Source organism: Hydra viridissima, unplaced genomic scaffold (genome assembly GCF_058129835.1).
Source record: "Hydra viridissima isolate aposymbiotic clone 2 unplaced genomic scaffold, HvirCarnegie_v1 scaffold_1, whole genome shotgun sequence".
NCBI classification, from domain to species: domain Eukaryota; kingdom Metazoa; phylum Cnidaria; class Hydrozoa; order Anthoathecata; family Hydridae; genus Hydra; species Hydra viridissima.
The window spans coordinates 21,124,245-21,196,333 of record NW_028324300.1 but is presented as its reverse complement, the minus strand read 5'-3'; the positions used below and the strand labels follow the sequence as shown (position 1 = coordinate 21,196,333).

Sequence of the window (72,089 nt, the reverse complement as noted above, 5' to 3'; positions counted from 1 at the left end):
AACAAACTTTTTAATTTGCCTGCCTCCAGTCTCATCCTTGAACATGCCAATGACCTTTTTATTTGCTCCCACTTTGAACTTAACTCCTTGAACAGCAGGATGTTCATATTTACATGGGAAGGTAGCAGGTCTAATCTTTTCCAATCCAGTAGCAATTTTGGTTTGGATTATGTCGCAGGTTAAAGAAATGTTGGTTTTTGTGTTTTTCTCAATAATTTTAATCGCTGCTTCTTTAAATAAGTTTAAAAAGGCAGCAGGGTCTTGATATAAGACGGAAGATTTATATGTAAATTGCTTGGTGATGTATTTAAGAGCTGAATTAGTTAACACAAACTTGATTCTCGGAGCAGGCACCGGTCTTGGAGCAGGCACCGGCTTGGCAGGACGAGGGAGCAGGCACCGGTCTTTGAATTACATTTTTCACAGCTTCTGTCATTCTTGAAACTAACCCAGGTGGAGCTGACAAGATGGAGTCTCTCAAGTCAATGACTGTCTTTTTCACCGATTCTGGAACATATGAACCAATCGATGCAATAAGGTTGTTAAAGCTCTCAGCAACCACATTTTTAGCAGCTATCGTCATTCTTGATACTATACCAGTAGGTCCAACAGAAATCCTCACTTTTGCAGGTTTTACAGAAACTTTAACAGGAGGTCTAACAAACCTAACCACAGTAGGACGTTGGCTTACGCTGACGTCATTAATAGGAGCATTACGAGACTCTATAGCCTCAATAAGTTCGGCTTTTCTCATTTTTGAGTAGCCTTTAACACCGCATTCTTTAGCGGATTGACGCAACCCTTTCACGGTCATTTTATTCATCTTTTTATTTACTAAAGAAAAAAAATTTCCTTAAGTCAATTTTTTAACTCTAAGAATTAAAAAATCGTAGTCTCATTATTTAATTTTACTCATTTTTAAATTTGCTTTCGTAATTTTAACAATGTCTTCATTATAAGTACGATAAATTTCGTTTACTGAACGAGGATGTATTATTCCACTATTAAAAGATCTTTGAATTTCAATAGAATGATGTGAATTAATAACAGATTTTAATTTTTTTAAAACTTCTTCGAATGGCAACATTTTAATCATTTCAATGAAGGAAATTTTGACAGACTTTGGTAGTTTTCTTAAGTTTTTTAGAAATTTGAGCGAACTTTTCGATTTCTCTCCATTATAAGTTAACTCTATGCTATCGCTAAGAGCTTCCAAAAGATCAAATTCATCTATATAATTCATTTTAATAAAGGAAAAGATTTATTTATCTCAAATTCAATTTTTCAATTCTTCGATAAGAATTAAAAAAATTAAGCAGCAGGAGCGCAAAATCTTCCCATCCAATGTCTTGAAATGAATTTTTGAAGTTCTTCCCACTCTTCTGCAATGATATCGTTTTCAGACTTTTTTTCTTCTAGTAAATCATCTTCAGAATCTGACGAATTGATTTCCAACTGTCTCCTTTCTTCTTCCAACAGTCTCATTTCTTCCATCTCTCTTACCAACCGTCTTCTTTCTTCTTCCAACTGTCTCATTTCTTCTTCCAACCGTCTTTCTTCCAACCGTCTTTCTTCCAACCGTCTCATTCTATTTTGCATATTACCCATCTTTTTTATTTATGCCAAGAAATTTCTCAACCCGAATTCAATTTTTTAGGTCGTCCTACCGGTCTTTCTTCCATCACGTCTTTCATCCAGCTCTTGTCAATCAGATGGTTTTCCACCGCCAGCATCAACAAAGCCATTTTGCTTTTTGAAGTTTGAGTAATGCCGTTCTCTCTCAGCAACTTTTTCAACTCTTTTTTCGTGTACCTCATTTTTTTAAAGTGTCTGAAAAAAGTAAATTTTTCACGGTCGATTTCAACCTTTCAGCCTGCTTGCTCACATCAAAGACGAAAAGAGTGCAAATGTATCTGTAATTTAATCCGGTAATGTTAGGCTGAGCCACAATGTCGTCAATGCCATAAAGCCTGTTGTCAAACTTGCACGCGTCTCTGTAAACCCTTGAAAATCGGTTGTTTTTAAAGTCCAAGTAGTAGTCCACAGCAGGATACCTTTCGCTGTTTAAGGTCACATACATGTTTTTAATGTCGCAATGATCAAAAACGGATGGATTTCGGTCCTGATGATTTGGAATCCAATCACAACATACCTTGGTCTTTCGCTAGCAGATCTCGCGCTCAATCTCCAACTGAACGTGTTTGCCACGGGAACGGAGATGGTGTCACACTGTCGAGACTTGAACGCTAATGGAACGTCCACTTTAAACTCGATGATTTTATACAAATTGTTGCTCTCCAAAAGAGAGGGGGTGACATGAGGCATGAACAAAGACAATTTGGTCAAATCGACTTTTCCTGCACCTGTAGCAGCGGCTTTAAAAATCGCATCCGTGTCGCTCTTTCTCACAAGAGTCACGGTGTGTTTAAACCCATAAAGAACTTTGTCATAATCGTCGCAAAAACCAAAAATGTGCTTCAACGGAATGCAAAACGAAAAGGTTCCTTTATCAACGGGCTGCTTGATAACATAATTGTGTCTGTTGATAAATCCAGTGTTGTTCGCAAGATCAGCATCCGCGGTCGTGTCTCGCTGCCACAGCTGATTCATGCCTTCAGATATTTGAAACTCAACCGGATATTTAAAATAACCAAACATCGTGGTGGATTGACCAGGACTATAAATGGTTTCACCTCTTGATTTGACAAATAGTATGAAATTTGGCCGAATTGATGCATGATGCCGTTGTTTGCAAAAGTAACCACATCCGCATCCGCATAGGAAGTCCCGTCTGCTTTTGTCAATTTTCCTTCCACTAAAAGATAAGACTCACAGGAAAGCGTGAACAAATCCTGCTGCTCAATATTAATTCTTATCTCTCCAGTGTTGTTTAAATTGGTGCTCACAGGCTCATACTCGTGAAACTCGAATCTCTCAATTCCTTCATCAATCATGACTTCTTCAGTAAAATTTAAAATCTCGGAGTATGCCATTTTTCTATACAAAAGAAAAAAAATTTTTTGGAAGGAGTTCCGAAAGTTCCGAAAGTTCCGAAAGTTCCGAAAGTTCCGAAAGTTCCGAAGTTGCCGCAGGGGACTTGCGCTAAAGCGCAAGTGGGGACACGCCCGAAAAATGAAATTTTTCAGACGACTTTTATGTTCTCTGAAAATCATGACTTGCGTGAAAGCGCAAGTGTTCTCTGAAAAATGAAATTTTTCAGACAATTTTCAGACCTCTCCCCATCTTCACCAGGTCTTGGATTCGAACTGCGTTTTTAGAACTTAAAGATCCGCCCATCATGGAATACTCATCATGTCTTGGAACAGAGGCTGGAACTGCTTTAACCAGCTCTGAAATAATCTCTTTGCTCTTCTGATTCATTGTTTCAGGTTGAAAACGTGAAACACCAGTCTTAACGTACACCTTTTCAAGAGCTTTCTTTCCCTTGTCAATAGCTACATCTTTAGCTGAAGTAATTGCAGAAGAAGCCAACTCTTTTCCAGCAGACTTGGCAGCCATAATCGCTTCTCGTCCCAACTCGCTTTTCGCCATTTTATGAGCAAAAGTCGACGCTGCCCTCGATGCGCTCGATGCAGCCGCTCGTCTCATGAAATTTTTAAACGTGTCAGATAGCCCACTTCCACCAATCACGTGTTTTCTCACATATCTCTTACTTTAAACGATCATTTTTTATATAGGAAAAAAATTATTTTGCAATACATCTTTGAATCGACTTGTACTGCCCTTTGCTAATCACCTTTTGTCTCAACAGCTCACCGCATATGCTCACCGCCTCGTTTCTTGAAGCTGTGTTTCCAGCAGCAATACTCAATTGAAGCTTCTCCACCAACGCATTCGGATCGCTGGGAAGAATGATTGCTCCAGAACCTTTTTTATAAGCTTTCATATTGATCGACTTGTAGCGATTGTATTTCTCAATTCCCAACTCATCTTTCCTATTTTCAAGATTTGACATGAGTCTATCATATTCTGATTTTTTAGGCGTGTAAAGATCTTGAATTTCAGCTCTAAGACGATCTGAAACATATTCCTCTTTATCTTTTTTATTAGTATCTGCAGTTATCATAAAACTCATACTAGATTTAAGCTCTTTTTCAATAGGAATGATGAATTGATTGTATTTTTCAACTTCTGAAGCTCTCGGTTTGTTCGATCTTGTATCTGGCTTTACAGCGTCACTCTCCATTAAAATTTTTGAGTAATTAGCCACATCTTCTGCTGTCACGTTCTTTGAAATGTTTGGAGTGGTCATCAACTCCCAAAGACCTTTCGTGCCTTTATACCTTTCACCTCCAACAACCATGTCATTTCCATCAAACATCACTCCCATTTTTCCAATCGTATATTGGCTTTCGTTTTTACTCAATTCAAACTTGTTCTTAAAACTTCTTTTAAATTTTGCTCTTGTGTCCTGATCAAACAAATGTCTCAAAGGCTCATCACCTTCAGAAAGATTACTTGTTGAGTCAGACTTGATGCTATCTTGCTCAGCCTTGATGCTATCTTGCTCAGCCTTGATGTTATCATATTTAATTTTATTGATCATCTTTTTATTGCTCTCGATGATCGTTTTAAACAGTTTCCTCAGATCCGTCTGGAATTGAGAATCCATCATGTTTTCATTCACACTGTCTTGATAAATTCTATTTCTTCTCGCCAACACCTCTTTCACAATTTCATCCCGTTTATTCGGGTCTTGTATTTTATAAAAGACCATTTTTTAAAATACGCAGAAAAAAAAAAAAAATTCTTAAAGAAGTTGTTAAACGTTTTAATCGCGTCTTCACGTCCTTTTTGGATCAAAGACTCTTTCGTCAACTCGTCAATGTTGCTTTTGGTTTTGGTTCGTATTTCTTCCGTCATGGATTTAAATTTTTGAAGCTCCTCTAAAATAAACTGAAACTCAAAATCGCTTATTTTTCCATCCACCAACGCTTTCGAAATATGATTGCTGATCGTATTCAATTTTGACTCGGCTAACACTTTTATCTTTTCATGCTTTTCCGCTTTTAACGCCAACTTTTTATTTACTTGACCTCCAACAATGGATAAAAAACCTACTCCAATAGCCACACCTTCACAAGCAATCGATGCTGGACTAGCAATAATGGTTGACAAAAGACCAATTCCAGTCGCACCCAGAGCAATGCACAACACCTGCATCGTATTGTCTGCATTCGAAATGATCCGAAAAACACGATGGTACTTTTTACTCAAATGAATTCTCTTTTTCCTCTCGTTATCCATCTCTTTCTGAATCCCACCTATCTTCTGAAGCCTGTAAACATGTCCTTCCTCCTCAGTGGGAGCTGTTGGAAGACTTGGATATACTTTTTTACAACTTTCGTAATCCATTTTTATTAAGACGAAAAAAAATAATTTTTTATGAAAAATTTACCAAACACAAACTTTCGCCTTTTTTAATTATCACATCCTTATCGCTTCTGTTGTAAATTTCCATAAAGATCTGATCCACCGGTTCTGAAATCATCAGAAAGTGATTAAAATAATTCAACTTGTCATTAAGACCATGTCTCAAATTCACCAATGCTATCCCCTTCTCAATTCCAAACATAAACAAAATCTTCTGCTTAGACAATCGAACCAAATGAATATCTTTTTGAGCAAATATCTCGTATCTATCACCTACCTTTAACGGAGGGTGCTTTAAATGCTTTTCAAACACAATAACACATTTTTTCCACTCCTTCTTTCTATCATAATGAACTTTTCGAACACACTGCATCTTTTATTTTTTTTAAAAAAATTTATTTTTCATAATGCGAAACATTTTTGTAAAGGTTTAAGCGTAATAATATGCTTGTCCGAGAAGAAGGTTTTAGCTTCCAGATTGACCTGTTTGCGCATCGCCAGAGTTGAGAGTGACGACGAGTCTTCTGCCGGCTGCGATGCTGGGCATGAAATCTGCCTCTGCAAAATTTCTGTAAAAGGAAATGTTGGTGGTGGAGCCGATGGAGGAGGTGGATTGGTACGACAGCCCTGACGATTTGTTGTTAAACGAGGATATGTTTGCTTCGTTCCACGAGGACAAGTAAAAATCTTCCAATCCAGATGAGGAAAAGATGCATTTGCTGTCACCGTCATATCCAGGAAAGTAATTATAATTGTTTGCACTGTAAGGTGTCCAGGGGCTGAGGACAGTGCCGTTGCCTGGAAGCAAATTTATGTCATACATTCTGACTCGAGACTCCCACCAGTTTCCAGAAGCGCCGATGATGTGCATCCTAATATATTTCAGAAAAACGCCATTTCCTTTTCCATTGGTGTTAAACAAAACATATTCGTTTCCGTAAGTGGTGTTGAGATATCTGAACGTCCTGCAGTACAATTTAACTGAGGAAAGGGGATGTGGGATGGTTAACGTTGAAATAAAATGTTGAATCCAGTAAGTGATGGCTGTAGCATTTTTATTATACAATTGAATGATGATGTTTGTGTTGAATGGCATGTCGAGTGTGAGATATCCTCCCATGGAAGTGGTGTTGGCAACGTTGCATCCTTGCAAAGAGTTGAATTAAGCTGGTCCTCCGAGAGGGGTAAAGAGAAAGTCGCAAGCAAGAGCAGCGGCATCCACACCAATATTGTCAGTGACTGTTTAATAATTTCCAACGTTAATTTCTCCGTCTGTAAATATTCGAAGAAAAACATTTCCAGGAACAAATAATCCTCCTGTAGAGGTTCCATTGAGAGCTAGCCACAATCTTCTTAACACTCCAGGACCGTCCGAGTAAGTGAAAACAGTGACCGCATCAGGCAATCCAGCGGCAATCGTTTGTTGCTTTATTCCCAAACTGGTGAATCCTAATCCTGGGAAAAGTCCTAAAAAGTTGGATTTTTGCAAAGAAAAATCAGAATAGCTTTTTGTCGCTCCGTCTTGCGCGTTTGACGGATCTGTCACATTGATCAATTTGTGAGAATTTAAATCCAAGTCAGCCGTTCCCACAGTAGTTCCGCCTGAAGCATACGTGTCCACGTAATTTTTTGTGGCTGAATCTGAGGACGAAGTGGGCTCTGCCAGATTGGTCAATTTGTGTGACGTCATGTTGATGTCCGTGTAAAAGATGTTAGCGTATGCCACTTTAGTGTCCACATACCCTTTTGTCGCTGCGTCTTTTAAAGCGGTTGGATCAGAGACGTTGAGAAACTTGTGGGAACTCAAATCCAAGTTCCCAGTGATCGTGCTCGACCCGTCCGTTTTGATGTGCATGCTCGAGATGACATCGACGTAATTTTTTGTGGCGGCGTCATGAACATTGGTCGGTTCATTCAAATTGATCGCTTTGTGAAAAATTAAATCCAACTTCACTGTGCCAATTGAAGTTTCTCCTGACGAATGCGTGTCCACGTAATTTTTTGTGGCTGCGTCGTGAGAAGTGGTCGGCTCTGCCAAATTGATGATTTTTTGAGAATTAAAATCAATGTCTGCAGTGGTGGTGCTATTTCCATCCGTTATCACATACATCTCGCTATATGTTGATAAATAAAGGTTGTATATATACTTCCCCAATTCTGTCCTTCCAAACTTATCAATCATTTTACTTACTGCAAAAAAATTTTTTTTACCACAACGTATCGATAACGTCTTGAAAGTCAAACCCTTCGTCCATCAAAAAACCGTGTTTTCTTTTTGAACCCTATCGCTGTTATAATAAACTGGACTTTTCAAGTATTTAACCAATTCAACAAGAGGAGGTTGACCATAAGAAGCAAAGCTATATTTCTTATCACCGTCTTTAAACCAACACACCCAATGAAATCCTCCCGTGCTTGAATCTCCTGTATTGATAATCCCGCATTCTTTTCTTCTTGGCTTTTTCGGCAACTCGTCTCTAACAAAAACACCTCGAAAGTTTCTTATTTTCAGCTTTTTAACATCCTCTATCAATTGAAAGTTGGTTAAAGCCTCATTCGGCAAAACAATTCCTTCTACGTTAATCATTTTTAAATTTGTTTAAAAAATTTAAAAACCACTTGCGATATCTCCCAAATCCAAATCGAACATAATGCTTTTAATAGGTTTAGTCTTTACAACCAACACTTCTGAAACACTCACTTGAATACACTCTACCTTTGAACCAATAAACACTCCTTCTATTTTTAAAGAAGCAACCACCTCGCATTTTTGATTAAGATACTCTAATAGACTTTTATTCAATTCTAGTTTGCCATTCTTCTTCAAATAAAACATTGAACTTATTTCTAGGTCTGACTCTTTTTTCTTCGTATACAATTTACCGAAAAGAATTGGAGAACTGCCAGGCTTTGGAGAACTGCCAGGCATTTTTTTATCCGTGAAACACCCAATCCAAATTTAGCTTTAGCTTTAATCACTGGAGCAATAAGCCTTCTTTCGTTAATTTCTTGTTGAGTGGGGTAGGGTATCGAATCCATCTCCTCAAGCATCATCTGATCTGCTAAATTTCTGTTTTGCACGTCATTAAAATATTTATAAGCCAAATCGTGATGGTATGCTGCATTATCCACTCGATCCACCGGCTTGCTCCATTCTTGATACATGTCCGTGGAAGTCAATCTCTTATCCAAAATCGTACCAGGAACTGCAAAGTTCATCCCTGGAATGTGCATTTCTCCTGAAAACATAGCCCATGGAAGCTTCACTTTGCTTGACAGTTTATTCAACGATTCTACCAAGTCACCTCCTTTTGTTGCTGAAACAAACTTGCATTTAGTCGTTCCGCAAGAGTTCCAAGTCCCTTTGAACATATTTCGATTGTTTTTTGTCTTCTCGTTTCTCATGTGAATTGTATCGGTTTCTCTTTTGCATTTAACACAATACATTTTACATATAACGAAAAAAAATTTTTTATATATAAAAATGGGAGTCATTGATTTGTCATGGAACATTGGTAAAACTAAAAGAAACAACAACAAGCTTTTCCCGAGCATTCGAGGGATCATCGTTGGAAAGTCTGGTTGCGGAAAAACAACGCTGCTTCTCAATTTATTGTTTAGACCGGGATGGCTCGATTACAACCGGTTGCAAGTCTTTGGCAAGTCCCTTTTTCAACCTGAATACAAAATACTCAAAAGGTCCTTTGAAAAAAAATTACCTACAGAAATCATTCTCGAATTGTTCAACATTCAAAACAAAATTGAAGAGTTAAACTCCAATCCTGAGTGCGTCATTGAAGAAATTTCTAAAAATTGGGAAGGAAAAACAGACATTGAATGTCAATTCTTTGAAACGGCTGACGATGTGCCAGAGCCTGAAGATCTCGATTCAACCAAAAACAATTTAATGATCTTTGACGACTTGCAATTTACCAAGCAAAACAAATGCGAAAAATATTACATCAGAGGACGACATTCTAACGTGGACTGCTTTTATCTCGCTCAAAACTATTTCATGCTCCCTAGACAAACCATCCGAGAAAATGCCAACTTTCTTCAAATTTGTTTCTTTCCTCAAGACCAAAAAAATGTGGATCACCTCTACAGAGATCATGCTGCTGTTGATATGCCTAAAGAAGAATTTAAAATGTTCTGCAAGTACTGCTGGTCTCAACCTCATGGGTTTGCTGTCATAAATTTGTCCTCCAAAAAGAACCAGGGAAAATACCGAAGCGGGTTTAGCGATTTTTGTTTTCCAAACGTATAAAAAAAGATGTCTGGATTCTATTCCATTGTTAAATCTAAAAAAGAAACTTCTACCGTAGACAGCAGCGTGATCAGGACCTACTTTGACGTTCCTATCGAACTTGAAACTGAAAAAAAGTATGAAATGGCTTTAGTCGGACTTGAGACGTATCGCAGCTACCCAAATATCACCTCTAAAAATAACGTCTTCAGATACAGTCCTAACCTAGGATCGACCAGTTATACCATCTACATCGAAGAAGGTGCTTACGAAATTAATGAAATCAACGATTACTTGCAAAAAGAAATGAAAAAGCAAACTGGAACTTTACACAGAGCAGATGGAGTCATTCTTGGAACAAGTGATACTACATCAAGGTCCACTCTCACTTTTGGAAAACCTGGAACAAACACTCATTATTGGGTTGATTTTAAGATCCTATTGACCCTAATAAAGTCACCAAAATTATCGACTTTTACGAATCTGAAAGAATTGAAGAACTTGCCGTCATTAGAGTGACCAACGACATTATAGATTCATTTTATTTAGATGGAAAATCAACCAATGATATTTATTCCTTCTACCCTGATGCTCCTCCTGGATACAAAATTAGCGAAAAACCTTTTCATCTCATCTATCTTCCCATTGTGGTTAGCAAAATTTCAAGAATGGAAACGCAACTTATTTAACAACATGGAGATTTAATCGACTTTAAAGGAGAAGACATCATTATTCGATTTCACGTTAGAGAACGAATTTCTTCTGTGCTGCAAGATTTATATACAAACAGTGCTGTTGATCGATAAAAAATTTTTTTCTTTTCTTTAAAAAATGAGCGGTTATCAAAACATCAAACTGAACATCTCACAAGGTCAAGCTGATAAAATTAAAAAAGTGATGCATGATAAAACTGATGCTAGCATTAAACTCACTCATCAAGACTTAAGCAGTGAACATGTTCTCGCTGTCACTAACGCGCAATTGAACAAAATTAAAAAAGCATACAGCAATGGAAAAGGAGTCACTCTTAAACTCAGCAAAAGACAAATCGCATACAACTCTAAAGTGGAAGGAGGTTTCATTGGAGCTCTTTTACCTTTATTAGGAATGATTGGAAGCACTCTAGCAACAAAAGTTGTTCCTGCTCTTGCCACTGGTCTGCTTTCAGGTGTTGGAGCTTCTGCAGGATCAGCTATGGTTGATAAAATCACAGGACGAGGAATTGTTTACATGAGCAAAAATGGAAAAGGAGTAAAACTCGCTGCTGCAGGATCTGGTTTATACTTAAGACCTTGGACTAAAAACAAACCCATTTACGGAGATGGGCTCTTCATTAAAAAAGGAAAAGGTTATGAACCTGTTGGCTCTGGTTTGCTGCTTGGACCTAATTCACCCTTCTCAAGTATTCCATTCTTAGGAGCTATTCTATAAAACTTCTTTTAAAACGTTTTCGAATGTTTTTAAAGAAAATAGACTTTTATTACTCCAATTTTTCCAGTAGACATAAACATAAGCGGATTGTCCTTCTCCACAAAAACATCCAACACGTCTGAAAAAAAAAAAATCTTTGATATTCGATACAATTGTTCCAACTTATACACGCTATGAACTTTCATCTTATCTGACAAATCCTCTACTCCAAATTTAAAACTCTCCAAAAAAATATCTTGAGTGTTCATCGAAAAAATAAACAACCCTTTATCTCTTGTTACGCTAAATTCAGAAGTAGGCTTAATCATCCTGCACATGTCGCTAAATCTCGAAACTGAAATTCTTCTTTTAGACTCTTCCTTATATGAAAACCAATCTAGAAAAAACACACTTTGAACACACTTAATGCTATACTTAAAATTATCTCAGACTTTACATCAATAATCAAACTTCCAGGATTAAAAATCGATGAAGTCACTGAACTCTTACTCTTCATCGTTTTAAAGGCTTTACTAATATAGCTCTCGATACCAATATGTAAAGACTCTTCAAAATTAAACACATACTCGTCAAACTGGTCTGCTGAAAGATTAACTTCAAACATTAAATTAATAATCGTTTTTGCTTTTAAATGAATTCCTTCTTTGCTAATATTCAAGCTAACCATCTTCATATTATAAAACAAAAGATCAAACATGGACTTCACTTCACCTGCATACTTTGTTCTCGCAATAAAGATTTTAATATTTCAATTGATTTTATTTAAGTCAAATTAAAAACCTTGGATGGAATTTTAAATTGATTTTAATTATTTTAATTTAATTATTTTAAATGGTATAATTTAATTAGATCATTTCTAACTAAATTTTGACGTAACTAGTTTAATTTCTTTGCTCATTGCATGTACATTTTTTCACAGCGAGTGCTAATTACCTTCAGGAATTGCATAAAGTTGCAAATAATAAAAAGACAGTTGGAAGCATTCAAAGCTTTGTTTAAAATTAAATTTAATGCTATGGTTAATTATTTTTCCAAATTTTTATTAAATTTGTCATCTTAGATGGCCGCTCAAAACTGAAGCGCTCCCGTACTCAAGGAAGTGAGGAAGACAGAAACGCTCCCTAACTTGGCAATATTTCCGGGAACCAACTGAGTCTGAAAAAAGAGCTCATCAACTGTTCATGATGCGAATAATGAAATAAAACGAGAGGGAAGAGTTGCGACTAATTCCAAAAATGAAAATAGATGTAATTATTAGGACGTAAAGCTCAGTAAAAATTGGTTTAAGTATGAAAAACTTTCTGCCCTTAAAGTGTTTTTGCCCATGAAAGTCTAACTTTTTAAATTCTCTTTTACATTTTTCAGACTAAAACACAAAAAATTCTTGAAAACCAAGTTTAAAGAAGCTATGTTCAGTCTCCAGAAGTTGGCCAAGGATCCTGAAGAAGCTGTCAAAGAGTTCTTGTCAAGTTTGTTTGGCAAAAGTGGGGAAGAAGACTCCAAGGTTGAACTCGTCGATGACAGCCTTCGGCATTCAAAACTTAGATGCTTCTCTTTGAGCTTCATCCATCCAAAGAAGCAGAAGAAGAGCGCGACTTGAATGAAAAGAGAGCTTTTTGTCTATGAAAATGATGATAAGGCAATTTCTTCATGGATGGGAATGCCAATGCAGTTCTGGGTGACAAAACGGAACTTCAATCCAATTCTTTCTAAGGCTGCCTTCACTATCCAGAGCATTCCTGCAAGTTCTGCCACCTTAGAGCGCTTGTTCAGGGCTTCCAGCCAGACAGTCACGAAGGTAAGAAATTGCATGGATCCTCTAAAGGCTGAAAAACTGCTCTTCATCAAGAGCAACTACTCTACGTTTGAGAGAAAAATGTTGCTCAAGTTCTGCTCAGAAAAAAAAGCTCTTTATCAATTTCAAATGAGGAGCCAGATGATGACATCGAGGAAGCACTGTTGCTGCATTTAACGTTATGGATGACATGTATGTTGTTGAAGAAGACAAAGAGTTTGTCGAAAATGATTTTTTAAAACTAGGTTCAGATTTTTTTCTATTTATTTCTGTTAAGAAACTCATGAAAACAGTCTCCGAATCAGTACATCTCCAAACTTTAAATCTTTATTTTGTAATCAGTGTAAGGTAAAAATTCTAAGGTGAAAATGCTATACTTATTCTATGAGGATAAAGCAACTCATGTGTTTAGAAAGTTAACTTTTCGTATCAAAACTGCATTTATTTTCACATGATTTAACCTCTTTCATTTACTCATGTTGTTTAATTAATTGTGGACTTTAATAAAACACTCATATTGTTTATTTAACTCTCAGCTTAAATAAGTTTTATTTAGTACCTTTTTAAAATTAGTGGCTTTTAGCGATTTTCGCAAATTTTAAAATCTTTTACTATGTTTAGGGACCTGAACGGTGATTAAGTCAAAAACCGAACGGGTTCGGATTTTCGGATATTAAAAAATTCAATACCCGAACTCGATGATTGTTTCGGGTTTTCGCCCTATTGGGTATTTAACGGTTCTGTACCCGAAAGGGTTCGGGACCCCAAATGGATTTTGAAATTTCCTGTTTAGCGGCCGAACGGGACCCGATGACATTCCCTAGTCTGGTTCTAACGCTTGTCTGTAATAAATTAGGAATTTGAACATGCATGAAGAAATATTTCTAAAAAAAAATAAAAGCGGTTTAAGTCCAATTTATTGAAAAGTGTAGGAGAACGGCTAGAAACCAAAAACAAGACAAATAAATGTTTTGTTTTGAATATTCTTTCCTCAACTTCTTAAAATTTTTTTCCAAAACAAATATGACGTAATGTTCTTAACCAAAATATAAAACAATAACAATATATATTCCAAACAATCTTTTGAAGATTTTTGGTCCAGATGAATGAAGAGTGTAGGAGAATTCTGAAAAGCAAACATACGGCAAATAACTGCAAATAAAAATAATATATGCCTCACTAATTAAGATGATGATAAATTCTATGGTCATTTTTTTCTGATAAAATCTTTTCTTATCACGCTCGTGTTAAGAAAAAAAATGTTTATGCTGTATCATTTTTTACTGATTTCACGAAAATAGTTTTACAAAATAGAAGAACAAAATTTCAACTTGAAAGTTTTTGCAGAAATTGTTTTTCCAAAAAATGTTTCAGCTGTTGTTAAAATAAATGTTGTTAGGTTTGAAGTTTTTACCATAATTAATTTTTCTGTAATTCAATTTACAAAAGTCCAAATCTATATTAGAAAAAAGTATGCTTATAGGTCCGTCTTTTGGGTCATGTTATTTTGTGAGTTTTTGTTTTGACCGTCAGTTTTATCATGTTAATTTTTGAGAAAGATAATTGTCTATGAATTTGAATAAAATGAAATATGACAGGTTTCTTTTGAAAATATATTTTTATTCTTATAAATTTAAAATTGCTTGTCGCGTTATTGATGAAAGATAAATTCGCTCAAAGATTCCATTTCTCCAATAAATCTTTGCTTTATTTACGAGCAGAAAAAATAAACTTTAATCAATTTTTATCTCGAAAACTTTATAATCACATCGTATCGGATTATTATAAAATATGCCACGTGCCATTGGGGGGTTTGTTTCTAATTTATATTTTATATTTAGTCGTTAAGCTTCGAAATTGAGTTGCGGGCTTTGTTTAACCATGGAGTTGTTACCAACAAATAAAAAATTGAATTGCAACATTGCACTATGGTTTTTGAGACGCGATTTTTTGGCATAATTTAATAACTTCAATTTAAAGACAAAATAGCTAATAATCTTTATTTCTAAAGATTGGCAATATGTTCTAAATATAACGAAGAAACAACAACTATGTATGGTACTTAAAGTTTCATGCCTAACGGCAATCATCAGCCATGAAATTCAAATCAAATATATATAATCAAAAATATATATATATATATATATATATATATATATATATATATATATATATATATATATATATATATATATATATATATATATATATATATATATATATATATATATATATATATATATATATATATTTACTAATTAATTAGCTTAGTTTGCATTTGCAACACTTTTGAGGAAAGAAAAAATCCTCATACATGTAAATCATTGTTTTACATTTTATTATTCTGGTAAAAGGTGTCCATCAAAAACTTGATTACTCCTAATAAAAATAACTATTCTCCTGACCACCATTAAGGCAAAAACGGGGAAGGGTGGTCCTTTACTAAAAACTATTGAAACAAAGAGGGCATATATAAAAATTGTCAGATTAGTGCCATATATAGTAATGGTCATATGATCAGTTATTTTTAATAAATTTATTTAGTTGTGTGTATTTCACGTTTTTAAGTCAATTTTCTTTTTTTAAAGAAACATGTATCAAGGGGATACCAAAAAGTTAATAACACATGTATAATTTACGTTCGCTTTATATTAATCTTATTATTTAAAGTTCATGTTATTAAAAATATAACAAGAATATAGCCTGATATGACATATGTCAGTTTTAAATTTCTCAAAAAATGTTAAATAATTGGTAAATTATTTTACCTCCGCATACTTTTTATTTTAATTTTACAGATGGTTTAATTTTTTAAATTTGAAGGCGTTTTTCTAAAAGGGTATTAGTAATGGTTTCGCTACTTTAAATTGTGAAAAAACAGCCACTATAAATTAAGCAACAGACCGACCGTAACCCGTATTACGGGTTGCTTTTTGCTAGTTAAAGATAAATACATCGGAAATACCACCATATTACGAGTTTACACTTTAAATACGATTTATTGTGAAATTACGCGAAAATATCCTACAATAAAGCGTAAATCTCGAAATATATCGGAGAGTGCGTGAAATTCTCCCCATCGGCCTCGGACTACATTGCACCTCCGATGTAATACCATTCCTCACCATCGCATCACATTGGAGTCACCATTATAAACTATTTCTCACGTCGGAATTTACGCATTTACGCAATTTTCGATGGCGGGATGCTCTAGTTGCGAGGTATTAAATGGCATTTCTGTTAGTAAACTTATTACCTCAGAAGGAAGAGGTAACTTAAGATGATTCTGAATTCTTCTATGTAAGTTAATACGGGATATGATAGGATCTGAGGTATCTAAGGCTCTATGAAAAATATCTTCTAGATTTTTTTCTCTGCTGGTTTTACGAGTATGAAATTGTCTATCATGTTTAAAAACTTTATGCCTGGCTTCAGACCCTTCTTCACCAAAATAACCTATTGGTAATATTGTATTTTCTAGAATTTGTCTACCATTTATTAAAACTTTATGTACAGTTGCAGGCATTGGATACCAAGGATATTTAAACATGAAATATTTTGCCGGATCAAAACAGTATTTTTCAAATTTATCTAAATTAATTTGATACTGGGAAGAAAGATCATCTCGGCTATAATTTCGTTAGTATTGATGGATTCTATGTGCTGAAAAATCACTTCTTCTTGTAATTGTACAAACGTTTCACTGTATGCTCTAACAAATTCTTTAATGGTACTTGTGCTATGATATCGGAAATTGATATACCATTTGGTCTACATGCTGATTTACATTTCCAAATCTCTTTGTAATCTGGATACATTTTACAATTTTTGATAACTCCTTGTCTAATGTTTTGATACTGTTGTTTACTGTTTGATACTTAAATTAGAATCCAAAATTAACTCTAATGCTTCTTCGGCTGTATAACGTACTGTTTCTTTTTTTGGTGAAATAATGTTTTTTTAAATTTTAGTCGGCCGAGATGGACTTGTGTTCAATTCTTTTAGAAACAATGCTAAATCACGTTTCTTTTACTGACGTGCATCCATACCTGCTGCTTGTAATATAAGAGATGTTTCGTATAAACATCCCGGCACAACTCTGATGCTTCCTATCTCTTGGCCCGATCCGATTTTTAGGTGTATGATAACCTTGGTCGTCCAGAAGATTTTGATGGAATTGATTGACTTGAAGATGTTGATGGAATTGCATCATCAGTAAATATAATTTCTCTTTTCAACCAATCTGAATTTTTACTTTTAAATCGGCATATTGTTCTTTGACAATCTGACCATTTTTGTTCAAAAGAGCCACACAAACTACATATTTTCTTTTGAATATTATTGCTAATAACTACTGTTTCATCATTTCCAACTATTTGAATGACGTGCTCAAAAACATTTGACTTTTTCTCATTTATATCTTTCTTTTCCAGCCATACATTAAATAAGTCCTCGTTTTTGAAATGGAACATCACGGCAAAAAAAAAGATATATTTTTAATTGGGGCAACTAGAGGCAAGTTTTGAAAACTGGAATATATTCCTGAACATTACCAAAATTCAATCGTGTAAAAATATTTTTGGAGAAATACGGAGATTTTTTTAAAAGTCAAATCAATGTTTTGAAAAATGTCAAGGAAGAAAAAATTCTATACACGTGCTTATTTCTTTTATATAATCAGTATAATAATGCAGTATTTTGATTTAATTGAATAATTTTAAAAAGTATATACCTGTATAAAAATAATTTTCTTTACAGCAATCAAAAATGTTAATTATTTCAAAAGTTATGTATTATTAAATTAACAGCTCACTTTACGCTAACTCACTGCAAACTAAGCTGAGATTAAATATATCCTCAACTTGAGTGCATATTAAAAACAAGCTAGGCAATTAATTTAAAAATAGACCTCATTTATTATCACTTTGATGGGTTTACTTTAAGGTACAACAAAAAAAATCTTTTTTAGAACTTAAAAAAAATGGGTTTCTGCCAAAAAATCGGGTCTCAGAAACCATAGTGCATTGCAGTTCTCGTTCAACCAAATTTTCATCAAGTTTTTTTTATGACGTTTGCTTTAAGGGACTTTCAAACACCTTGTGATCATATTTATCACAAATCAAGTATTTTACAGAAAGTTGAAAAAATAATCAAATATGGTTAGGGTATAATTTTTAACGTCACTTTAAATTTTTTGCATATTATTTGGAGTGCAATTAGTATGCAAAAGTTGATCATGTTTGGTGAAAGATATTGCTTTGAATTTTTGATTTTTGAACTAAAATCTGTTTTACTTTAATTAATTTTCAATTAAATTTAATTATTTTTATAAGTTAAAATTTTATTTGATCTCATTTACTTTGTGTAAATGAAAGTTTTTAGATTTATGATCGTTTTATGTGTTATTTTGCTTATTGTGCTGATTTAAGTCGTTTTGTTAACAAAACTTCGTCATCAACGTGTGAAAACTTTTCAAATGTTTTCATAAGGTTTAAACTTTTACGCTGTGAGTTTTAACTGAAATATAACTGTGTTTTTAAAAATGATTGTAGAAGACTAAAGATGAGAAATTCGCTTGGTAGCATATTCAAACTGACAGCAGAAACTGCAGAAAATAAAAATGGGACGTAATAGTGTCATATAATTTGAAAATCTTTAATTGGAGAACAAGTAAAAAGTGATGATTTAAACAACTTATTGACAACTAATAGGTTTTGATTAATGAAAAGAACATGGCTGGCGATTTAGAGAATGAAATGGCAAAAGGTGTAGCAAACTCTGAAATCAATTTATTACTAAATTCAGAAGAATATGAGAAATCATACAACAGTATCAGAAAATACACACATGCTTATACATGTCGGAAAATAATCATACTTATACAAGTAGAAAATTACCTGCCGTCCTCTTCTCCTAAATAAACTATAATCAATTCAAACAAGAAGAAGAAGACATCAACTGTATGAAAATAAGGAAGAAAATATGATGAGAATATTAAAAGGAAAAGTGAATCATATTGGAAAAAGATGCTCGATCAAAGGTACATAAAAATATTTTTGGTGGTTTTTTAAATTCTTTTGTGAGTTTAATTTATAGTTGAATTTGTTCCATTGTTATAATCTAATTCCACTTTTTGTTTGTTATAGTTTGAAGGAAACTCCTTTCTTTTTCTTTCATTTAACAGCTTCATTTTTTTAAACATCGCGAGAAATAATTTTTAAATGTGTAAAAATTTTTTGCTAAAACAAGACGCTGAGAAGTTCAAATAGAATGTTAAAATGTAAACAGGTGAAAGTCTGAGATTTTTGATAAAAATATTTGTGTTTCTCAATGAATTTCCAAAAAAATCAAATACCATCGAATCCAACAGTAAGTAACTTCGATGATTTCCTTCATACTGCGCTGTGCAGAATGTCCTTACAATGGATTTAATGCAAGCTCTAACAGCTCCGAAAATCTTTGCGAGTTGTTCATTTCATTTGCAAAATTATTTATACTGATACTTGTGCAGGTCAAAATAATAATCGAAAAACTTAGAGAGTGGTCACAATCGTTTTAGCAAAAATACAAACACGTGAGCAGGCCGGATACTCACACAAGAAACGTGATTCCATTCAATCAAGAAGAGGTTTACAGCTTATAATGAAATCTTTAAGAAACATCGTGATTATGCTTTTAATAGAAATTTTCAGTTTTGATTGAGAATTTTAATTCGAATTCAGTAAGAGTTTTCAAAACTTGATGTTTTAGCAAGTGCACTATCACACCTGACATAAGAAATAAGTTGAATGAAAAGATAGAAGCACGGAAAAGCATTACTTTAGTTGATTAAATTAAATCTTGTCTTTTGGCAATTCCTAAATGTTGCATTTTTTTTTTTAAATTTATCAGTGTTTTTTTTTCTAATAAATTTAATTTTCAGATAAATCATTTGTATATGAAACAGAAAGCTCCATGAAACCGCCTTCCGAAGCCGAATCAAGTAAGTTGTTAGCTTTGCATGAAGGTTTTTGTTTTAAATGCAAATTCCCATCATTCATATCATCAAGTAAGTAAATCATTTGATATATTTATTGTTTGAATATTGTTTAAATAATTTTAAGTATAAAATCAGAAAATGAATTGAACAATATAAATCCTTTTGAGTTTGAATTTGATCAGTGAAAATGTCAGAAACCTTTTGAGGTGAATTTGTATTGTAAAAATTATAACATTAAAAGTTTTACTAAAAACAAATTTTACAAAAATCTTGTTCAAGCAAAATCTCAAATGCCGCTGATGATCATCGTTAAAACTGATTAATTTTGTGTTCACATTTTGTGTTCAATTTGAATGTAAAAACTTATCATAAGTTTATCTTTTTTGGAGAGGTTTTGGTTTGGTCTCCTACTTATGTTATTTCCTTTTTTTATTTAAAATATAAAAATTAGTATTTTAATTCTAAAAAGTAAAGTAAAATTTCCCGGAGTTTCTTTCCTTTCAGCTGCTGAATAAAAGTTCTAATGCTAAAATAAGTTTTTTTAACAATACGTGGATATAAAAATAATCGTGTTTTTAAAGTTGCGATTCTAAGACACGCTCTAAAAAACAAAAATAAAAAAAATTTTCTTCGAAGAAATTTCCTTGTATTACATATATCCTTAGATATTAGATAGGTTGTTATAACATTTAAAAGACAACTTTTAGACAAAAAAATAATCATCACTCAAGAAGGAAATATCAAGCCAATATCAGCGATTTTTTGCAATACTTCCACCCTAAACTATATTGTGGTTATCGCAAGCAAAACGCTTCAAAAAATCTAAACTTTACGGAGCATATAAAAAACCGTTTATTTTGTCAATATCATGTAATCAGCTATAAATCTTTGTATATTCAATAATCTTGTTACAATACTTGAAATATAATTAAGCTGCTGTAATATTAACCACAATGCTCTTTGTACTAAACAACAATTTTCATCAATAGAAAAAATTTTGAAATTTTTTGACTTCGGTGGTTTGCTTGCAACAACAAAGATATATTTTATGTGTTAAAGAAAAAAGTTTCTTAACTGCCAAGTCAGTGTATTCTCTACTCACTGGATGAAAATAAAAAACTAACAACCAATTTAACTTCATTCTTAATTAAATGAGTATTATTAAAACAAGTTGCATCAGTTTATTGAAAAAACAGATTGAACAAAAAGCATTTATTTTTTAGTAAATTATGTTAAAATCAACCTATAAAATTTATTATTTAGAACGAATTTAAATCAAAAAATGAATAGCAACTCCATTGGGGAGTCATTAATTTGCCTAATGGGTATGTGAAATCTGGTACGGTGGAGTTTTCCCGCCACGGCGCTCCTCCTTGCCTCATGGCAAATCCCTCTTGTTGTATTATATAGTTTTAGTTAAAAATAAAGAGTATTAGCTGGAAAGACGTGTCTATATAAAAATTGAAAGTCTTTTCCCTGTCTTAAAATAGTTTATATTTTAAATTGGCGCCCGATGAGTAGAAAGTTGTTGCTTTATTGAGTTAGTTTAGTTCTTGTTTACATCGAGTTGTTTAAACATCAACAAAGTTTGTTTGACATAAGTTATATTTTCAGAGATTGTTTTGACATTCATACTCATTTATTATGGCAGCCTTAAATAGGAAAATATCGCGAAGAGCGGGTTTACAAAACGACATAAACGAAATTAATGAGGAAATTGAAACGAACTTGTTAAATAATGGTGATAATAATTTAGTCATTCTAAGAGGATTGAGGAACTCATTAAGTAGCAGTTTAATAGAACTTAGAGAAGTCGAGGAAGAAATTATTAATTTAAAGGAGCCAGACGACATTGCTGAATTCGTCGTTCAGTCCAAAAGATTTGTACGCCATTCTAATCAACTTCTTGCACAAATTGATTACAAAATAAATTTTCAAAAAGTGTCACCCAATTCTCAATCTGTTAGTTCACAAAGCATCTCATTTAACTGTAAATTGCCTAAATTAGAAATACAAACCTTTGATGGAAACCCTCTAAAATGGTATTCATTTTGGGACCAATTTAATGCCACCATTAATCAAAATGATTCCTTAAGTGAAATAGATAAATTTTCATATTTAAAAAAGTATTTGCTTCATGCTCCTCTATCAGCCATATCAGGTTTAACATTATCAAATGAAAACTATAAAGAAGCAATTGATATTTTAAAGCAACGATATGCAGACCCTCAAGTGCAAATTACTGCACACATGGAAACCTTGTTAAAAGTTCGTCCTGTGGCATCAATGGATAATCTTGAACAATTGAGGAAGCTTTATAACGAGATTGAAATCTGTATCAGAAATCTAAATTCATTAAAAATGGACATCACTTCATATGGTTGTCTATTTATACCTATTCTTAATGAAAGAATACCTGAAGAGTTAAAAATCCTTATTTCAAGAAGGTTTGGTAATAATATTTGGTCGTTAGAAAAAATGTTGGAATTTTTTAATGAAGAACTTTTAGTCAAAGAAAGATGTCAAAGTCTTCATGGACAGAAAGAACAGAAACGAAATAATGTGAATGGAAACATTCAATTTACTACACAAAACTTACATGCCCAAGGAGGTCAAGATTATAATAAGTGTTTGTATTGTCAAGGTAACCATTCCTCTACTAAATGCCGTGTAGTCACCAATATTGAAGCTCGTGTAGCCACTCTAAGAAAGTTAGCAAGGTGTTTTGTTTGTCTACGAAGTGGTCATATAAGCAAAAATTGTAGTAGTAATTTTGTATGCAATAAATGTGGTAAACGCCATCATATCTCAATCTGTCGAAAGGACAGTGATCAAAGTAAATATAAAAACCCAAAAAATCAAGAAGCAAAAGAAACTAATGCAACTCACACATGGTCAAACAACAGCAATGCTGTACTTCTTCAGACTGCCACAACTCAAGTTTCAGATTGTCAAAATTCTCAATCAAAAAAAGCGTGTTTAATGTTTGACAGTGGAAGTCAGTTTTCTTACATAACTGAAGAGTTAAGAAATGCCTTAAAACTAAAAACTTTACGAAAAGAGAGGCTCATTATTAATACCTTTGGAAACTCAGTTGGTCAAGTAAAAGAGTTAGATGTAATTCAACTTTATGTGAAACACAAGATTAACAAAGGGTGGACATATTTAGAAGCATTATGTATCCCAGAGATTTGCACCCCTATTAAAAGGCAAAATATTGCAGAAGCCGTCAATAATTATAAACATTTGAAACATTTAGCACTAGCAGACAATAAATTTAATACCACAATGAGTATTGATATTTTAGTTGGAATTGACTTTTACTATTCCTTTATCACTGGTGAAGTAGTTCGTGGTTCTGATGGTCCAGTTGCCATTAAATCATCATTAGGCTGGATTTTGGCAGGCCAAAGCAAGTTATCAATTCCAATTGACTCAAATAAACATTTTAACAGTCATTCCATGAAGTGTAGTGTTCTTCCTTTACGTAGTAATGTTGATAGTGAATTAAAAAACCAATTAGAAAAATTTTGGGAGCTTGAGTCCATTGGTGAGTTTAAGGACAGTGTTATGCATCAATTTGAAAAAGATATAAAATTTAATGGTAAAAGATACGTCACAAAATTACCCTTCAGACCAGACCATGTAATGCTGCCTGATAATTTTAACATTGCAAAGAAACGTTTAGAAAACCTGTATAAAAGGTTAAAATCGGATGAAAAGTTGTTAAATGACTATAATAAGATATTCACACAATATGAGAAAGATGGTATAATAGAAAGGGTTACAGGTGATGAAATTATAAAACCACCTGGATCAGTATGTTATCTTCCACATCATCCTGTTGTTAGAGAAGAAAAAGAAACAACAAAAGTGCGTGCTGTTTTTGATGCTTCATGTGCTGTAAATTTTCCTTCATTAAATGATATTTTATACCCTGGTCCAAACTTACTTTCAAAGATATTTGACATTCTTATTAGATTTCGTTTGAATGTTTTTGGTATTACGTCTGATATCAAGCAAGCCTTTTTGAATATAGAAATTGTTCCTGAACATAGAGATTTTGTTCGTTTACTTTGGTTCAGTAATTTAAGTGATGATGGTCAATTAGTTATTTATCGATTTACTCGTGTTGTGTTTGGTCTTACTTCAAGTCCATTTATTTTAAATGGAACAATACAGCATCATCTCAATAAGTTTTTGTGTTCTAACCCCGAATTTGTTAAAAAGATCTTACCTGATTGGTATGTGGATGACTTAGTTTGTGGGTGTGACAGTTTAAGTGATGGTATACAGTTTTATCATACAGCAAAAGATATTATGCTAAAAGGAGGTTTAGAACTTAGGAAATGGACAACAAATAATTTAGAATTACAAAGCCACATTAATAACATTGAAGGAATCAACGTTGATAATGATGAATACAGTAAATATGATAAAGTCAATATAAATACTCCATTGAATAATAAAATGATTTTGGGAAATGATTGGGACATTAAAAATGACCAGTTTGTGTTTAAGTTTCAATCACTTTTAGAAAAAGAGAAGTTGTTACCCAAGACGAAAAGAAACATTTTACGTTTAGCTGCATCAATCTACGATCCTCTTGGGCTCATATCACCTATCACTACTCGTGTTAAGACTATATTTCAAATACTTTGTAAGGATAAATCGGAATGGGATGAGGAGATTCCTGATAGCGTCAAGTTTCTATGGGAGTCCTTTGTATTACAGCTTTCAAAAATTCAGCATATATGCTTTCCACGATACGCTATAAGAGAAATTAAAGAAGATATTATATCAATAGAGTTACATGCCTTTTCAGACAGTTCAACCCAAGCATACGCTTCTGTTATTTATATTCGTGCTATATCAAGAGCATCAATAAAAACCTGCTTACTAACCTCAAAAACTAAAGTTGCACCACTTAAAACCTTGTCCATCCCGCGATTATAACTGTTAGGTTGTCATTTGTCATCCAAACTCATGAAACAGGTCAGACATTCCATTGGCAATAAGATTATTGTATCAAAAATTGTAGCATGGTCAGATTCTTTAGTCGCATTACATTGGATAAAAGGTAGATCATGTTGTTGGAAACCATGGGTAGAAAATAGAGTAGTAAAAATTAGGGAGATAATTGGTTGTGATAGTTGGCACTTTGTTCAGGGTGAAATTAACCCAGCTGACATTCCTACTCGCCCTGATGATTTGTCTCATTGTAAAAGCAGTAGATGGGTGGAAGGCCCAGAATTTCTTAGGGAGGAAAGTGTCATTTTTCCAATGTTTGAGTTTAATAAGAATCATTTAATAGGAGAGGCTGATAAAGAATGTAGTAAGCATGGTAAAATAGTTGATTCAGAGGTAGTTAGCAATTTGTCTTCGTGTACTTTGTTTTGTGGGGAAGTTGTTCTCAAAAACATAATTGATATAAACAGGTATAGCTCTCTACAACATTTAGTTAGAGTCACCGCATATGTTTTACGTTTTGCAAAAAAATTGTTAAAGAACATTAGAAATATTAATGACAATAGCTTAACATGTGATACACTGACAGTTGATGAGTACAATTATGGTTTACATCTATGGGTTAAAGAACATCAAAATGAGATTTGTAAGGATGAAAAATTTAATAAAGTAAGAACTGCATTTAATTTGTTTGAGGACCAATATGGTTTATTGCGACTAAAAGGACGTTATTGTAACAGTGAAGTTTTAAATTTTGATCAAAAGTACCCTATCCTTTTGCTGAAAAGCAGTTATTTGTGTTATCTTGTAATTCAAGAGGCCCACAAAAAGGTATTCCATCAAGGCGTCGAAAGCACCCTTAATGAAGTACGAAAATTATTTTGGATCACCCAAGGTAGGAAGACTGTTAAATCAGTGTTACACAAATGCTACATCTGTAAATTCTTCCAAGGACGAACAATAAAAAAAGGGGGTGAACCTGATCTTCCAGAATTCCGAATACAATCAACCAGGAGCTTTAAATATACTGGACTTGATTATGCTGGTCCATTGTTTATAAAGGAAGATAATGAAAGAGCTAATGTGTTAAAGGTGTATGTATTATTATTGACTTGTGCAACAACTAGAGCAATTCATTTAGAGTTAACGAATGATCTTCAGACACCTTCATTTTTAAGAGCTTTGAGAAGATTCATATCCAGAAGAGGAAGTCCTGAACTTTTAATAAGCGATAATGCAAAAACCTTCAAGGCAAAACCGGTGCGTGAATTTATGTTAAATAGAGGCATCCGACAACAATTTATTCTTTCTGCTTCACCCTGGTGGGGTGGGTTTTATGAGCGATTAGTACGTTCTGTAAAACTTTGTCTCAAGAAAACCTTATGCAAAGAAATAGTTTCATATGATGAGTTGTCGTCAGTTTTATGTGAAGTTGAGTATTCGATTAATCAACGACCGTTAGTTTATGTTAGTGATGAGGACTTGTGTGAATCATTAACTCCATTCCATTTAGTGTTTGGCGCTGACATTTCTCGTAGAGAGTGTATAATATCAGATAATGTACCGATCTGTTCATATCCACAAGACTGCGCCAATCGAACAAAATATATTAGAAAACTGTTTGAAAGTATTTGGAATAGATTTTACAATAGTTACTTGAACGAACTGAGACAACATAATTTGTACAGGAAAGAATGCACTGCCTCAAACAACTGCCAATTATCCAAAGGTGACATTGTATTAATCAAAGGTGAAAACAAAATTCCCCGTGGACAATGGAGGATTGGAAAAATTGAAAAGTTAATCACTGGTCGAGATGGAGCTGTACGAGGAGCAGAGTTAGCCGTTATTTCCAAGGAGAAAAGATGTACGAAAACTGTTAGGCCTTTACAGAAATTAATTCCTCTAGAAGTTAGTACAACACAAAATGTTGAAGAGTTAACACAAGAAAATGAATCTGAAAATACCAAACAATTTGGAGCTACTCGTCCGAAGCGTAGAGCAGCACTTGTCGGAGAAGAAACTAGAAGAATCTTTGAACAACTTTATTAAAACGAAAATTTTTCTTACATAATAGTTTGTTGGTTATATTTGTATTGTTGACTACAAGGGCTGTAGTCAACGGGGGGAGTATGTGAAATCTGGTACGGTGGAGTTTTCCCGCCACGGCGCTCCTCCGTGCCTCATGGCAAATCCCTCTTGTTGTATTATATAGTTTTAGTTAAAAATAAAGAGTATTAGCTGGAAAGACGTGTCTATATAAAAATTGAAAGTCTTTTCCCTGTCTTAAAATAGTTTATATTTTAAAGGGTAAATAAAGCGAAAAAGTAAATTTATTTTAGGAGATGTAAGAAAAATTCTAATTGGTTGTTAAACTCGTTTGTGCTGCAACTTTTAAGTAACTGGATTGCAAATAAAGGCACCTTCTTTTCCATTTTGATAGTCATAAGTACAATGGTTTTTCCGATAAATCATCCGGATAGGTTCTTCGAAGAACCCTAAAGAGACCCTTTTTTTAAAAGAAAAGCTATTTGTAAAGGTTCTGCTTTTGAAGAACTCTTTCATATTCAAGACATCTGACTGAAAAAATGTTTACTAGACAAATTTTTGAATAATCTTTTGAAAAAAAACCATAATTAATAATTATTATTGAATTTTCGGATAATTTTTTAGCCTACTAATTTTATTAAAACTTATTATTTTTTCAAACAAATTAATTCATGTTCAACGACTAGGTTAACAAAATTACATGGGGTTCCACATTTTCCTCAGTGACACAAATGACTTGCTTTTCAAATTGTTTTTTTCAATTAACATCTGACTGCAAATACTAATCATGCATTTCAAACAATTTTGCAACGCTTAAAAGCACTGAAATATTTTTTGTTAAATCACAACAACTGGGATTTTATATTTTAAATTTAAGACTTGCATGTTTATTACTTTTTTTAGTTTTGTACTTTTTGATGTTGTTAAGAATTTAAAATTCCAGTGAAGATTGTCTCTTTTTCTTCTTTTAAATATTGATTTAAAAAATTATATTAAAAAAATATTTAAAATTAAGCTACTTTTCACAATTTTTAAAACAAATTACAATTAAAGACTATTTTTCTGTTCCTTTTTTTCTTTTATCAAATTTAGAAATTAAATGTTTGAGAGAACGAAAATTCAACAAATAAGAAAGCTGACGCAAATCGTTCAAGTCAAAGAGGTGAAGAACGAGAACAAAGAATTTCGTGCATAATGCTCTTTAAAACTACTTTCAAGTCGATTGTAATTTTTTATATCTCAGAATAAACGATTGATACTGTTGAATCCATCATATACACTTCTTCCACCGAGGAAAAATAAATCGCTCACCAAATTTCTTTTGTCTCTTTTTCTTGTTGAATTTGTTCTAAAATACAACTTAAATGTATAAAGTGTGTTTCTAAAAGTATGAAGATACTTTTTATATTTAGTTTGTTAGACTCGGAAAACATATTATGTTTATTGAAAAGTTTTCCTAATTGAAATTGAATCTTTGTTAAATCTATTTTACGTAATCGTTGCAAATTTGGTTGTTACGTTTGGTTCTGCAAATATTTTCTTCTTTTACTTGTTTAATTCTTTCCCATGTTGTTTGTCGACCTCTGAAATAATGAATGACAAATATGGCTGATACACAACGTTACCAACTCAGCACAATTGATCATGGATTTCAAATTATAGATTACTTTAAACTCCCTTTAAGTGCATTTTTAAGAAAGGCTCAAGAAATTTTTAATTTCATACATTTTGTGTCAGTTGAAAAGAAAGTTGAAGCTGCAATTAATATAACAGTTCAATAAATATACAATGAAAATTACAAGATGACTTGTTATTTCAAAAGTTTACGCTCTCCTACGTAAAACTGAGAAAAATTGGTAACACTGCGTTGCAAAATTATCTTGATTTTTGTAAAAAAGCGCAAAAAAAAAAAAAAGTTCTTTTTTTGATTTCATGACTATCTTTGACAATTTTATATTAAGCGCCACCAAGAAGCTTCCTTTTTCATTTGTTTACACTCGCGCGCATTTAGTTCCAGATTTTTTTAACAAAATAATGGTTCACATATTATGTGAACCTTGTTTGTAAAAGAACTATTACAATCTTTTGTTAAATTGTAAAATTATTTAATGTTTACTTTGATTTTGATTTCTACTTTTGTAGCATGGGGACAATAACAGCGCTGTTTTGTTTCATGCAAATGACGCTACAAATATCGAGCTGTCATTCAAGCTGTTACTTATCTACTGCAAGGTCACATGATTTTTAAGAGTAATCACTACTCAAAGTCTGTACTGGTCATTTAGTTTATACATTTCAAGATCTCTGCTGACTCTTTGCATTCTTTCCTTGAGCAATTTTAACTATCGAGTAGGTAGGCATCTAATTTTAACAATCGTATATCTCTAAGAAATATATTTCTTAAAATTTCATTAAAATCAAGTTAAGTATTAAGGACGAGATATTTTTAAGAATTGAAAAAAGACTCGTTATAAGTAACAATAGATATAGTTTGCTTGTGTTTTTTTTGTAAATTAGTAAATAATAATAACATATTTAGAGGCAATCACTTTCTCAAGATTTAGTTATATAAGTTAATATGAGTATGATAATAAAGTAATAAACTAATTGATGTTTCATTAAAGTGCTAGTCTTCTCAGTTTTTTTCATTTGCATCTGAAATTTTTTCCCTTTATTTTTTAGCAAACCAATAATTTATGTGAATTTTATAGTTCCAATATTTTTATGCAGATATTTTGCTCAAAACAAACATTAAGTTAGAAACTGAATTTGGTGTATGAGCATTTTTTACTAAACCCATTTATTCTAAATATCTCTTCCAATGTTAGTTTTGATTCAATGTTAGAAAGAAAGTTTGTTTTATCATTTATTGAAATTTTTTTCAAAGCAATTAAGATTTACTACTTGTTTCTATGATTTAAGTAGCAGTTGAAGATAATTTATATAATAGTATAATATATATAATAGCAATCTAATACAATTATTCCATTATATAACACCCATGTACAAGAAATTATAAATAATTTTAGATTCTATGTCACCAGTTATTAACGCTTTTTGTAATATTCAATTTCATTCCCTCTCATATTTTCTTCTTGTTCACAATTCAGTTGTTACTGGAGAAAGTGACCATGTCAATTTTTTAGGTTCAGTTCTGATTGTCAGTCCTTCATACAAATAAAGTTTAAAGAACTTAAGTTGTGTGCCACTTATTTCCTTTTCAAGTAGTTCATGTTGATGAGAGCCATGACTTAATGATTTCTTATTTCAGTTAAAAATTCTCTATTTTATAGACATTAATATTTGTAGGCCAATTAATATGTGCAATGTTTTAATCTTCAATCTTTGATTTAAAGATTGAAGATTAGAACGCTGAACATATTAGGATAAATGTTCACTGAATTTAGATCATTTTAATCAAATGAATAAAATTCAAATTTGGCTTGTAAAGCAATAAAAATTACAAAAAGGAAACCTCTCAGATTACTTAAACTCTTATTGTTTTAAAATGATTTGTTTTTGTAGCTGACAATACATCTTTTGCAAACACAGGCTTCTTTTAAGTTGCATGTTGGAATTCTGTTTAGAAATTTAAAAGCAAATTAAATGAAGCAGAAAATAACTATGTTGAACATTTTTATATTTATAAAAATGTTTTAAATGGGCAGGATGCTTGTTCATGTTTTTTAACCATTAAATATTATGAATTTATTTCACACATAAATGCAAAAAACATTTTAAAATATGTGGTAATAGATCTCTCCCATCAGAGTAAACTAGTTATAACAACAGTATCAGTATGATTTCTTTCCTGGTCCAAAGACAAGACTTGAACACATTAAAGTTTCAGATTTTTTTTTATTGTCTATTATCATTATGCATAAAACATTTTAAAACTTAAAACATTCTTTTGACAGGTGTAATGGGTGACATTCCTGGTAAAACAATTGTTAAACAAAGCATTGTTGACTTCCAAGAAACTGTTGATAATCTGCACAATGTTACTGAGCCTAATAATTCACGAGCAAGTAATTTGGATGATGAAGGTATGATATACAGTGCATTTATTAAGTAGTGCAAACAATAAACAGACAATCTTAAACATTTTATTAATACATATATACAACAAAATTTCATAATTATTAGCACTTTGGGGGTTTTATTTTAAATCTTCAATAATAGCCCCATCAACTTGCATATCCAATGTTTCTGTGAAAAAAAACTCTGTGACCGATGTTCTTTATCCAATTCACATCGATAAAGAACATTGGTCACAGAAGCCAATAATTCATCCTGTGATACTTCAGATATAACCTCTAAAATTCTTCTCTTAAGTTCATTGATGTTTTGGACACTGCCTCATTGATAAACTCTTGATTTAATCACACCCCAGAAATAAAGTAAGGGATTAAATCTGGTGATCTAACAGGCCAATTAAAATCAAATCCATGACCAATGACACATTTATGGAAGTGCTTCTCCAGCACTTCTCTAGCAGACAAGGAATAATGAGGAGGTGCACCATCGTGCTGAAAGACTGATGAGGATAATTTACGTTTTTCACGCAATTATGGCAGAACGTGAGTCTCTAGCATGTCTGTATAATTTTCTCCTGTAACAGTATCCTCAAAGAAAAATGGTTGCAAAGAAAATAAGGCTGTAAAACCCATCCAAACACAAATTTGTTCTGCAAGGAGCACCCCAAATGACACAATTGTGTCTGTGAATATGACTGTCCATGTAAAAATGTGCCTCATCACTCCAAAGAATGTTTGTAGATTTGTCTTCTAATCTAGGGATTGAGGATACTGAGAACGGATTCTTAATTAATCCATGTTTTGTTTAAATTACATATCTATTTTTTCAAAGCATTTAACGTTTTCTACTTGTTTCTATTGATTAAAAAGCAATCAATGATTTTTTTGTTCAGCAAAACCTTATGTTTTATAGTCAATAACTTTTACAGTTAATACTATTGCGTGGCAATTAATATGTTCAGCGTTTTAGTCTTCAATCTTTTAATCACTGAATGTGATGATACATACTAATTTTAAATAATATCCAGTCAGCTTTATGTAAGGCATATTTTTTATTTCCTATATTATAATCTACTGATTGTTATAGACTTTAGCTGCCTGAAATAATCAGTGGTTACTAATAAGAAGCATTTACTAAGAACTGTTCTTTTTGATTGACACTTGTACGAGTCTCCATTTTAATCAGATAATAGATATTAGTTTCAGAAATATCATACTGGCTGTAGTTAGAATCATTGCATTCAGTTGTCTTTTAATAATATAGATATTGTTACATTTCTTATTTTTTCAGATTGAAGAAAGTAATTATTAATGCTGTGCTATCTATATAGCTGTGATATCAAATATAGCTGATATTTGATCAAAAGGTTAAGATAAATTTCAAATCTTGTTTAATAATAAAATATTATGAAAAGGAAACCCCTCCAATTATTTTAGTTTTTTTTATTTTAAAGTTGTTTATCCTGGACCTGATAATAAATATTTTGCAACCACAAACTTCTTTTAGATTGCAGACTGAAAAACTGTTTAGAAAATTAAATGAAGCAGAAGCAAAATGCTGAACATTTTTTATTTATAAAAATGCTCTAAAGCAGGGTGCTTCATGTCTTTTAAACATTAAGTGGCGAGGACTTTTTTTTTTTCACATGAATGAAACAATCTTTTTATTAAACAAAGCATAGTGTTGTGAATCAGTAAAATATGAACTTTAAAAATAATTTTTAACTTACATATCTTCTAAATTATAAACAATACAGTTGAACAGAGCTTTTTTATTATTATTAAGTTTAAATTTAAGTTGGTATTTATTTTTCCTTTTTTTCTTAAAACAAAATTGAGCCTGCTTCTCTCATTAATTCTCGCTCACAAACTGATGCTTATTGCTTACAAGTGAGCATAAAAAAGATTTAGTGGAAAAGTTCAGTTGTTTGAAAATTGTTATAAAAAATATTTGAAAAATATTTGAATAGCTTAAAACAATAAATAAAAATGTTTGAATAACAAAAAGAACTGTTTTTCTCATCAAAATACTTTAAAGATGAGTTTTACACTTTTTCTCAAAAAAAACTTGGCAAGTTTTTTTTTTAAGATATTGTCTATAAAAAATTTGTTTTTAAAATAATTTTTGTTAATTAAATAGCACTTATCTCTGGAGAAGTATTTTTAACCCTTTCTTTTCTTTGAATTTGCCAAGCCTTAGTAAAAAAATATTGGTTATAATAAAAGTCCATAAAACTCTTCATCTGCTTTATTTCAATATAATATTACTGATGTTGAGTGAAAGTTACTGGAATTTTTATTCATTTATTCAAACTTCTGAAATGTTAATGTTGACTTGTTACTGGTTGTAACATTGAGACATGCAAATTGTAATTGTAACTAGTCACAATTAAGTGATAATGTGAAATCTGCAAGCATGACAAAAATATCACAGAAGAGATTGTCATGTTCTTTACAAAGTATCAATAGCACAAACACTGCAATCATATGCCTAGAAAATTTCTGAGCATAAAGTATATCAAAATAAATCAGTCTTGTTCTGTTACATATAGTTATTATTATGAGAAAAGGATTTCTTTTAGTTAGCAAAGTGATTCAAAATATACAGAAGTATGCACTTAATGTTTGAATAATATTTGACTTGCTACAGGAAACATTGGCATAAGTTTACTGACAAATATTCATCATAATTCTAATTCTATCATAAAACTAATTAATGGCTGAATTGTTAAATGGATAAACTAAATAAATGATTGTACAGATTTATAATCAAATAAAATTAAATTGGCACTATATCCTTTATAGCTTCAGATTTCTTTTCTTTTGGAGTATTTTGTTAACACTGATATAAAATAAAAAAGTTTTAAAAACTAATTGCTATTTTGAGTCTAAAATATGCTGATATAGCATATTTTTTCCAGTAGTTGGAGTGCTACTAACCTATATCTTAATAAAAATCTATGAGTTAATTTTGCTTGGGAATTCAGAATGTCAGTTTTTTAGTTTTAGTTCTAACAGTCAGTTCTTCAGTTAAATAAAGTTTAATGAGCATAGATTGTTTACCACTTATTTCATTTTCAGTAGTTCATGCTGATAAGAGCTATGGCTCAATCATTTATTGTGTCAGTTAAATCTCTGTATTTTGTAGTTTGTACTAAAAGTGATAATGAAACATATTTGAATGTATGTTTGCTGATTGAAAATCATTAAAAACAAGGTCACACAATTGATTGAATTATTTATAGTATAGTAGACAATAGTTAATTTTTATTTAGGAATGGATGCAAAAGTAGTGAACATTTTAAAAGCTAAAGTAGAATCAGAATGGAAAATATTTGCACGTGGCACTGGTTTTGATAATGTGGATGCTGTTGTTGAACAAGTAGATCATGATGTGGATATTGATCAAAAAGGTCATGATAATTTAACAATAGATAAATCTAAAATTGAGTTTTTTTTACAAAAACTTTATCAACAACATCCAACTGATTACAGAACTTGCATTCAGAATTCTTTGAAAGTTATGGGAAGGAATGATGTTTTACTAGATTTAAAATTATTGGGTGAGTTTCTTGTAATTTTTCTTTGGGTTTCTTAAGATAATTACAATTTGAATAAGAGTTTTTTAAAAAATAATTGTTCTTAAAGTTATTGAATTTTTTAAATAATTGTTTTAAACAATTAAATGACTCATTTTTCCTTTCATTATGTCAGGTTTTAGATCAAAATTTCTAATTATAATAAACAAAAATCCTAAAAATTCAGAAGCTCAAAAACTCAGGTGGGTAAGGTTTTTGCCAACCTTGTCACTCTGCATTGTAAAATTCTTCATCTACTTTAATTTCACACAATACTATCCCAAGTTGAGTGAAATTTACAGGATTTTTTTTTTCATTTATTCAATGTTAATGTTACCCCGTTACTGGGGGTAACAGTATGACATGCATGCAACTACATGTATCAGTATTGTTCTGGTACATGTATTATTATAAAAAGCAATTTCATTTTGATTCCCATAATAATGTAAGTTGAGCAAAAACAAGCACTTACTGTTTGAATAATATTCAACTTAATACATTGACATAAGTTTGCTGACAAGTTGTTGTCAATCTTCTTATGATGGCTTACTTGTTCAATGGATAAACTAAATGAATAATCATACAGATTTATAATCAAAGAAATTTAAGTTGATACTAAATCCTTTGGAGCATCAGACTTTTTTTCTGGGAACTTTGTTAAGACTGGTGAAAAAGAAAAATTTTATGAAATTATTTGTTATTTTAGGAAGGAAAGGGAAGAATTTGTTATTTTGGGAAGGAATACAAATAATACTAGTAATAAAAAAAAAATACTAATAAAAAGCTATGGGAAGGAATGATTTGCACCAAGATATAACCTCTATATGTATGTTTCAAACATTTCTTGTAGGGTTTTATTCTTTTTTATGTGATCTCTACAAATAACTATTATAACTATCTTTATTTTCAGATGCAGAGCAGCAGAAGATTGGTAAGCTAATTTATTTTAGAAGGTTTTTTTTTTTACTTAAATAGATTTTAGATTTTTGATAATGATAGTACAAATGTTAATTATAATTACTACTACTACTACTACTACTACTACTACTACTACTACTACTACTACTACTACTACTACTACTACTACTACTACTACTACTACTACTACTACTACTACTACTACTACTACTACTACTACTACTACTACTACTACTACTACTACTACTACTACTACTACTACTACTACTACTACTACTACTACTACTACTACTACTACTACTACTACTACTACTACTACTACTACTACTACTACTACTACTACTACTACTACTACTACTACTACTACTACTACTACTACTACTACTACTACTACTACTACTACTACTACTACTACTACTACTACTACTACTACTACTACTACTACTACTACTACTACTACTACTACTACTACTACTACTACTACTACTACTACTACTACTACTACTACTACTACTACTACTACTACTACTACTACTACTACTACTACTACTACTACTACTACTACTACTACTACTACTACTACTACTACTACTACTACTACTACTACTACTACTACTACTACTACTACTACTACTACTACTACTACTACTACTACTACTACTACTACTACTACTACTACTACTACTACTACTACTACTACTACTACTACTACTACTACTACTACTACTACTACTACTACTACTACTACTACTACTACTACTACTACTACTACTACTACTACTACTACTACTACTACTACTACTACTACTACTACTACTACTACTACTACTACTACTACTACTACTACTACTACTACTACTACTACTACTACTACTACTACTACTACTACTACTACTACTACTACTACTACTACTACTACTACTACTACTACTACTACTACTACTACTACTACTACTACTACTACTACTACTACTACTACTACTACTACTACTACTACTACTACTACTACTACTACTACTACTACTACTACTACTACTACTACTACTACTACTACTACTACTACTACTACTACTACTACTACTACTACTACTACTACTACTACTACTACTACTACTACTACTACTACTACTACTACTACTACTACTACTACTACTACTACTACTACTACTACTACTACTACTACTACTACTACTACTACTACTACTACTACTACTACTACTACTACTACTACTACTACTACTACTACTACTACTACTACTACTACTACTACTACTACTACTACTACTACTACTACTACTACTACTACTACTACTACTACTACTACTACTACTACTACTACTACTACTACTACTACTACTACTACTACTACTACTACTACTACTACTACTACTACTACTACTACTACTACTACTACTACTACTACTACTACTACTACTACTACTACTACTACTACTACTACTACTACTACTACTACTACTACTACTACTACTACTACTACTACTACTACTACTACTACTACTACTACTACTACTACTACTACTACTACTACTACTACTACTACTACTACTACTACTACTACTACTACTACTACTACTACTACTACTACTACTACTACTACTACTACTACTACTACTACTACTACTACTACTACTACTACTACTACTACTACTACTACTACTACTACTACTACTACTACTACTACTACTACTACTACTACTACTACTACTACTACTACTACTACTACTACTACTACTACTACTACTACTACTACTACTACTACTACTACTACTACTACTACTACTACTACTACTACTACTACTACTACTACTACTACTACTACTACTACTACTACTACTACTACTACTACTACTACTACTACTACTACTACTACTACTACTACTACTACTACTACTACTACTACTACTACTACTACTACTACTACTACTACTACTACTACTACTACTACTACTACTACTACTACTACTACTACTACTACTACTACTACTACTACTACTACTACTACTACTACTACTACTACTACTACTACTACTACTACTACTACTACTACTACTACTACTACTACTACTACTACTACTACTACTACTACTACTACTACTACTACTACTACTACTACTACTACTACTACTACTACTACTACTACTACTACTACTACTACTACTACTACTACTACTACTACTACTACTACTACTACTACTACTACTACTACTACTACTACTACTACTACTACTACTACTACTACTACTACTACTACTACTACTACTATAATCTTCATCACGAGTTATTATAGTGCGTAATAATTTTCAAAAACAATCTGATGGCACAATAGATTTCTGGACGCATACAACTGTAAAAGGAGTAGTTGAAGAAAATTGAAACTATGATTATGCGATTATTTGTGTAGCAGATCAAATTAAAAATTTTAAACAATTAAGCTTTAATCTAGGTGGACAATATAAAGGATCATCAATTCTTATACACCATCCCGGAGGTTATACAAAAAAAGTATCTGTGCATGAAACTTTAGAATCTAAATACCGGATGCTACAACATACTGCATTTCATGATTCAGAAAAAGGATCATCAGGTGGAGTTTATACTAATGCTGATCAAGAAATATTTGCCCTTCATTGTTTGAATCATGATGGTAAAATTGGTGCAAACTTTTTTAGGGATATTTATAATACTAGTAAGATTCTTCGGACTTTATATGATATTAATAGAAATATTTTAGATAATTTGTCATCGCAGCAAATGCTTAGAATTGAAGAGCTGCAAGCCTCTGTCTTTAGTAACCAATATCACGAATGGCTTGAAACAATTGAACATAAGCCGTCAAAAAATTATCCAGAGCCTAACAAATATAGATTTAATAAACCATCTTTGACTCATCACCATATCATCCCTAAATCAAATTTAGAGTTTTTATGGATGTTAGGTAAATTACATCAAGGGATAGAAACTGATTTAAAAACTTTAGCATGGCCCCCAGAGAGTGAGAAAGCGCTAATAGTAAATAATGTCATATGGTCTCCTTGGAATTTATTTACCGGTCCATCTGCTCGTCCTGCCAATAAGAAAGAAAATCAACCGGGATTTGATCCAAAAAGCAATCAATTTTGGAAGGAACCTATTAAACCTTTAAGTTTCCCTGAAAATTTATGGACAGCAATTGATGAATTAAATATAGAAATAGAAAACGCATGGGATATAGTTATTGTTAAGGTAGGATCAACAGATCCAAAAAAAACATAACAAGGAGTAATAAAAGAATTGGATGCATATAATGACAGTGATAAATTAAAGAAAATGCCGAGTGCTATAGCAGCTAAATGTATACAAACTGCTATGAAAGAACAAGCAGTTATAGTTGCTGTAAAGTTAGCTTCTATACGCAGTATAGTATGTAATGTTGAAAATACCTATAAAATCCATTTAACACAAGATTCTGATTGGACTTTTCATGATCGAGATTACGAAATAAAGTTAACTCAACCATCTGACGGTTCTATTCTGGATAATACGTTACACTTGTATAAAAAAAATGAGGGTATAACTTTTGTTTATAAAGATAAACAAAATAAACTGAAGACAGGCTTATTAGATACTAGCGGAAGCCTTAGTAGCTTGCTCAAATCTATTTCAGAGCCTGGGTATATTTTAACAGATCAAGAAAAATATTCAATACTTCGTAAACTGAAGCTACTTGGTACTTATAAATTAAGAAAATCTGACACGGATGGGGACTCTGTTAAGGGATTAATGCCTGCATCTAGTGTAGATCATTATCAGCATACTGCTGCTTCAGCAACTGTGTAATCAACACACTCAATAGACCATTTAGAAGCTCTTAATAGCATAGAAGGTGATGTAGAAACATCAGGAATGACTCTTCTTCCTTTTGAAAATACAGAGACAAATGAAGTTGCCCAATTGCAACTGCCGCACAGTGGTCCTTTCCGATCTATGGTTGCAAAAGTATTAACCACAATATAAGGGACTGAAAGTTCGTATACAGGTAAAACATTGTTGTATATGTAAAATACAAGAATGACCTTGGTTAGTTATGGAAATAAAGATAGTAATTTCATGGCAATTGTCGTAAGTAGGGTGCACTTTTACTGGCTTCAGGTAATAGGATTAAAGCTTGGAATTCCCTAAGTGGCTTTTCTTAGAAATGAAATCTGTCTACATCTGGCAAAACATCTGACAAATCTTAAAAAAATGATGATTTTTATTTTGCTATGTTAAATTATCGTTCTTAGAAATATTAAGCACTGTAAATTTTGTATATTTTTAATTCTATATTTAAAAACAATATTAAAAATAACATGTTATAACATTTGTTTTTTCTTTTCTGGGGAGTAATTTTAAATGAAACCGATTTTAGTTTTGTTTTTCTAAATTACCAGTATGTAAAAAATTCGCCTAAACCAGAATCCAGAAAACATAAATATAACAATGTATTTGCAAAGTAGGTATTAAATTTAATGTTTTATAAAAAAGAAAACACTGTAACCAATTTTTTTCAATATTTTATTACACTCTTTTAACATGTAAAAACAATTTTTGCTTACAAATCTTAAGCTTCTCTTAGCAAGGCTAAAACTGATTGTGGAAAACTGTCACTAGATTTGGCTTTTCTCTTCTTAAAGAAGAGATTAAAGGGTCAGAGCTTATAAGAAGTAGATGTAACATGTCTACCACATTTTATTTTCTGGAAAATTTTCTTGCATGGAACTCTCTGTAATTTCGAATGTCTTTATTTCTATGCTCCTGAGCCTCTTCTGACAGTGTACCAATTGGTAGGATGGCTTCTTTTATAACGAGGCTTCCATGCATCAAAATTTTGTGTACACTTTGCGGCATGTAGTACCAAGAGTATTCTTGAATGTACAAATCAGCAGTTTGCATGGTAATATTTTTAAAAGCTGGCATATTTATTGCAAACCCCGAGCTAATAGTACGGAGAATTGTAGCTAATCTTTCTATAAGAGATTTGTTTACCCCTGTAGCTTGTGAGGCTAGCTCTGGGTTGTAAAAAAAAGTACGAGCCACATTCCCTATATTACTTGTGCCACAGCCTTGTTTTGGTATATCAACTAAAATATTCAATTTTCTTCTCAAATTCTCTTGAAACTTCCTTTTTTCTTTTTTCTGTTATATCTTTTTGTGTTTTCTCAATTCTCCATTTTTTATTATCTAAAAGGTATGATATATTGAGGATACATTCCATGCATTTAATCCATTCATGTAAGCTTGATTGTCCTAATTGAAGAGCATTTTTATTTATCGGTCTTGCTCGCACTGTTTCTTAATTGTTCATTATTTTTGGTGATGCACCACAAGTATGACAATTTTGAGCAGCTGTATTGGAAAGAGTGCTGCAAGTTTTACCATCGATCATCGTTAGTGAAAATGTCGATTGTATTTTAAATTGTACTCCATCTACAATAGCCTCACTGGGGCTCAGATCCTGTATTTTTTTTTTTAACATTATCAGCTTGTATTGTGACAAAATCAGGTGTTTCTTTGTAAAACATTATTTTGATGGGATGACATTATTTTGTTGATGAAGGTACAGGATTATGCCACAGAATCAAATCACATGACCCACTTACCGACGAAGCAGTCAATATAAGGGGAACCATAGATACAAAATAAATGCTCGAATCGTCACTATCGTCCGTTTGAAAACCTTGCATATATCGGCTATGAGCCGATGCACCATCACAACCCCACTTGAATAAAATATTTAGTTTTTTGGAATCAAAATCCTGCTGCCTTGCTTTTAAAACATCTCTCTGTGCACCCTAAAGTCTTTGAACTGTGCGGTTCACTAATGATTTTAAAGAAACGTTGACAGATATTTTAGTTATTTTGATGTCATCGGGATAAAATTGCTTCTTCGCCTCCAACAAACGATTGTATGGTGGGTGAATTTCAGCGTTGTGCGATTTAGAGGTTTGTTGAATATCGATGTATTCATTCTTTGTAAATTTATTATCAACAAAGAGAGCTAACACATGCCCAGCTGTCATTTTTATGGGAGCATTACTTTCAGTAAAATACGTATATTTACTTTGGTAGCTCTTCTTGGTGAACTGGTTGGTGATGAAACCATTTGAATAACTTTTGCAGCATTCCTTTTACCCTCATGCCTTAATTTAATTCGTGTAGCTAGAGAAAACTCATCAGATGTCCTACCTTCGACGAGATCTTTCACTCTCCTAGTTTTTGCGGAATGACTGCATTCTCCAAAATGTTTTTTCGGACGCCCTGTGTTTTCTGTCTTTTCACCTTCCTCTAAGCACTTAAAAATTACAAAATCGCTGCTCAACCAGTCTTTGTTGTGGTGTTAAAATTTGTCAGTTGAGCGACATCGTTGTTTTTTTTTTTGGCAAATTCGCCACACAAATTTTTAAATTGTTTTTCAAAACTCACTTTAGGCCCTTCTTTAGTGTCACTACTATTAAAGTTAATTGTTTCTTCAACAAATTTCGTCACTGTATTAAAGTTTCTTTCTTTCCGCCAAACTTCAAAAAGGTCTCTTTTTCTCACACGACACGCCATCGAACCTACAAAAATTAAAAAAATATAGAAAGAGCACGTTCGAGCACACAAGAGTAACTTTTCTGAGAGATAAATAAATAAAGTAACAATAAAAAAACAGTTTAGCAACAATCCCGAAAAATCCCAAAAGTTCTACTCTATTAAAATCTTTACAAATTGTTATTTTAGTGCTAATCTATCATCATCTTTACTATTAAATAATTTTTTTTATCAACATAGATACAGTTATTGTTTTATAATATTGTAAATATATACCTGTTCGCTCGACTTCCATTTCAAAAAAATATTAAAATAACAGTTTTAGGTACATTTAAATTCACTTTGAAAGGGGGGGGGGGGGGGGCGCTGGTAAATTGCCTGAAACTCCTGAACGTAAGCTCGGTAAAGAAATATAACTTTCTGATTCAATTGTTCACTTCGAAGTGGGAGTTGAGTTATAAGAACGATTTACTTTGTTTACCTGGTTATCTAGGTTTTCAATGAGTGTCATTACAACCGATTATCTGAAGATGAATTATATACCTTTTGCAACCATAGATTATGAAAAAGGACCACCGTGTACCGTTGCAGTTGTTGGTGTAGTGATACACAAGAACCAACAGAGGATTCTTCAAAAGGTTCAGATTCTCCGGTGATTACAGGTTACTGCAACTCTGTAGAATAAGATAACGCAATGCTCAGTCATCTAATAGGTGCTATATTGCTATCAAAAGCTTTTAAAGTTAAAGGAAGTTGGAGCAGGAGCTGACCTACTGCTTGATCTTGGTTAAGATGCTGGCATGGCAGAGCATATTTTAGCCGTACAAAAACAAGGAGATACTGCAGTTTTAAATATACTATTAGGGTTAGAGATAGTGATACCTGAAGATCAGAATACCCTACAAGCAATATTATCTCACGATTATTATAGTACTGATAATAAAGAAACAATAGTAGAAGATTCTATGCAAGGTCTGATTGTATATAGCCATAAGCAAGATACAGTTGAGCCAGTGACAGACATTAATAGCTATACTCATGCAGATAGTAGATCAGGTACTTTTGGTCATAAAATTTATAATACTTTCGAATGGTACTTGAAACAAATAGTATATCGCAAAGAAAGCAATCAATTCAAGGAAATACTTCGAAAGAATGGTATCGACAGATCTATTGTACTAGAAGACTCTCTGGATTTTAAGAAATCAGTTCTACTCAAGTTACACCCGGATAAAGGAGGTAATGGAGACAATTTGATTGCTGTTCATAATCTACAAGAAAATTTTCGTGATCCGTCAGATAATAAAGCCAAACAGATGATAAGATCTGGGCTATACAACCTACTATTCATAGGACAACAGTAGGATTCAAGGTTTTTAGACAGCGTTGTAGATTCGACAAGGTTATATTATGAACCTACAACTAATAATGCGAAAAAGGTGCTGCTGGACTCTACATATCTGTATAGCATATCTAAAGGTGTTAATGGTTATTCTGCAGTTATCAGTGAATTAGATATATCATATTAAATTTATAATGGAGAATATACGAGCGCCATGACTTAAGCAACGACGGTGACTAACTATATGGGTATTCCATATCTTGGCTTTGCATATAGAGTGGCCATGGCTATTTATACAGGTTATGGTGCAGTTTCTAATCTATATTCGTTCTATCAAAAGTGTGATAGCACTGAAGCTTCACTAAGATCAACAACTGCATATGGTTATTTTGCTCAAGCACTTTCATATTCACCATTGAAATATGTTTATGACTTTGCGGGTGCTGCTAAATAATATGAAATTCAGATTAATAATATCAAATTAGCTTAAGAAAAAGCAACAATGAAAACTCATTCAGAACCACAAGGAGAATTTGGTCATAAGCTTTATGATTACATTTATGTACCAATGATTGAGGAAAAATACAGCTTACTAAACATAAAAATTCCTTGTCGTTTACATTCCTCATTTAAGAAATGTAAACGACAGCTTTGTTTAGTGGGGGCCTGGGGAAAAATCACATATTTTAGGAGAGTGCACAGCAATATTGTTGTTCAAGATAGGTAACTAAGAGGCATGGGGCATACTCAAATTTTAAGTATGTTGATACTGTCGAATGAGGATGATTTGCAAAAAATTAAGGTAATTGGAGCTAAACCAATCCCGCCCTGACTCCTAACTGCCCACTTCCTAAAACTACGTCTCCTTTAATCGTAAAATTTTTTTTTTTATTCTATCATAAACTTGATCAAAATTCATCGACAGATTTCAAATTTCATCAAAAAATCTCTTTTCGTTTAAGTTTTATAACAATGCAAAGCTTAAAATTACCCTCTGAAATAACTTTAAATATTCTTAACTTTTAAACGAAAAATTTTTTTTGATGTAATTTGAAATCTATCGATGAATTTTGATCTAGTTTAAAATAAAACAAGCAAAAAATTGACAAGAGTTTTAGGAACCATACCTGGGGAGGCGTATTAGGGGTAGAGAAGGGTTTGTTACAATTACTAATTACACTAAAAAAAAAAAATTCTGGTCTTTATGGTTAGATTATGATTGATATTTAACATTTCAAAACCATACCAGACGTTTGTTCATAGGAGGTTTAATATTTTACTTTTTACAAACATTCCCGCAAATAGAAAGCTGCTTTTAAAGTGCTTGTAGTTGTAAGCAACAACCGCGTTTTTTAGCGCCTCTATATAGCTTGGGCCGTGCTCTCCAACTTTTCTCATTCGCCAAAACTGATTAAAATCCTGATAAATAGATTCGAGAGCCTGTTCGGTTCAGTAACCTAAGCCTATAGAATATTAGAGGTAATGCAAGTTTTTTTAAATAAATATTCGTTGTAAGTTATTCAAAATTTAAAATTCAACTGTTGAAATAGAGTAATTAATTACTAAGATTATAAATTATTTTTAACAAATTTAAAAGTTATTTATCATACCGAAGACTCCACCTTTCATGTTGATGAATTCGATATGGCCAATATAATAGTTTTGTGGACGCTTGAATCTTTAAAATCTTTGCACGCATATCCGTCACGCTTGCTTAGTTTCTATGAAGTTTTATGATTTTTTAACTCTGGTTTTAGGGTTATTGACAGTGTAACTTTAAGGAATCTCTGCCCTTCATCTACGCCTAGTTTGATATCAACATCATTTGTTCCTTGACTTCTGTGATGAAGTACCATTGGTACACACTCTTCAATGTCGATCCAATACACAATAGGAGAATCTTTTTCTTCCAACTATACATCCGCAAAAAATCAAAATGAATGATACAAATTGCAATCTAGCTATCGAAAAATATTATTTTTGGTAATAGTTTTCTTACCTCTTCGCTTTCATTTAATTCTATAAGCAATGGGAGTTTATCACAATTGAATAATTTTCCAACCATTTCGTTGTTCTCAATCAGTTTAGTATTGAAACCAGATTCCACACGTTTCCGTCCTACCAATGTTGCCATTACTTATAAATCATAATAAAGTTATTACAAAAATTGGCTTTAAACACATAACAAATTTATTTTTAAAAGTATTTTTAAGGTACAAAAACTTACCTGGAATGTAGTTTTAATTGAAGTTTGTTCAATTTATCTAAAGAAAAGAAAGGTTTCTCAATCTCACTCTTTCTAAAAGAGACAATGAGTTGCTTTGGACCAAAGGTTTTCAAAGCTTAGGTGTTCCCTGAGTCATTTGTGCTGAAATCTTTGATAGAACTGGACAGAACTTTTCCTTGCATTGTTGGGGATGTTGATTTTACAATGGCAGTCAAATTCTTTTGTCGTTCTAATTTCGTACAGGGATGTGGAATTCCTTGTCCCACTTGGGCATAGTAATCTTGACAAATTAGTCTTTCTGCAGGTTTATTTGAATTATCTTCAGCGCCTAGATAAACAAATTTTCCAGAAACACATTCAACCACAGGGGCCAATATTTTTTCCATTTTTAATTTGCGCCCATTTTCACAAATAAAACATTCACATTTTATCCCTCTAATAACTCTGGTATTAAGGTCTAAATTTTATAGTATATCTATAGCTAGGCACCGCCGATTCGGTTCGTAAAATCCGCAAAAAGCCAATCCGACTTATTTTGCAGATTAAAACAGTCAGTTCGTAAAAGTTTTTCGGATTAATAATCCGAAAACTAATTTACGAACCACTAGCGAACTTTTTTTTTGCGGATTCACTTTGCTGTTCGGATTATCAATCCGAAAAATTTTTACGAACCACTAACGGATTTTTTTTTTGCGGATTCTCTTTGCAAATTTTTACAAATCAATTTAACTTTAATTCGCTTAGCGAATTATACAAATCGCGTTCGCGTCACCATTAAATAGTGTGGTCCTTAAAAATTACATTTTTATTATGTGCGCGTCCTATAAATAGTGGATTTCTTTTTTATTTTCAACCAGTTCTATTTGGAAATCTTAACATACAACAATTCGTTCAACAGATCAAGTCTACTATTCTTCATCTACATTTATTAAGGTAAGCCATTATTATATTAATTTGATTTAAAAGTTAAGAATATTTCAAACTGAATTTTTGAGGTTTTTTTTTTTTTTTTTGTGGATATAAAAAGTAAGTTTTTTAAAAATATTATGCCAACTACTGGGAGTGAATAAAATAACAAATGATATGTTTTTTTGGGGTTTATTTTTATTCATTCCTTTCTTTTGCATTTGTATAATGTTGGTGGTCAGTGATGTATCTAAAAGTTACATAGGGACACAGGTAAAAAGAATTTCAGCTTAAATTTGAGGACCTTTTTTTTAAACAAACAAAAAAAAAAAACAGTCAGTGCACAGTTGTGTGGATATTTGTAAAAAAAATCATTTTTCCAAAAAACAACATTTGCAGAAAAAAAATGTCCTTAATTTCTGAATTTGAGAATCAGTGTCCACATACTTTGAATGCTGTCAGAACAGTCTACATTACCCTCTAAATAGAACTTATATATGAATTATGTTTATTTTAACTAATTTGATCTGGAGTTATGGCAGAATGTTTTGGGTGCCCAAACCGGCATACCAGTGTCAAAATCAGCCTGGATATGTCACTAAGGGGTATATACCCAAACATTGTTAGGATCAATTAATAAACAACTGATAGGATATTTTTGCTATTTGGTTTCATGAGCTAAATAATAACTTTGAGGTAACTACTGACCTTTATTCACAAATACACAATTATTCATAGAGGTGCAACATCTTATTCTCAAAGAGCTGGCTGAAATAAAACTTATTTTAAAGGAGTTTGTAGAAGTAAAGTTTCATGCAACTGGGGTAAAGTTGCTAGAATCAGTTGACCAATTGGTAGCACTTAATAATAATCAAAAGGACAAATCAGAATATAATAACTTGGTATGATTTAATTATCTTGTTTTTATTTGGGTTATTTGAAGGTTCAGGATTAACTCTATATGTTGTATAGATATAGCTCTATATGTTGCATATTTTAGCTTGATAGTTTGAAAATAGTTGGTGGCAGAAAGCCAAGAGAGCATGTTTTCATGATCATGAAAAGGTAAATGACAATTCTAAGCTAATTTCAGTTAATCAGAAATTTTATTAAATAGCAGCAGAAATTAAATAATTTTGACCATTTGACTAACAGTTACTTGTAACTTGAAAATAATAAAATTTTTGAGTAATTTACCGTAGGTATTTAAACTAATATCTACATGCAAAAGTAATTTTGTTCGGGATTTAAATTTAATGATTATAAAACTTTATAATTTATAGTTCATTCAAATAGTTTATTTTATGTATTCAAATATGTCATTTCATTTACATATTCAAATATATATTAATGTGTATATAACTGCTCTCTGAATTAAAAATGTACTCTTTAGCTCATTTTTGTGCCATAGTAGTATTTTTGTCTCCATCACCTTTATCTCTACCAAAGTAAATTATGTTGAATATTTTAAAATTTTTTCGTTTTGACACATTCCTGGGAATACAATTTTGAATCAATAAAAGATCTAGAAAAATTTTTTTGCAAAATGCGTAATCAGAATCAGTAATCGTAATCAGAAAAAAAAAGACTTTAATACAGGTAAATTGGTGATACATTGTTGTTCAAATCAATAAAATTATATTTTTAAATTAACTATTATAATTGTTATATATTATATCTTCTTCAGATAATTGAAGATGAAGAGGTTAATAAATAGGAAAAAGCAGCTTAATAAAGTTACTTTGTACCAGAAAGACGTGTTATATCTCATATCTTTGATGTTTTTACGAAATTTGGCAACAAGCCGAGTGAAAATTTATATATGTTTCATGTAAACAGATTTTTTAATCATTCTACATGTCTTTTAAAGCATTAGTGCATTTATTTACATGCTATTACATTATATTTTAGATACCGATGCCGAGGAATAACGAGTTGGTGGACTCAATAAAGAATTATAGTTTTTTTTATTGTAAACATTTGTTTTATAATCTTGGTAAATAAATTTCAACAACTTGAACCGAACTGTTTCTTTACTTGTGTAATTATTTAAAGACATTTTAATCTTAAATCAGTCGGCAAAAAGATATCTAAACTGCATCTAATATGCATCTGAAAACTAGTCTAAAAGATGTCTGAAACCACGTCGTGAATGAACGCTAAATAGATGTCTATCTTATAGATGTCTTTTAGATGCATTTTATTTGGTAGAGGTGCATCATTTTAGATGCATAGAAGATGTGCAATATACGTTTATTTGATTTATTTTTTTATCGAATAAAATGCATCTAAAAGACGTCTATAAGATAGACGTCTATTTAGCGTTCATTCACGACGTGATTTTAGACATCTTTTAGACCAGTTCTCAGATGCATATTAGATGCATTTTAGACATCTTTTTACCTGCTGGGAGAGTTAATTTTCCATTTTATAAATGTAACTGGTCCAAACAATCTCTTAATAAATTGTAAGAAAAGTTTTTATAAGAAAAATTTAACAGAATTTTTATGTATATTATTTACAAAACTTGTTTGTAAAACCTTTAGTCAAAGTATTTTACATTTTTAACAGTTTACTTTTATTTTTTAAATTTATTAAGTACAATATTTGGATTACCTATTAAACAAACTTCTTAAATGCAAATTTTATTAAGTTTTTTAATGAATATTTAAGAGTATTTAGATATATATACAATTAAAAACATAGTAAAAACCAGGTCTTTAAAAGAAACCAGGTCATATTTCAAACGAAGTGTCTTCGTAGAGCGCAATGAGCTCTACGTAATCATAAGCTGCTCAGAGCGCAATATTGTACAGGCATGCGCAACTATTTTATTGTAACAGTGCGATTTATATTTCACAATAAAGCTGGTTAGATAGGCGATTATGGTAAGGGTTAGGGATAGGGATAGGGATAGGGATAGGGATAGGGATAGGGATAGGGATAGGGATAGGGATAGGGATAGGGATAGGGATAGGGATAGGGATAGGGATAGGGATAGGGATAGGGATAGGGATAGGGATAGGGATAGGGATAGGGATAGGGATAGGGATAGGGATAGGGATAGGGATAGGGATAGGGATAGGGATAGGGATAGGGATAGGGATAGGGATAGGGATAGGGATAGGGATAGGGATAGGGATAGGGATAGGGATAGGGATAGGGATAGGGATAGGGATAGGGATAGGGATAGGGATAGGGATAGGGATAGGGATAGGGATAGGGATAGGGATAGGGATAGGGATAGGGATAGGGATAGGGATAGGGATAGGGATAGGGATAGGGATAGGGATAGGGATAGGGATAGGGATAGGGATAGGGATAGGGATGACATCAAGAAAATTTAAAAAAAAAAAAAAATTTAGCGCATGCGTGCAAAGTATTACGCTCCGAGTAGCATATGGCTGCATAGAGCGTATTGCGCTCTAAGTAGCAACGGCCTATTTCAAAATGTGTTATCTCGAGAAATTTTAAATATTTTGAGCTCAAACTTTATACGAACCTTCCTAATAGTAGAGCCAATTCGCCCAAAAAAAAAATGTTTATATTTGTTGGTCTTTGATCCAATTAAGATAGCAATTTAACGAATAATTGGTCAAAAATGACTTTTTTAAAAATATTCAAACCCTCAGGGAGGTCAGGAAAGTTGAAATAATTTTAAGACTTTTTTTTGAATGGTCTGGTATGTCAACGTAGAATGGGAAAATAAAGTGGCAAAGTTATAGTTTTTCCGACCCCTAAAAATGGACCTGCCTAATGCGCATCTTTTAAAAAACGGTTATTTTAATAGTCTCCGTTGATAAAAAACCTGTTTTAGCATTAGAACCCTACAATTGACAGGAATCGAACTCCTGGAGTTTTTACTTTACTTTTATTTACAATCAAAATCCTAATATTTAAATTTTAAATAAAAAAAAAAGAAATAACATAAGTAGTAAACAAAAAAAATGTCTTTAACCCCTCAAAAAGATAAACTTAAAAGATAAGTTTTTACATTAAAATTACACAAATGTGAATACAAAATTAATATCTAACAATAATAGCAATAAGCATCAGCGGCATTTGAGATGATGTTTAAACAAGATTTTTATAACATTTTTGTTTAGTAAAGTTTTAAACGTTTTATGATCAACTTTCATAATACAAATTCTCCTCAAAAAGTTTTTGAACTTTTCAAAAACAAGCTCCCATAGGATTTTAATATTGTTCGCTTCATTTTCTAATTTTTATGCTTAAAAATCAATTAAACAATATTCAAACGATAGGAATTCGCAAAAAAATAAAAACTTTCATACAAAGCTAACAACTTACAAGATTTGGATTCATGGAGCTCTCTGTTTCATATCCAAATGATTTATCTAAAAATTTGATTTATCAAAAACGAAAGAAAATACTTATAAACTTCATAAAAAATGCGCTTAATTTAATAATTTTTATAAAAAAACACATAATTCACTAATTGCCAAAAGACAAGATTTCAATTAATAAACAACTGAAGCCATACTTTTTCCGTGCTTCTATCATTTTCATTCAACCAACTTCTTTTGACAGATGTAATAATGCACTTGCTAAAACGTTTGACCTTGGAAACTCTTGCTGAGCTCGAATTGCATAAAGTTTTTTTCCAATCGAAACAGAAAAATTTCTATTAAAAGCAATCATCACGTGATGTTTCTAAAAAATTTCATCGTAAGTTGTAAACTTTTTTCGTGATTCAAAAACAAAACAATCAAAGTTTTATTTTGCTTCATAAATTCAATCCTCGTGATTAACAAGTAAATACCCATCGTTTACCATCACCTTGCTTTTATTTGCACTTATTTGCGTGAATGGAATTATGTTCCCTTTGTGAGTATTCGGTCTGCTCACGTCTTTGCATTCAGGCTATGACGATTATGACCACTCTCTAAGTTTTTCGGTTATTTTTTTGAACTGCACAAGTATTAGCATTTATAATTTTTCAAAAAAACATGAACTACTCGCAAAGAAAAAGCAAAAATTGAAATCATCACCAAAAACCTCCGACTTTCATCTGTTTAACAATTTTATCTGTTAAACGCCACAAAAAATATTTTTTGCGTTCCTCATAAAAATGATTTTCTTCTAGAAGTTTGGCTTATGAAACCAAGAACCTTGTTTATTAAACCACATTGAATATAGAGCTTTTGAAGAAAAAATGCATAAAAAGCATGATGCAAATTAGAACATCATGGTTCACATTTTATATAAAGACAATCCTGGAATGTTTTCGGCAGAGATGGAACAAGAACACTTAGCTCACTTCGAGAAGTTTGCTTATCGTAGTTGCATATCTAGAGATAAAACGACCAACAATTAAAATATTTGTAAGAGTTCTAAGACTGAAAGTCACAACTCCTTAAAAAGTATTTGTGTAAATGAAATATACGTTTTCTTTGTACATGCATCCATAAAATGGAAAGTGAAGTGTTGCATCATTTACATAAAGCATTTTATTTGAACTTCTCAGCTTCGTGAATCAGCAAAATTTTTTGACGCATTAAAAAATAATTATTTCTCGCCTTGTTTAAAAAAGATGAAGCAGTTAATTGAACGAAAGACAAAGGTAAATGACGTAATTTAGCACGAATACGTCTCGACAGAAGTTGCTGACTAAGTAAACTTTAGGTCAAGATTTTGTCGCGAAACATCGAATAAAGTCCTTGCTGACAGAAACAAGAAGCTCAATATAGCTTTAGTTTGAATTTTGGAAAAAACTCCCGACCTGCTAAAGTTTTGTCACAACATACGTATGGATATAAAATCAAAAAGAACGTTCTCCTTCTACAAATCGTCAGCAAATGACAACTTATTGAAAGAAGCTTTTTTTTATATAAAACCCAGAAATTGATTTAGTTTCCTTCAAGTTATGAGAAAAATAAAATTGGAATAAGATTGTTGTAATAGAATGAATTCAAATAAAAATTAAACTTACAAAAGAACTTTTTCAATCTTCTCTTAAAATATTTTTATCCTATTGATCGTGCATCTTCTTCCGATATGTTTCCCTTTTACTTTTAATACCCTCGTCATATTTTCTTCCTTTTTGCATATAGTTGATGCCTACCTCTTCTTTACTAAAGTGAAGAGAACTATTTTGTAAAAAGATGGAGCCAGATAATTTTCAACTTGTTTAGTTATTATTTTCCGGCAAGAGTTAGCATGGGTGTATGCTGATATAGCTATATGTATTCTCGTTTTCTGCTTCTGAAATTAGTAATAAATGAATTTCAGAGTTTGCTACACCTTTTGCCATTTCATTTTCCTGTTGTCAGTTTTAACATGTTTTCAAGCGAATTTCTCATCTTTAGTCTTCTGTAATCATTTTAAGTGGTCGAAGTTAAATTTCAGTTAAAATTTTAAAAGTTTAAACCTAATGAAAACATGCAAAAAGTTTTAACGCGTTGATGACGAAGTTTTATTGACAAAATGACTTAAAATCAGCACGATAGGTAACTTAACAAACATAACTATCATAAATCTAAAAACTTTCATTTGCACAAAGTAAATATAATCAAATAATATATTAACTCATAAAAAAGAAAATATTTATTGAAAATTAATCAAAGTTATAGAGTTTTTATTTCATAAAATCAAAAACTTAAAACAACAATTTTCATCAAATAAGTTCAATTTTTACATAATTACAAAATTAAGAAACCTTTAGATTGTCCAAATCAATTTATCTAAGGCTTTCTAATTGATTTCTAGCAATAGCGTGGTTGGTTTGGTCGAAGGCGTAACCGTTTATCTCTTATTATTCATATTTTAGTTTATTACTTTATTACTGTCTTCATTTGCCCTGTTTAACCGTTATTTCTTTGAATTCTGTAATATCTTCTAATTTTTTATAAATTCCCCTCAACGTATCCTTGTGATTATCTAATACCAATAAAATCGCTTTGGACAAAACAGTTACATCTCCGCCGGTCGCAAACCCTTTTTGGAACACACCTTCCAAAGAAGCTATCTCATCTTCAATCCAAAAAGTTCCAGAAAAGGAATGCCTTCATTCCTGATACTTTCACGGATAAAGTTCAATATATCAAACGAGTCTGTAATGGCTTCTAAAGTAGCAGGGGCGGTCTCATGTGTTAGCTCATCGACGAGATGCTTAAACTGTTAAAAACAAGTACAGAATATTTACCCGTAGCATATTCTTCCTTTAATTCTTCCGTTGTAAGTAGTAAAATATTGGTTATGGAAATCTTGAATTTATCTTAGACAAACTTTCTGCTACCAATATGAGCAGTTCTTGTGCAGTGACCGATTAGAGGCAAACCAGCGGAAAATATACTCGTTTCTGAAATGTTTTTTAAAGAGTTGCTGATACCGTATTCTCTTTGTTCTAAATCCATTTGCCTCGCAATTAACGGCTCTAATGCTGCTTGTCCTATGTTGTCACCTATGGCATACTTTTCCATGTTAGTCTTTACGGGATTAGTCGCCCACCATGCTCTTTAAAATGTGCTACCTGCAGGTGTGAAACCGGTTACAACGTTAATAGCTAGATTAACGAAGCAACAATCTTCCTAATATGCTACCTGCTAGTTATCCCGTTTTATCAAGTAAATCACCTTTGCCGCTAGCTATTATGTTGTTGTCAATAACAACCTTCTTTCTTTTTTTCAAATATTCTCACAATTGTTTCGAGTAGAATTAGGACTATACTCAAGACCTGAATCTCCATGATGAGTTAAGAACAGGTGCGGTTAAATCCTGATATGCGGATGACAAAAGTAATACTTCAAAACAATGTTTTGAAAACACACCGCGTATATCTTTTTAAATGGATAATTTACGGATGTTTACACAAATCGTGTTAAAACTAGAGTTGTTAACCGGAATATTTCGTACAATTCCGGAAAAATAAAATTCTTTCGGAAAGATATTGAGAATCAGGAATTTTTTTTTTTCGTACCGAATTTTACGAAACAAAAAAAACCATCGATGTTCGTTTCGCAAATGCTACTTACGAAATGTCGCCTTTCGCAAGTTGAATTGCGAAATAAAACTATGCTACATACGAAAGTAGCGCTTACGGAAGCCGAACTTGCGGAACGAGCTCTTTCGCTAAACGACGTTTTGAAGTCTATAACAAAATTTTGTTGGTCAAACGGATATAATTGTAAAAAATAAAATTTTTATATACCAAAATGTTTATAATAAAATTTTATTTTCAGTATTGCAACATATGAACATTTTAAGGTTTTATTTTTTGAAATAATGATAAAAAACCAAATTGATTCAACAGTTGAATATTGTTAACTAATCTTTATGCTATATTTACACTTATATTTGGAATCGTTACGTTTATAGTTGAAATCCCAGTCGTAGCAAGTTTATTGGAACAGCTTTTGTGAGTTACTCCATCAACAGTGCTAAGAGATTTTTCATCTTCATTATTAATCAGCTTTTCAGCCTTAAAGATACTTTCTTTCTCATAAGTTGTGGGTTTACAAAAACGCACATTAGTTTTCTCTTTTCTTTTTTTCTTTGTTGAAACAAAATTTGTTTGAGGCTTAATTCTTTTGTTGGAAGCAACTAATGACGACATCTTTATTTCTTTCACTGAATGATATTTTGACATTGCATCAAAAGTGTTTATTGTTGTTGTTATCTAAAATAGATTCCAATATATATATATATATATATATATATATATATATATATATATATATATATATATATATATATATATATATATATATATATATATTGTAAATATATACACACATATACATTAATATGTATATTTAATTGTGTGTAAGTAAGTGCAAATGTGTTTAATTTAATACTAATAACTGTTAAAAAGTTTGATATGGTTCATTACTCACTTGTTTTCCAATGTATTTTAAAGCTTCAATATCCAAGTTGCTACAGTTGTTAACACGGTGCATCAAGGTATGAAGCAAGTTCTCTGTCTTAGACTTTGTTTCTTCAAACTTTGAAACTTTGTGTAATTTCTCTAGGTTGCATTTTATTGAATTTATTTCGTTATAAGAGTATCCATCCTGTAGTTCAACTGAATTTTTAGCTTTGTCATCAACTTTATTGTTCACAGCTAAAAAGTCCTTAAGCAAATGTACATGTTTACACAAAGTATTTTTTATGAGAAAGTCAGAACAATTGCAATAGAAAGTATGTGTACATACAAAACAGATTATACACTGCAACCGACAACCTACTGTATTGCACTTGTCTGACAGTCTTGTTGCAACATATTTGTTTTGCCCATCTTCAGAGTTGATTAGGAAAACATTTTCATCAGAAGTCTTATTTATGACTGTATAAGACATTTTTTTACTACTCAAATGTCTGTCATAAATGTTTTGCATACGTTGTGTCAAAGAACCTTTAGTTAATTTTATCAAGCGAGAAAATAATTTATCTCTTGAAAATTTAAGAAGATTCACAAGAACTGTGTCAACACGTTTATTACACTTTCCTTTTAAATAGTTGTATTTAAAAGTTCTATGGAATGCCTCAACAAACATATTTGTATTTATACCTTCACCAATGCGGTAGCAATAGGCCCAGCTTTTTGTCACACAAATCCAGTGTTTTAAAAAATACGCTTTAAATTCACTAGTAGCATGGGATTCCAGCCTATTAATGAGGGAGGATAATTTATCTTGGAAAAGAATTTCATTTGTTTCCTCAAGAACTGTTCTAAGCATTTTGTAAACAACTGTTTCAATTTCAAAATTTTTAATTTTTTTTCGCAATTCTTCTTTCCATGCTTTGTCTACATGCCATGCACAGTATAACCATTTTGGTTGAACATTAAAGACTTCACAAAAAGCATTGTAGAACTGTGGAGCTAAATCTGTCATAAACCATTTAGGTTGTATAGTCCCAACCTCATTTTTTATTTTTTTGAAAAAGACTTTAACGAATGATTCATTTTCATGGTTAGCTAAGCACCAAGCAATTGGATGACCTTGACCAAACTCGTCCATAATCAGTAGAGAAATCAAAAGAAAATTATAACCAGTTGTTCCATGTGTTGAGTCGCAGCATAAACCATTACTCCCAAATTTTTCCAGCATTTCCTTCTGTGCCTCTGTCTGGATTACTATGATAAAATCTTCATCTTTAAACTCTTGCTGAGATGAAGCTTGGCCTAAAATATAATTTTTCATAAAAAAAAAGATTTTATTAAGATATTTAAAAAAAATTTTGTTTGCTAAATTCTTTCCACAATATTATGGAATGCAGAAATTTCAAGCTTATAAAACTTAATTTTTTTAATATATGGAAATAAAGTAATTTTTTTAAGATTTACTGCCAAGAGCATTAAAAGTAAGTTATTTACCTTGAAGTTTATAAAAAAGAATAGGGGTCTTATCTAGTTGCTCCCATTCTTGGATCCATGATAAAACACTCATTTGGTCATTTGCATGTCGTTGCACCTCTTGCAATCCGAAAGCGTATCCGATGTTTAAAATATCTCTGTTTTCGATTAAATGAATTCTTTGAAACTTAGAACCAATATCATCCCTATCATTAAAATTTGTAAGTACATTTATGACAAGAATAAAAAAACAAATTACTATGTACTAGTTGTTTGGAACCATATTACAGACTGTGGAATCAAAAGCTTTGTAAGTGACAGGGTGTATGCCAATATTTTAAGATCAGAAAAAATTGACTTTAGATTTAATAGAGTTTTGTTTAGAAAAATGCTCTTCAATTGCAAAAATATCAATATAAACATAATACACATTTAAAGTAAACAAATTACCTTATATCATCAAGAATTTTTCTGCGTGTAACTCCTTGTTGTAGTTTAGAGGCAATTTCTTGGCGTTGACGTTTAGTTATCCATGTGTGATGATAGTCTTGGCTATGCCCGTAATGAGTATAGCAGACTTCAACTTTTACTTTTTCATCACTATTTGTAACTTCTTTGATGGTTGATGTGCAATTTTTCTCAATCTTGCATGTTCCTAAATTATTACAAATTTAAAGCATTACTTACACATAATGTATATGTCAGTGAATTTCAAATAGATTTATATGCATAGACCTTTCACAAAAAAAATCTTATTTACCATAATTTTAAATCTAATTTTAATTAACACATCATCTAATATATAAATATAAAACTAATAAAACTTCATTTTCTAAATGTTACAATTCCATGCTATAGTAAGACACAAGACTTTGTCTCAAAGCAAACTAAAAAACCATGTTACCTGAAGACTTAATTCTGCGCTTTCCAGTTCTTCTTGATTTATATATACCACATCGATTGCATTGCCAATACTTTGTTTTGGAACCATCTTTTCCAATAACATCACCTTGAGTCTTAATATAAGAACTTCCCTTCTCTTCTTCTAACTGACATTTCCAGCTATCAAAAACTTTTAAGCAAAAATACAAACAAATTAATGCTATATATTTAATATAACATTAGACATTTTTCAACTAATGTTATTAGCCACAATTAGCAGACTTACTTGCTTTATTATCAAAATTGAGTAACTCGATTCTGAATTCAATATTATGACTTTGATTGAGGTGTTTTCGCAAATCTTTGATTTTATGGAATCGATGTCCACATTGAATACATAAACAATTTCCACTGTGACTAACATCGCTGACTCCATGGAGCTTGATCATGTGCCTTTTTAAATCATATCGACGTGTAAAAGTACTTTTACAATTGTCATATGCACAAGAAAACAGAGAAGTCTTCATTTTTGACTGTCAGTTATTGTGAACATCCGTAAATTATTCATTTAAAAAGATATACGCGGTGTGTTTTCAAAACATTGTTTTGAAGTATTACTTTTTAATCCGCATATCAGGATTTATCCGCTCCTGTTAAGAACTCTTCTTTTGTATATTTTTTTATTTTTAAGATCTGCATTTTACATTTCCTGTAAATGTAACATATCAGAATCAAGTTCTCGTTAGTTTGCTAAATCAGAATCTGATTCAGGTGTATCAAGAAATGCACTTCTTGCAACAGCTTTTAATGTTGTTATTCTTGAGACTTTTAGGAGATGGCAAGTAAAGTGTCCAAAGTAAAGTTGACATTTTATGCACTGTTAAAAGTAAGCAAAAAATCTCGATCGAGATGCAGCGAAATTATGAGCACTATTTTTTTGCTTGTGAACAGAAAAACATGTCCAAAATAATAAGCCAACAAGTCAGTAGCGGGCAATTTAGCAAGTACCACGAAGTTATGCTTGATACGTACATTATTATTGTAACAAAAAACAATATCTTTCCAGAGAGAGTAGTAAAAGATGTCAAAAAAAAAAGGAAAAGTTTTAAGACTTTCTACCTTACATTAACAGACTTCTGTGACAAAGTTGGAAATAAAAATTTGAGCCGCAGTACTACCAGTTGTAAGCAATTAATTTTAAAATGATTGAACTTTGACTTTTGAGAACACACAGTTGTTCTGAATCTTTTGATCACTGTAAACTAGGGATGGCACTTTTACTTATTTTGATGTTTAAAAAAAAATTACTTTAAAAAAAAAATTACTTTACATAACTTAGATTAAATTATGAAATATATTTACATTTTATAGCAATTCATTTTTTAAAAAATAACATTATATTACATATAAAATAACTTACATAAAGTTAATTTTAAAATGCATAACTTATTAAAAACTTATTAAAAATGCGTTATTTTTTTATTGCAAGTAAAAGTAGTTTACATAAAAGAGTTATTTACTTTTTGCAAATTACTTTTAAAAGTAAGCCGTGTGAAACTACTAGAAAAGGGGAGTTCTGGCTCATTTTGCTTTTCGCTCTCCGTTGTGTTTTTTTTGATGATTGAGGGCATGAAAATTTTTTTGATGCCCGTTGTGAATTTTTTGATGATTGAAGGTTCATGAAAATTTTTTGATGCCCGTTCTTTTCATGACGTGAAAACGCGTCATGAAAAGTTTAATGGTTGTAAAGGTGTTAAATTCCTTCGCGAAAAAGAAATTTTTCTTTTTGTCTTTGTAGTTGTTCGTGTTTTTCTTCGAGAATGGATTTGTATATTTCAATTTCGCGCTGACCTAATCCTTTGTTCCTTAAATATTCAATACTTCTCATTTTTATTTGGCCAAGAAAAAAAATTTTTCACAGAATTAAATTTAAAAAAGGGATGCTTGAGAATGGGGAGTTTGGTCCGAGAAGCAATCCGGATCCGATGTTTTTGTATCCTCTTCCGCTTTTGATGTAAATACCGTCTCTGACTGAGCTTCCTTTGATCCAGGGTGTTAAAAATAATCCGTTTCCTTTGTGGGTGCCCATTTTCATTCCGTGTCCATTTTTTTTGACGTAAACAACACCCCTTCCTGAAATTTTATCGATCACAGTGGACCCAAGCAAAGAGGCAGCTCCGCCTAATAAACCAGTGGCAACAACGGGAGCAGCTCGAGCAGCAAGCATTCCCAATAAAGGTAAAAGAGCTCCGATAAATCCTCCTTTCACATTTGCGTTGTGTTCCACTTGAGTCTTGCTCATTTTAATGGTGACTCCAACTCCTCGATGGAGAGCGTCCAAAATTTTTTGGTGTTGTGTTTGTGTCACAAGCAACTCGTCGTTTCCGTGGAAATCTTCTCTTGAAATCCGGATGCTGACGGGTTTTCCTTCAATCATTGATTTTTTTATTTTTTCGATCTGGCCCTGAGACACGTTTAATTTGACACTGATATATTTGTTCATTTTTTTAAATACCGGAAAAAAATATTTATTTGATTTCTCGAATGTGGTAACGGATGGTTATGTCCTCGCCGCGAAAATCGATCAGACTCCCGTTTTGATCGACAACGCGTGTGATCATCGTTGAGATCTCAGGGACTTTGACAGGGAGGTAAACCAAATGGGTGGGTCTTTCGATGATTTTAAAGCCAGGACCCACAGAGGGGTAAAAGGAGTAAATGCAGTTTAATTGTGAGCCGTTGATGTATGTTGATCCGATGACGTTGTTGACGATTCTGATCGTGTTGACGTTCGTGATTCTGACAATGTCGTCGGACTCGTATTCGGAATTGGAGTCTAACTGTCTTTTTGTGAAACCCAAAAGGGATGCGATGCTGTTTTCGACGTTCAGGTCCATCAAATAATTTAATCCAAGTTTGATGGTTGATCTTAACGTGTTTGAATTGGATCCAATCTTGATGTTTTCTGGTGAGTAACTGATTTTACTTGTGGTGACGTAACTGGCGCTTTGAGAGTCGTAATTTTTGATTGTGTTTGAGACGGTTTTTTGCAAATAATTATTGATGTCGATGATGTTGTAGCTTCCTTCTGGAATGGTGACGTTTTCCCAATTGGCACCGTTGTTCATGCTGTACCGGAAAGAATTGTTTTTGCTGGTGATGTTTGGAAAGCTGTTGTATGTCTCAAGACCGAGAAAAGCCATCTCATATTTTTTGTCTTTTTCAAAAACGATTTTGTCCAAAAAATCTGTGATTATTACGTTGGATGTTCCATCCACATCGATGATGATGCCTGACATTTTTATTGGGCGTCATTTTTTTTTTAAATGGCCTCTTTTGGAAAATAAAAATTGTCAAATCCGCTTCGATATTTTCCATCGTACTTTTTCGACGACAAATCAATCACTGCAAATCCGTGAGGTTCAGACCAACAATGCCTGCAAAACTTTTTGAATTCTTCTTTTTTCATGTCGCTCGAAACGTGGTCTCGATAAATGTGGTCAACGTTTTTTGAGTCTTGAGGAAAGAGGCAAATAAAGTTGGTGTTTTCTCTGATCGTTTGCCTTGGGAGCATGAAATAATTTTGGGCTAGGTAAAAGCAGTCGACGTTGGAGTGTCTTCCTCGGATGTAATATTTTTCACACTTGTTTTGCTTGGTCAATTGCAAGTCGTCAAAGACCATTAAATTGTTTTTGGACGAATCGAGATCTTCAGGTTCAGGCACATCGTCAGCCGTTTCAAAAAATTGACACTCCATGTCCTCGGTTTCGAAAAAATTTTTTGAAAGGTCATTGATGACGCATTCAGGGTTTAAATTCAATTTTTCCATTTCGTTTTGTACTTTGAACAAATCGAGGATGATGTTTTTCGGCAACTTTTTTTCGAACGAACTTTTCAGTATTTTGTACTCAGGTTGGAAAAGGGATTTTCCAAAGACTTGCAAATGGTTGTAATCTAACCATCCAGGTCTGAGCAGTAAATTGAGCAGCAACGTTGTTTTTCCGCAACCGGACTTTCCAACGATGATTCCTCGAATGCTTCTCGGTAAAAGCTCGTTGTTGTTCCTTTTGCTTTTTCCAATATTCCATGACAAATCGGTCACTTCCATTTTTAGTTTAAAAATATTTTTTTTTAAAAATAAAAAATGTACTGCGTCAAATGCAAAAGGAAAACAGAGACGATCCATTTGAGAAACGAGAGGACAAAAAACAACAGAAACATGATCAAAGGAACTTGCGATTCTTGTGGAACGACCAAATGCCAGTTTGTTTCTTCGGAGGCAAAAGGGGGAGACTTGGTCGAATCGATCAACAATTTTTCAAAAAAAATAAAGCTTCCGTGGGCAAAATTTCCAGGAGAAATGCACATTCCAGGAATGAATTTTGCAGGGCCTGGCACAAACCTGGACAAAAGGCTCACGTCCACCGACATGTATCAGGAGTGGAGCAAACCGGTGGACCGAGTGGACAATGCAGCGTACCATCACGATTTGGCATATAAATATTTAAACGACGTTCAAAGCAGAAATTTGGCAGATCAAATGATGCTTGAAGAAATGAACTCCATTCTAAACCCCACTCAAAAAGAAATCAACGAGAGAAAGCTCATCACGCCAATCATCAAAGCCAAAGCCAAATTCGGACTGGGTGTCTCTGCTAAAAATTCGAAGAATTTCCACGGATCTGAAGGATCTAAAAAAAAAAAATTCCCAGTTTAAAATGGACGGATAAGCTTGCAGAGGAGCTTCACAAACCGGTCATTTGTCATTTTAAAAGAAGAAAAGTGTTTGTGAACGACATCGATGAAATATGGGCTGTCGATTTGGTTGACATGCAATCGTTTTCAAAATTCAACAAGGGCGTAAAATATTTGCTCATGGTGATCGATGTGTTTTCAAAGTATGGGTGGATCGTTCCGTTGAAAAGCAAAACGGGACTTGAAGTGGCTGAAGCGTTGAAAAAGATTTTTGGTGAAAGAAAATGTGAAAAAATGTGGGTGGACAAAGGAAAAGAATTTTACAACAAGCACGTGAGAGCGCTGAAAACGAGGAAAAAGCTGTGTCGTCGAGCGATGGAACAGAACAATGAAAGAGAGAATGTTTAAATATTTTTCAGCCAACAACACCAACAAATACATTGACGTCTTGGATGAGATGGTGAAAAATTACAACAGCACAAAACACTCTTCCATCAAAATGACTCCAGTTGAAGCTAGCGATGAAAAGAACAAAAATGATGTCTGGATGAACTTGAATGGAAAGGTGAAAAAAGAAAGGCCGGAACCGAAATTTTCAATGGACGACAAAGTGAGGATCACAAAAAATAAGCCCCATTTTGAAAAAGGGTACACGCCGAGATGGACCGAGGAGGTTTTCACAGTGTCAAAAATTCAGAGAACGGATCCACCCACGTACAAAGTCACTGATGCCAACGGTGAAGACATTCAAGGCACTTTTTACGAGCAAGAGATGCAAAAGACGGATCAGAGCATATTCAGAATTGAAAAAATTGTTTGTAAAACCAAGAGCAGATCATTGGTCAAATGGAAGGGATATCCAGACTCGTTCAACTCATGGGTGGGCAATAAAGAATTGATTGAAAAATGAGTTAAAAATTTTCTTTTCATATTAAAAAGATGAATTTCGTGACGATTGAAAATTTTGATAAGAGCAAATTATCGGTTGGAGAGATTTATTCCGCAACCAAACCCATTCAGTTCCAAAAGATTCCGCTTTTTTATGAGTACCACTCTGGAAAAGGTCCTTTTGTTTTAAGAACTCCAGTTTTGTTTTCTCTGGGTGTGTTTGAGAACTGCAGTTTTGGAACGAACGAGCTGGAGGGATATTCAATGTCCTTTCTCGGTTTCAACGAAAAAAACGGAATGAACGAAAAAGAGAAAAAGTTTATCGAGGTGACTGAAAAAATATCAAAATTTCTTCGCGAAAAAGTCAAGGAAATGATTCCAGCTTTGAAAAAAGGAGGAAGAACGAAAAAAATAACGACAGAGGATCTGACCATTTTTAAAAACAAATCTGAGATGCCACATGCAGCGCCCATTTTTTTCGGAAAATTGTTCACAAAGAAAAGTGAAAAAAACATTGAGATTTCTTCTTTGTTTTTCAAAAAGGAGAACAAGAAGTTGGTGAAAACAGATCCATTGGCATATGTTCGTCAAAGGTGTTCTGCTGTTGCGTCTTTGAGAATTGAAGGTGTTTTCATTAGTTCTCAGATCGAGTCCATTCAGGTTAGGATTCCTGAAGTGGTCATTGCAAAAAATGAGACTTCAGTCCAAAGCATCATGTGTGCTAATTTGGATTTGGGGGAAATGGAATCTGACGAAGAGATGTGACGAAGAGATGTGAAAAAAATGAAAAAAAAATGAGTTAAAACGTTTTCTTTTCATATTAAAAAAAATGCATGCCCCTCACAAGTTTTTTAAAAACATTTCATCGGCAGATGATTCGAGTTTGGAGATCTCGAAAATGTATTTGGAACACATGGATGAAAGGATCAAAGTGTTGGAGAAATTCAAAGAGTCGGATCGAGCCAAAAATTTGGAAAACTTGGTGGAAAGGATCAAAGAGCTGGAAAATTTGGTTGAGACAATAAAAAACCTGCAAAAAAAGACATCGCAAAATATTGCCGTGGCAAAAAAGAGTTGGATCATCCAAAGTGTTATGACATAAAAGGTCATCATGAGATTTTTGCTCAAAAAGACATCAAATTTGTTGCGCTTTCTCAAACAACAATATCGTTGTCTGTTGGATTGAGTTTTGACAAAGGAATTGCTGTTGTCACTTTGGTGCATTCGATCAGTGAAAAACTGAACTTTTTCAAAAATGATGCGATTTTTTTAGAGTCTGTTGATGACGTCATTTTGGATATAACCAACAACAATGGTGATGACGTCATCATCAAAAAAGGAGAAAAGCTTTGCAAAATAAATCACATCGATTCTAATTAAAAAAAAAAATCTTTCTTTGTTAAAACGATGGAGATAACAAAAAACACTGAAAAAATATATCCGGTTCTTCCAACGGCACCATCCGATGACTCTTTTTGTCTTCAAAAAATAGGTGAGATCCAAAAAGAAATGGAGGATGAAAAAGTGAAAAGAATGGCTTTGAGCAAAAAGTACCATTGAGTGGCAAAAATCATTCGTTTCGCAGACGACGGGTTCCAAACGTTGTGCATTGGTTTAGGGATTACAGGAATTGCACTTTTGTCAACCGTCGTTGCCACTCCAATTTCGATTGCATGCGAGGGGGTTGCAATTGGATTGGGGGCTTTGTTCATTTTCGGAAACCATCAAAACAAGAAAATGTTGTTAAAAGATGAAAAGCACGAAAAAATAAAGGTTCTTTCCGAGTCAAAATTGAACACGATTAGTGATCACATTTCAAAATCGCTCATGGACGGTTTTGTGAGCGATTCTGAATACGAACTCATCCTCAGCGAGCTTCAAAAATTTAAAACCATGACCGAAGAAATCCGATCAAAAACAAAAAGCAGCATTGACGAATTGACCAAAGAGTCGTTGATCCAAAAAGGAAGAGAAGAAGCCATTCAAGCATTTAACAACCTTTACAAAAAGGGAAAATGAACGCCAACGCGTTTACGTTTGTGTTTGCGTTTGCGTTTGCGTTTGCGTTTAAGTTTTTTTTTCTCCGTATTTTAAAAAATGTCATTCTTTAAAATACAAGACCCGAAAAAGAGAGATGAGATCGTGAGAAATTACATGATCAACAGGGAGAAGCTTTACAATGAGAGCCTCAACCGGAACGTTTCAGATGCAAATTATCAGACTGATTTGTCCAAGTTTTTTCAACCGTTGATGGAGAGCAACGAAAAAGTGAAAAACGAGATGATCGCATACAAAGAGGTTGACAGCAGTTCACTGGCGTTGACTTATCCAGAAAGCGAGAGGTCTTTTGAAAGTTCAAAAAGTGTTTAAATACTGCTTTGGAATAATTGTCAAAATACGCTGCCAAAAAATTTTCTGCAGACCGAGTTTTTGGAATTCACGCAAAAGAACGTGGAAAAATGTTTATTGGGTACAAAGAAATCGCCATCGATGAAAACGACATCATTATTGATGGTGAAAAGTTCGAGGGGACTTTAGGTTTTTGGGAGTTGATCACAAGATCAAGACCTGATATTACAAAGGTGACAGACGATGACTTGAAAAATTATGAAAAAACACTGGTTGAAACGCATGCAATGGAGAGAGAAGGGAGACCAACAGTGCCAAAAGCTTCGAGAAGCGAAAAGTGAGAAACGATTGTTTCAAAAATTTGGGAAAGAAATTACACAAAAACGAGGGGAAAAAAAGGTCACGGAATGATCATTCTTCCGAGCGATCCAAATGCTCTTGTGCAACGACTCACTTTGAGCATCGCTGCTGGTCATGCTGGAAATATCGCATCGAGAAACGAAGCTGTTGCCATTTGTGACGAGCTTTTGAGGCAGGGGGAAATCAACAAAGAGGAATACCGATCGATTCAAAAATACATCGAATCGTGAAACACGGATCTGAAGGATCTAAAAAAAATATTTTCTCATTTTAAAAAAATGCTCATCGTGAACTACAGAAGATATTTAAAAAAGAACGTCATCGGAGGTGGAGGGATCGTTGACAAGTTTAAAAATTTTTTGAGGAGAATGATCGCTTCAAACGCATCAAGATCGTCTCTTCATTTATTGAGGAAAGCAGCAGAAAGCGAAATTGGAAGAGAAGCGATCACAGCCGCCAAATCTGCCGGAAAAGAATTGGCAACTTCTGCCATATTGGCTGCAAAAGACGTTGCCATCGACAAAGGAAAAAAAGCGATTGAAAAAGTTTATGCCAAGACAGTAACGCCAAACCCCAGCACGATTTTGAACGCAATGCAATATGAATCTGTCAATCCGATGGAAGAGCTGCACAAAAAAATGTTTGGTTCGTCCATTCAAGCAAAAAAGAAAATGACAAAAAAGAACGCTTCCAGAATCCAAGATCTGGTCAAAATGGGGAGCGGGCTTTTGATTGCGTGATTTTTTTTTGACGAATCAAAAATGACATAAAAAATTTTTTTTTCTCATTTTAAAAAATGATTAACACCGACAGATTATTAATTGATGAAAAGCCTGTCTACGACACAGGAATTGAAAAAGTTGATTTTTTCGAGTACCTTCCAACGAATCTCGATTTGAATTCTTCAGGATCAATCGTTTTTGAGATTGATTGCCAGTCTGTGCAGACACTTCCGTCTGAGGCTTACATCCTCGTCGAAGGGGTTCTGAAAAAAGCAGACGGAACCGCTTACGCAGCAGCAGACAACATTGCTCTGGTGAACAACGCAATCATGTATTTGTTCAGTGACGTCACTTACGACTTATCAGGACAGCAAGTGGAAAGAGTCATGTATCCAGGTCAGGGAACAACCATGCTTGGATTGTTGAAATATCCTTTCGGTTTTCAGCTTGCCGATGGTTTGAAGCAAATGTTGTACAAAGACACATCAAACGCAACCACTGGGTTCAACGTCAGGAGAGACCACTTGTTTGCAGACACCACATCCATTGGTGCATTTTCTTTTAGGATCCCTTTAAAACACATTTTTGGTTTTTGCGAAACTTACGACAAAGTCGTTTACGGATTCAGACACACGATCACCTTTACAAAAAAAGAATACGATGACGCCATTTACAGAGCCGGAACTGTTACTGCAGGAATGATCGACATCAAAAAATTCCGACTCTTCATGCCAAGGATTGAACTGGATGTTTTAAAAAAATCCGAATTTTTAAACCTAAGGGCTAAGAAAATCACCGTTCCAGTGGCTTACAAAGCAAACAAAGTCGAAAGGCAAGCCATTCCAGCGGGTCTCAGAGAATTCACTTGGACCCTCGGAAGGATCACGGACAAAAGCATTCCGAGATATATCGTGTTTGGTCTTCAGACAAACAGAGGTTCCAGTCAAACCGCAAATTCAGCCGTGTTCGATCATTGTGACATCAACAATTTTTTCGTGACCGTCAATGGGATCAAATATCCAAACTACAATTACGACTTGAATTTTGGAGAAAAGAAAATGGTCATGGCTCATTCTGATGCGTTCACTTTAGATGAAAAATATTATGGCACAAACGAGCTTGTTTGTCAATCCGGTTTGACACTTCTTGAATACAAAAATTTGTTTCCGTTGTTTTTTGTTGACATCAGCAAGCAAAAGGAAAGAGTTGTTTCTGAAACAGCTGAATTGGTTGTCAACTTAAAATTCAGAACGGCTGTGCCAGAAAACACCGTTATTTTCGCAGTGATCATTTCAGAGAAGTTAATCCATTTTGTTTCAGACGGAAGCAACATGAACGCTGTTTAATAGGTGTCGTGAGATTCATGGCAAAAAAAATTGATTTAAAAAATTTTTTTTCTTTTCAAAAAAAAACATGAGACTGACAAAAAATTATCTGAAAAATCTGCTGAGAGAAAATGGAGTCACAAAAACCTCAAACAATTTGTTGACTTTGATGATGATTGCGGTTGAGAGCAATCTGGTGAGCAAAGATTCGCTTTTGGAGGGTGCAAAAGAATGCAGACAGGTGGGCCGACCAAAAAAAGAAATCAAAACGAAAAAACAGATCGACCCAAAATATGAGAGGCTTGGGTCGATTCGAAAAAAACCTCTGTCTGTGAAAACAACCAACATCGAAACAGGAGATGTGGTTGAATACAAATCCCTTTACGAAGCGATGAAAAAGACGGGACATGGCTGGAGATATTTGGAACGTCGAAATGGGAAAGTGGAAAATGGAATGAGGATTGATATTTTAGGTTCAGAAAAACTCGAAAACAGAAAAAAAAAAAAAATCGTCAAGTCCGAAAAAATCGGCAAGTCCGAAAAAATTTGAGTTAAGTAATTTTCTTGGCTCTTCCTCCAAAACCAGCTCTTCATCAAAAACCAGCTCTTCCTCCAAAACCACAATCACAATATATGCTTGACGCTCCTGTTCCAGATTTGACTCCTGTGATGACTCTTTGAGTTTTTTCAAGGTTTACGACGGCTGTGAAAAATGTGGTTGTCAACAGTTTCAACAGCGTGCTTGAGTTCATTGATCCGTACGTTCCAGAACCGGTGAAAAAAAGATTGAAAAACAACAAAAGAGAATTGAAAAAAAGAATCATGTCGCTTCGATCGCTCGTGTTCGGAGAACCTCAAATTGATTTTCATTTGACTGATCACGCGCTGAGGCATGTTGCAAAACAATTTTCGCATCAAGTCAAAGGAAATCAAAAGGACGCTTCTGCCTTTTTGGATTTGGAAAAAGACGGTGTGGTAAAATTTCTTCAAGAGAATAAAAACAAAAAAGCGAGCCTTGTTTTGACAATCGATATGGAGAGCGTCAGCCTTACTACGGGAGAGGAGGTGCATCGAATCGTTCCTTTTTTGTCAAAAGCGGGAATCATTTTGGAGTCGACGGATTTGGTAGAGTTTTACGAAAAAGCAAAAGATGAGATCCTGGAAAACATGGAAAAATACAACAAAATGGGTTCGAATTGCACAGTGTCCGCCATCTTGAAAATGGACATCAATTTAATTGAATACAGACCCATCGGTGGTCGGTCGTACATCCCTCTCGACGACTTTTTGGCAAACAAAAAAGCAATCATCAACATGGAGAACAAAGACAATAAGTGCTTCAAGTGGAGTGTCACCAGAGCGTTGAACATCAAAGAAAAAAACGGAGAAAGAATTGACAAAGACTTGATCGAAAAATCAAAAAAAAAAAATTGGGAAGGGATTGAACTTCCTGTCAAACTCGATCAAATCAAAAAATTTGGGACAAATAATCAAGACATCAGCGTCAACGTTTTTGGTTACGAAAAAAAATCCATACACCCTTTGCGAATATCGAAATGCTTGAACAGAAAGCATGAAATCGATTTGCTGCTCATTTCAGACGAAAAAACAAATCATTATTGCCTGATCAAAAATCTGAGTCGACTCATCTCCTCCCAAGCATCCAACAAAAACGGAAAAAAATATTTTTGCAGAAATTGCTTGCAGGGGATGAAAAGCGAGGAGGACCTTTCAAAACACTCGCCTTTTTGCAGAGAACACAGCGCGACACGAATAGATCTTCCCCAAAAAAATTCGTTCATGAAATTTGGGAACGTGGAAAGGTCGATGAGGGTTCCATTCATCGTTTACGCGGATTTTGAAAGCTTTGTCAAACCGATGGACTCGTGCGAACAAAACCCAGACATGTCGTACACCAAAAAGTTTCAAAGTCACGTTCCGAGCTCATTTGCCTTTTAAATCAAATGTTTTGATGAAACCATTTACAACAGAGGACCAACAATTTCCGCGTCGGAAAGCGAGGACGACAACATTGGTGAATATTTTGTCGACAGCTTGGAAAAAGCAGTTAAAAAAGTCTTTGGAAAAATCGAGAAAAAAAACATGTTTTTGACAAAGGAGGACGAAAAAAATTTCAAAGACGCAACCGTTTGCCACATTTGCGAAGAAAAAATTCTCGATTCAGAAAAGGTGCGAGACCACTGCCATTTTACTGGAAAATATCGAGGAGCGGCCCACAACGAATGCAATTTGAAATACAAAGCTCCAAAATTTGTTCCTGTCGTTTTTCACAATCTGTCAGGCTACGACAGCCATTTGTTCATCAAAAAATTGAGGGGAGAAATAACCTGCGTCCCATGCAACGAGGAAAAATACATCAGCTTCTCGAAAAAAATCAAGGTGGGAGAGTACATCGGGAAAGAAGGAAAACCAAAAGACAAAAAAATTGAATTGAGGTTCATCGACAGCTTTAAATTCCTTTCCTCCAGTTTGGACAGTTTGTCGAAAAATTTAAAGCCAGAAGAGTTCAAAAGCCTCGCAAAATATTTTGAAGGAGAAAAATTCGATTTGCTTCGAAAAAAAGGTGTTTACCCTTACGGTTGGGTGGATGGGTTCGACAAATTTCAAGAAACGCAATTGCCTCCAAAAGAAGCGTTTTTCTCACAACTCAACCACAGTGAAATAAGTGACGAAGATTACGCGCATGCGCAGAAGGTTTGGAACGTGTTTGGATGCAAAACGTTCAGAGAATATTACGACTTGTACAACGTGTCTGACGTTTTGATTCTGGCGGACGTCTTTGAAAATTTCAGTGACGTTTGCGTTAAAAACTACAGGCTCGATCCCGCTTGGTATTACACATCTCCTGGGTTGGCATGGGACGTTTGTTTGAAACTGACAAAAATAAAATTGGAGTTGTTGAGCGACCCCGACATTCTTCGAATGATCCAGAATGGAACCCGTGGAGGGATCAGCATGATCTCCACCCGACATGGAAAATCGAACAACAAATACATGGGCGACTCGTTCGATCCAAGCCAACCATCAAAATTCATTCAATACTTGGACGCCAACAACCTGTACGGATGGGCCATGTGCAAACCCCTTCCAACTCGCGATTTCGAATGGATGACAGAAGACGAACTGTACGATTGGAGATCGGTTCCGTGCATTTTGGAGGTTGATTTGGATTATCCGGAAAGCCTTCACGATGAACACAACGATTACCCGTTGGCCCCTGAGAAAATGAAAATCAGAAAAGTTGACAAGCTCGTTCCAAATTTAAACGACAAGAAAAAATATGTCCTTCACTGCGAAAACTTGAAATTGTACGAACGACTGAGAATGAAAATTTCAAAGGTGCACAGAGGAGTGAAATTTGAGCAACGTGATTGGATGAAGCCAATTTTTGTTCTCAATTCTGTGTTGAGGTGGCTTGGCTTCATCCAACGTGATTGGATGAAGCCAAGCCACCTCAACACAGAATTGAGAACAAAAGCCACCAGCGAGTTTGAGAAGGAATTTTTCAAGCTGATGAACAATTCAGTGTTTGGAAAAACAATGGAGAACATTGAAAAGCGAGTGGACGTGAGACTGGTGACAAAAAAGGAAAAGGCGATGAAATTGGCAGCCAAACCAACTTACGACCGGCACACGATTTTCGACGAAAACTTGATTGCCGTTCACATGAAGAGGACATCAGTTTTTTACGACAAACCCATTTATTTGGGGATGTCCATTTTGGATTTGAGCAAAACCTTAATGTTCGAGTTCCATTACGACTACATCAAAAAGAAATATCCAGGTGGTGACGCAAAGCTGCTGATGGCAGACACGGACTCGCTGGTTTATGAAATAAAAACTGTCGATTTATACAAAGACATTTCCGACGATGTGGAAAAAAAATTCGACACGAGCGATTTCAGCAAAAACCATCCAGCCATTCAAAACGTCGGGTTCAAAGTTGGTTTAAACAAAAAGTTCATCGGGATGTTCAAAGACGAAACCGGAGGAAAACAGATTGAAGAGTTTGTCGGTCTCAGGTCAAAACTTTACTCCTACAAAATACATCAAGAAAAACAAGAGAAAAAATGCAAAAAAATGCAAGGGGGT

General features: G+C 33.1%; 4 protein-coding genes and 1 long non-coding RNA gene across 11 annotated transcripts; 3 read left to right on the top strand and 2 right to left on the bottom strand.

Moving 5' to 3' along the window:
- Positions 1–18,353: 18,353 nt before the first annotated feature.
- On the top strand, positions 18,354–28,128 carry LOC149893863 (uncharacterized). 3 transcript variants are annotated; one of them, XR_016456462.1, is made up of 3 exons: positions 18,354–18,906; positions 19,789–19,848; positions 27,955–28,128. It is a non-coding gene; the product is annotated as an uncharacterized LOC149893863 (long non-coding RNA). The 3 variants fall into 3 exon arrangements; XR_016456464.1 differs by lacking the exon at positions 19,789–19,848; XR_016456460.1 differs by lacking the exon at positions 27,955–28,128 and having other exon boundaries at positions 19,789–21,167.
- Positions 28,129–29,006: 878 nt separating this feature from the next.
- On the top strand, positions 29,007–39,750 carry LOC149893862 (uncharacterized). 2 transcript variants are annotated; one of them, XM_090076415.1, is made up of 5 exons: positions 29,007–29,215; positions 30,780–30,908; positions 34,175–34,462; positions 35,388–35,408; positions 37,860–39,750. In XM_090076415.1, the coding sequence occupies exons 2-5, from the start codon at positions 30,785–30,787 to the stop codon at positions 38,666–38,668; spliced, it is 1,242 nt and encodes a 413-aa protein (XP_089932541.1). In that variant the 5' UTR covers positions 29,007–29,215; positions 30,780–30,784; the 3' UTR covers positions 38,669–39,750. The 2 variants fall into 2 exon arrangements, with proteins under 2 accessions (XP_089932541.1, XP_089932542.1); XM_090076416.1 differs by having other exon boundaries at positions 29,008–29,211.
- A 185-nt stretch (positions 39,751–39,935) lies between these two features.
- On the bottom strand, positions 39,936–52,836 carry LOC145193607 (uncharacterized). Of its 4 annotated transcripts, none has more exons than XM_090076445.1 (7): positions 52,394–52,836; positions 50,945–51,752; positions 50,752–50,798; positions 45,535–45,571; positions 45,307–45,443; positions 44,918–45,220; positions 39,936–41,991 (listed from the first exon to the last, which is right to left on the bottom strand). In XM_090076445.1, exons 5-6 carry the CDS (start codon positions 45,439–45,441, stop codon positions 45,029–45,031), a joined length of 327 nt encoding a protein of 108 aa, XP_089932571.1. In that variant the 5' UTR covers positions 45,442–45,443; positions 45,535–45,571; positions 50,752–50,798; positions 50,945–51,752; positions 52,394–52,836; the 3' UTR covers positions 39,936–41,991; positions 44,918–45,028. The 4 variants fall into 4 exon arrangements, with proteins under 4 accessions (XP_089932571.1, XP_089932569.1, XP_089932567.1 ...); XM_090076441.1 differs by lacking the exon at positions 39,936–41,991 and adding an exon at positions 44,504–44,770 and having other exon boundaries at positions 45,535–45,862; XM_090076444.1 differs by lacking the exon at positions 39,936–41,991 and adding an exon at positions 44,504–44,770.
- Positions 47,154–47,566, top strand: LOC149893861 (uncharacterized; the record flags this gene model as incomplete). Its single annotated transcript, XM_090076258.1, has 2 exons — positions 47,154–47,342; positions 47,441–47,566. Coding segments are annotated over 2 exons (258 nt in total), but the record flags the coding sequence as incomplete, so codon positions are not given.
- A 1,868-nt stretch (positions 52,837–54,704) lies between the features above and the next one.
- LOC149893860 (uncharacterized) lies at positions 54,705–58,164 on the bottom strand. The gene is made up of 6 exons (XM_090098232.1): positions 57,924–58,164; positions 57,660–57,827; positions 57,206–57,410; positions 56,777–56,961; positions 55,296–56,584; positions 54,705–55,078 (listed from the first exon to the last, which is right to left on the bottom strand). Exons 1-6 carry the CDS (start codon positions 58,162–58,164, stop codon positions 54,734–54,736), a joined length of 2,433 nt encoding a protein of 810 aa, XP_089954358.1. The 3' UTR covers positions 54,705–54,733.
- Positions 58,165–72,089: the final 13,925 nt, after the last annotated feature.

What these genes read in the sequence shown, in the direction of transcription:
- LOC145193607 (XM_090076445.1), bottom strand. Translation starts at nt 45,441, where the DNA reads ATGGCAACATTGGTAGGACGGAAACGTGTGGAATCTGGTTTCAATACT. An exon ending in AATTAAATGAAAGCGAAGAG is followed by an intron (nt 45,221 to 45,306) that starts GTAAGAAAACTA and finishes GCGGATGTATAG; the next exon opens with TTGGAAGAAAAAGATTCTCC.
- LOC149893862 (XM_090076415.1), top strand. Translation starts at nt 30,785, where the DNA reads ATGGGTGACATTCCTGGTAAAACAATTGTTAAACAAAGCATTGTTGAC. An exon ending in AAGTAATTTGGATGATGAAG is followed by an intron (nt 30,909 to 34,174) that starts GTATGATATACA and finishes ATTTTTATTTAG; the next exon opens with GAATGGATGCAAAAGTAGTG. An exon ending in ACTAGATTTAAAATTATTGG is followed by an intron (nt 34,463 to 35,387) that starts GTGAGTTTCTTG and finishes CTTTATTTTCAG; the next exon opens with ATGCAGAGCAGCAGAAGATT.
- LOC149893860 (XM_090098232.1), bottom strand. Translation starts at nt 58,164, where the DNA reads ATGAAGACTTCTCTGTTTTCTTGTGCATATGACAATTGTAAAAGTACT. An exon ending in CAATTTTGATAATAAAGCAA is followed by an intron (nt 57,828 to 57,923) that starts GTAAGTCTGCTA and finishes TTTGCTTAAAAG; the next exon opens with TTTTTGATAGCTGGAAATGT. An exon ending in GCGCAGAATTAAGTCTTCAG is followed by an intron (nt 57,411 to 57,659) that starts GTAACATGGTTT and finishes GTAATAATTTAG; the next exon opens with GAACATGCAAGATTGAGAAA.